This window comes from Gossypium hirsutum, chromosome D04 (assembly GCF_007990345.1).
Source record: "Gossypium hirsutum isolate 1008001.06 chromosome D04, Gossypium_hirsutum_v2.1, whole genome shotgun sequence".
Taxonomy (NCBI): Eukaryota; Viridiplantae; Streptophyta; class Magnoliopsida; order Malvales; family Malvaceae; genus Gossypium; species Gossypium hirsutum.
In genome coordinates this window covers 41,102,124-41,174,212 of record NC_053440.1, presented here as the reverse complement: position 1 = coordinate 41,174,212, position 72,089 = coordinate 41,102,124, and the positions used below count along the sequence as shown (strand labels likewise).

The window sequence follows — 72,089 nt, the reverse complement described above, 5'->3', positions numbered from 1 at the left end:
GAAAAACCACGGGAAAAGGATTCATTCGGTTAACATTAATAGAATAAAAAAATGAAAGAACAACGATAATACTAAAACCCAAACCCCGAATACAAAGGTCACACCTAAAGCTCTAAAAAAGGGGTTTTACAAAATTCTCTCAAACTCTCACCAAAACTCCATATGCAACTACATCTTATCGCCCTTGAAGAAAAGTATTTACTGATTGGTATGTCAAATCAGGGATATAATGAACCCTTTAAATAGGCTTAGATTAGAGCTCTAATCATACTAAAATATCCTTAGAATAATCATAGTTCGACTGGGAGAAAAAGTCCTACTTGGAGTCTAAAACGCAGTTGCATAACTTGGAGAAATCGTAGTAACATCCCATGTATGCTCGTCACGATGTCTTCGGCACATTTGTTTGGGGTTTCATTGCGACGTCACCTCTATTTTACCTCTTCTTTGATAAATTATCGAACGTCTTCTTAAGTGTACGTAAAATGTCTGATAAATGTGAGACAATAACAATCAATGAATAAAGGTGCATGCGCCAACAATGGCAATACTCATTGCACAATAAACGTGATTTAGTCAATGACTAACCAGACACCGAATGTGCAAAGCACAACAATGAAAATACTCTCGAATGCTCAAGGTAGTCCACATAGTAAACAATAAGCAATGATGGAAACCCCTAGTAATTAGCATTTTTTCAATTTCCATAATTCATTCATAAATAGATAAAATTCACATTTTTAGAATTAGCCCAAGTAACACAAGAAGGAAAAACATTTGGGCACATGAGTGTTAAAGCAAACTCCCAATAGTAATGAATGAATAAAGGAACAAGCGCCAACAATGACAATCCTCTGTTGAGTGATAAACATGACTTAATTAATGACCAACCAAACACAAAATACGTACAGCGTAACAATAACGATACTCTCAAATGCTCGAGGCAGTTTGCACAATGAGCAACAAGCAATTATGGAGACCCCTACACTCTACAGCATGTCAACTATATCCGAAGAATCTCCAACTAATTTTACTGGGGATTTAATCAATTATTAAAGTAGTAATTTAGCAATAGTTTTCAAGAAAATAATCGATTAATAAAAAAGATAACTATTTGGTACATTGACGGTGGGAAGTTTTAACTCCACAATCAAGGTTAAGACTTTTTTCATGTGTTCTTAAGTTGGATTAAAAAAAAAGATATGTGGAAAAATCTCAACCCCGCTTGTAGAATAAAAACTTTTCACTTTCTGTGTACCAAATAATTACCCTAATAAAAGTAGCAATTTAACAAAATAACCATCATTAAAAATAATTTAATAAACTAATAAACAAAGTAAATTTCAAATATAAGGAATCACAAAATAATTTTAAACACATCAAGCTCAAATGTATCATATCTTATAGGGTTCATTGACGTTAGATATCTATACTTCAAGCTCGAAATTCTCCTTCGGCTTGAAGTCGAGACTTTCCTTATACTTCTTAACAGAAACTATTCAGTTTGATGCTCTCTTTGAAAGCCAATTTTGTAGACTGGGTTGATGCAAAAATGGTCCAATTTTGGTGTCACAAATTTGACCATCAAAATAAATAACAGCTCTAATTTGTTTCTCATCTTCTCCAAAGAAACATGTTTCACATTTAAAAAATTAAAACAAAAACATTATACAAAAAAAATACTTATTAACCAAATTCAAATAATGACACCAAATTTACTTGAAATAATTTCGTTTGTTAGGTTGATTTTCCAACTTCAGATTTTTAATATCAACAATTTTCTCCTCAATATGCAAACTTCTTACTTGAAATTTAACTGTGAAATGCTCACCATATAATCTTCACTTTATAGGAAAACTCTACCACCTAATATGAAACATTTTTCAAAAAAGTTGGAAAAGGTCGAACATAACTCTCAAGTCAAAAAAATGCTTTAACCAAGAAGCATTTTTTTGAAATGTTTTCCTTTCCCAAGGTTCTTAGTATTGTTGTAACATGAAGATTCTACAATGGAAAAGATGAGACATGCAAATATCATCTCGGGATTCATGATTTTTTAAGAAAGTATTTTTTTTTCTATTTTTGCAAATTTCAATCAAATATCCTTTTTTTTTCTAGAACGGTTATAATTATAAAATGTTTTTTTTTTAAATTGCATTTTTGTTGGCGCGCTTTCACCCCTCTCACTGCCACATCAGGAAAAAATGCGTCTTCTCATGCGCGCTTTCGCCAAAAAAAAAAGACCTATTTTGCTAAATTTTAAAAGAACTTATTTTTTTCCCTAATTTTCATTTAAAATTTTCATTGTTTTCATATTTTTTCCCTTAATTGTACCTTTTTACAATTTTACCAGGAGTTAGATTATTTCTTTTAATATTATAAATTATTTCTTTTAAACACTCAAATTTAATATCATAAAATGTTCCATTTTCTTTACTTTTTTTATAGATAACCTAAACTTTCTAACTTCTCCTTTTTGCCTCCTTGCTGTCGTTGCCCTTATTATCGTCGTCCGACATCTTAGACAACAACCAACACCACCAATGGAATCCTCTTTCTACTTTCTTCCTACTTTTCTAAAATATAAAAAAAATATTTTTCTTTTTGTAATCGCAACCTCATATTGTTGCACCAATGACAGGTTTTTGTAATGACAAAATAACAAAAACTTGTCATTTTTTATATTGCAAAGAAATGAAATTGGCACTGGGCCAACCATTATCAATCGACGTCAAACAAAGAAAAACCACAATAGTAGTATCCAAGTATCAACAAAGGCAACATTGAATGGATGAATGTTGCTAATCGTGCTGCAACTATAATAGAGGAGAAACAAGCACTATCCAGACAATCAATTGCCATAAAAAGGTAAACAAACATTATGTCATCACTTTATAATTGATAGAAAATTCGCTCTATTTATTAAACACCTCTCTTTATATATATATATGTATGATTAACATAAAATTTTCTCTATTTATTTAACACCAAATTTTATGATTAACAGGAACAAAAGCTAGTGCAAGCTAAGGAGTTGACTGAAACTCTGGAATTTTAAACCTAAATATATTAAACTACTTAATATTTTGCTAGATACGCAGTGAAACAATCGTTTAACTAGAATTAAAACTAAATATGTTTGATTGAATATGATTGTAGTTTGCTAGATAAGCAATAGAACTTTTGTTTAAGTAAAACACCTAAATATGTCTAAGTAAATGACAGAAGAAAATCAATTGCATGACTACTTTCACAATTATTTTTTATTTAACTACTTGAGAAAGTTCAATTGGTTGTGTAACATGAATCCTAATAGAATTGGTGGGGGACTCTCTACATAGAAAAGAGACAATTAACAAGATGTGTTAGAAAAGAGTAAGAATCGAATTGGTGTAGTAGTAAAAATGTGTTAGCAAGAATCTAAATGAAGCTCATGTAGGACAACCATACATAGTAGGAAGCACATATAAAACATCTTTCACTTGAAACATATGATTTAGCATTTTGTATGATCAAATTCTTAAACATATAACTTGTGTTTGTTTTATGCCAATTGATAATGAGCTCAATGCATTTCTTTTTTTAGTTGCATTTTCTATTTATTTTATAAACTTGGGGTTGTTGTATGCCAATCAATGATGAGCCTAATGCATTCCCTTATGAGTTTATTTGTTGCTTGTAAGTTGCATTTCTCTTTTGACTTGTGATTGTTGTAATGATGAGCCCAATGTGATCTCTTATAAGTTGCATTTCTCTTTTTAGTTGACTTGGTTTGCAAGTTGCATTTCTCTGTTGAGTTTGACTTGTTTGGCTGAATGTCGACCAAGGCATTTTCAATTGATTTTTTCCTTTTGATTTTCATGTTTTGGAATTTTCTTGGTAATAGATGATGGCCTTAAAGATTCCTAACTTCACAATGATTTCAATATATGTCTGATAAGTATGAAGTTTAGATCAAATACTTATTTATTTAAATTATAATGATCACTTAGAAGCATATTTATAATTTATATTTAAATGTATTTTGGATAAATTTATTTTTATAAGCTTTCTCCAAGATGTCGATGGTAGAGAAAATTTAATATTTGTGGTTATTTATATATTTACAAATTTGGAGATTTTGAAAATTCTAAATATTATTCGTGGTGGATCTGAGAGTGGGCCTTTTGTATAAGACAAATTCAAATATTTGAATTTGCTATCTAAAATTTAGTAGTATACACGAACTAGAATCCTTAAATGGATAAGGATGATTCAAGAGTGGATTAGGATCAGGTCCTTAGATAGATAAGGATAGTCAATTTGTATATAGAATATTATTAAATGGATTAGGATAATCTAAAAATAGATTATGATACTTGGTTGGACCGACACTGAATCACAAGCATAACCTATAGGATTTAGTTTGCAAGGAAGTGTTGGGGATAAAGCTGAATTAAGCAATGAACAATAATGAAAAGAGAAAATTGGAAACAAATATTTAACTGGAAAAACTCCTCTAAAGAGGATAATAAAACCACTGACAGAGAAAAACATCACTAAAATGGAAAATAACCGAAAAGGAGTACAAGATCGAGAAACAAAAACAAACTCGAACCCAAAATACAAAGTTCTCCCAAAATTCCCACAAAACTCTCTCTTAATTGTGTTGTTAAATTTAATCTCTCTATGGTTTCTAAAAGCCCTATTTATAGGCTGAAAGCGTGGGTTAATCTGATTAAAATATCCCTAGAGTTATTAGAGTTCGATTGGGAAAAGATAATAGAGTTTAACTAGGAGAAGAAACTCGGTTTAGTAGGGAACACGTCGCCATGTTGTAACATCATTCATCGGCTCATCAGGACATCACATGTCGTGTCTTCGGGATGTCGATTTCTCTCATCATGTGTCATGTCATCGAGACATCAACTTTTCCTTGTCACAACATCGTGTGACACCCCATGCCCGATCCGATCCTCGGATCTAGGTATAGAGCATCACAGGTTGACCCGTTCTAAAACACGTCTATTTACTTTTCCTTTCTATAAGAGTATATTAACCATTTTGGCAAATACCTTCTCTATCAAGGCGATACTCCTTTCCTCTAAGTTCACCTTTATTTGGAAGCACGATTTCTAGTATAACAATCTACCATATTTAAAGACTTAATTATACTTAGATTACCCTATTTCGACTATTAGATTTACATCAATGAATCATAAATATTGTTATGCCATTAAGGTTTCCATTCATCATTCAACATTTTCAAAATAACATTCAGTACAAGTTAAAAATTCCAAAGTGACGATATCTAACAAAAGACCTAACACCCCAACAATTACATGTTAACCCCAAAAATTTAAAAGGCTCACAAATAGCCGTTGATTTGACTATGTCCCTTCAATCACCATGCTTAACCTAACAACCTGAAAGGAATAATAAACTAGATAAGTTCATAAAAACTTAGTGAGTTCTTGGGAAAACAATCTCAACATAATTAATTTTAGAAAAGAAGGAAAAAGAAACTCGATTAGCTCGCCATTTTGGCAGATACATTACCCTGGTTACAGATCAACTGGTGGATGATATCGCAATTCAACTCAGCCAATTGGTGAACAACACTGTGTTATACACTCATATAAGATAATCACGAGCACATCTACTCCGCAAATACCCCACTTGTGTGGTTTACCCACTATAATGGACAGGCTTACTGCTCATGCAACATGTACTATCACATGTACCCCTTTTCTACGTACTCTTTTCCTTATGCTATCTTCTAATCCCTTATTCTCGAAGAACCAAATATTTATTGTATCTTCAAATCTTCTCATCAAAGCTATGCCACCACATCACCTCGGTATCCTCCTAAATCTCATCCTTGTGTGAACATCTAAGTGTTCTCTCACGAGGTTAGGTTTCTTCAATCACGGTTTGCAACAAATATCATACTGGAGGCAAATTGTATTATCCCGTGTCTTCTTTATCATTATATACAATATCCCTCCGATACCACTTGACACATATCTGGATACGAAGCTTGTGCACCAAGGAAGGAGTACTCATACTGTATATATATACCAATTCTTTTGAGCTTGTTTAACCGTAACTAGCCATGCATGCACTAACTCTTTGAATAAGACCTATCAAACATGTACATCAGAAACAGATGACTAAGCCACTCACTGGTTGTATAGAGTTTAGGGGCAAATGATTTAAAACAAATACCAGACATAAGGCACAAAAAAACCCACTAGAATACTTTACTTAGAGCTTTACCTACTCTACCAATTCTTTTCCTTTACCACTGGGACCTTCTCCCGTTTCCCTAGCCAAACAATAAAAAAAATTCTTTAATTATCAAAAATAATTAAAAACTTAAGATACTATAAGAATTTATACACATGCAAATAATTTCTAATTAGGAGTTCCCTTCCTACCTAATAGTCAAGGAAATCCTACCAATCTTTTATCTCAGTTAGTCCCTATCTATCTAGTAAAACTTAAAGGAAGGTTTAATAATTTACTAGCAAACAACTAGCACCGAAGTTCTCCTAACTTTTACAGTTAATACCCTTGCTAGAAGCGAAAAACTCTTCTAGTTTATTTGATAATAATAAAGTCTGGTAGACAAGATGAATCAAAAATATTCTCTCCACTACCATGCTATCTTATTTATAGCTAACCCACGTCCAAATTTCAATCAGGATTATCTCTAATCATTACTTGTTCTCGCACGCTTCCACTAATTAATTGCATCCTAAGAGACTCTACAAGTGTCCTAATTATTGACATGTTGCCTCCACTAAGATGCCAATTGACTTAAACGTATCCTACAAGCCATCGATACTAAAACACGGGTGGCGATCTTATTAGTGGAAAATTCCACCTAATAAGGTCCTTGTCCTTCTATAGTCTTCTTATCGCTAGGATTGGTACTTCACAAAATTGGAAAAGTTCTTCGTAGCTCTTTGCCATGAAGTTATTACCCTTACCCATTCTAAGTTTTTCAACTTAGGTAGTCTCCACTAGCATAGTCTCTCAAACTTATCCAGTTTGCCTAATCAGGGTGTGACACTTCGACTCTATTTCCTCCAAAATGCGAGACACACTCCACAAGAAGTTTAGACCCCAATAATTGGACAACGCAACTAAGCTACTTTGCATCAAGGTATTTGTGCCAACTTTGAGACCATCTAGTCCTCTTTCTTGGAATCTAGTCTAGTTAAGGCTCAACTTTTATGATATAGAGTTGGTGGTGGCACTAAGTACCCGTGAACAACCTTCATTGCAATAATAAACTTCATTTTGAGTAAACATGAAACAAAATCTCAACTAAGAATTGGAGGAGAAACCTAAAAGATAGAATTTAGAAACTTATATTTTTTTCTTATAAGATTCTTTTTATGACTCAAAAGAAAAAAAGAATTTTTTTATAAAGCTTAAAATATTTTTTCCTATAGAGAGCACTTGAAGAGTTCCTTCAAAAGATAACTTAAAGATTGGAAAAAGCTCCATCTACAACAAAGACACATTGCCTTATTTATAGGCAATTTCCTAAAAAAACAAACAAACACTATTGACTATTTAGATCACTATTAAATTGAATTGTAAATTTACATCAGACATGAAATAAAAGGAAAAATAATAAAAAATTAAGACACAATGTAGAGCTCTACACTTAGGACATTACATAACGAATGGTAGATACTTCTCATATAGAATGATAAGTGTAGAACACAACGAAACACGTTACTTGACGAAATACATAAAAATACAAAAATTCTTAAAAGTGACTTGTCTTCTCAGGAATGGCTTGTTTGTCGTGTTTGTTCATCTCGTGACTTTAGAAATTGTATATGGATCTTCATTCTATAGTATTTCTTGTGTGATACCCTTGAACTTCTTCGAGTGTACGGGAAGGAAGTGGCCTCTGATAGGATCAACATTAGTAGGTTCACGTGCCTTATTTTCAATGGTTCTTGGCATAGGAATGCAATTTCTCTTATCGATCTTCCATGCTCCATGTTGTATTCCAAGTCTTGTAGTAGTCTGTCCACAAACCTTTTGGGATATTGTTTCATTGTGTTTTACACCCATCATTCTATATGAGAAGTACTTACCATTCATTATGTACTTTCATAAGTTTAGAAGTCTACGTTTGTGTGTTAAATATTTAGTATTTGTCTTTATTTTATATATGATGTAAATTTACTATTCAAATGAATAGTGATTTGAATTGTAATGACTCGGTTTTCAATGGTGTAAAAAGATATGGTTTCGAAACCTCATTTCTGTAAACTGAGTCTGTAAATTTAAAATATTAATATTTACAAAATTAATATGAAAATATGATAAAGTTTGGTTAAGCAATTTAGCTTAAAAAGTTGTTAATTAAAGCTTGGGGACTAAATTGTAAAAGTTTAATCACTATAGAGATTTAATTAAGAAAAGATTTGGGGACTTAAATGAAAATTATCCAAATGACTAAAATGGTCAATAAAATAATTTTAGCTAGTGGATAGTGGATGATGATTGTTTCCATTAAGTTTAGTTAATAACTAATTAAATTATGTTAATTCATTAATTAAACTAATTAAACAAACTTAATTAAATCTAAACTAAGTATAAATAATAAGGTAAGTAAGATGACAACTAAATTGACATCTTTTTCAACCCACCATTGTAGTCATTAAAGGAGAAACTCAAAGCTTTCGACTCAAACTTTCTGCCAAAAATTGTCTAAGGTAACTAAACCCTTTTTTAGAAATTTTTATAGATATATGATCATGGGAGCTTGATTTAGCTAGCTTGTCTATCATTTTGTTCAATTTTTAAGTTTTTATCAAGTTGTCATTGTTAACAAATTGATGAATTAAAGCTTGAAATTGATAGAAATTAAACTTAGATTTTGAAAAGGGTTGAATTGTAATACTTAATAACCTTGGTTGTTAACTTTGTTACATTAGGGAACAAATTGAATAAATTAAAAACCTATCATAAAATTATGCTAGGAATAGAAAGTATATGGTCTCTAATAAAAGAATGTGAAATTGAATTTTGATCGAAGCTAAATATTAAAAGATATGCTTATCCTGAGTTCAGGGACTAAATTGAATAAAATGAAAAATATGTGTGGCTTTGTATTTGGATGTGGATTGAATGAAACATGATATTGTTCTATTTATTGAATTATCAATCGTAGCAAAAGATGACATCGTGTTATCGAGAGGGAAAGGAAAAGCAAGAGCCATTGACGAGTGAGGCGAGATTTTGGTTTGTACTTTTATGATTCGAGATCTTTTTTTTTTGCATAGTCATGACATATTGCATGATTAAGTATCGAGGTGAGTTAATAATGATCGCATGAATTGATTTGTTGTGATTGATATAGATTATTGAGATAATAGGCTGAATTGAATAAAATGAAAAGTAGTATGATTTAGTGGGACATGATTTGTACTATAATGATGGATTAAAACATGCTATATGATATGAGATATTATGTGTATATGATGAATTGAAATGTGGGTTTGAAATTGAATGTGAAATTAAAAATGTGATAGTACAGTGTACAAGGTAAAAAAATAAAAATGTGATCGATTACAAGGTATGACAGGTAAATATAAATGATTTCAGAGTATGAATATGCAAATATGAATTATTACAATGTATGAAAATGCATATATGAATATTTAATGCCCATGTAAACTTAGTAAAAGGTTAGGATACTATTGGTATGCCAATAGGGTCTTATACGTGCTTGTATGAGATATTTGATGATATGGAGATTGTAACACCCCTTACCGGAGACCATTGCCGGAGTCGAGCATGAGGCATTATTTGACTTAACTTAAAAGTTCGGGGCATAAAAATTTACTTTTAAAAGTTATTTCACTGTTCATAATAAGGCTGTCCACCTGCGCAGAAGTCGCTAAATCTATTATAACTCAAGCTACAAAACTTAAAATTTAGATCCGTAATTTTTTCCTAAAAGTAGACTTATATATCTTTTTACCATAAATTTTTTAGAATTTTTGGTTCAGCCAATTAGTACAGTTTACTAGTTAAATTCTTCCCTGTTTCACTGATCAACTATCCTGATCTATTGTCACTAAAATTCAATTATCTCATTTTATAGACTTTATATGGTGTTCTCACTTGTTTTTACAAAAAATAGACTCAATAAGGAATCTATACATATAAATTAAAACTCATAAATATTTTTTTTACAATTTTTAATTATTTTCCAAAGTCATAACAGGGGATTCCAAAAACCACTTTGACCTTGTCTAACTAAAATTAAAATATCTCAGAATACATAATTTATTTGTCTACACCGTTATTTTTTTATGAAAATAGACTAAATAAGCTTTAATTATATATCTCATTCACCCTCTAATTCATTTTCTACTATCCTTGGTGATTTTTCAAAATCACGTCACTACTGCTGTCTCAAAATTGATTCACTACCAATTTTTACTTTCTCATGATTTCTATGCATAATTTATCACCTAGACATTTATAACAACAAACACCTTCATACTTAGCCATTTTAATAACTATTCATCATCAAATATTTACATATCATCTTTTGGTCATATCTTAAGAATATACAATCGAAATGACTAAGTCCCTATACATGCCATAGCTCAAAACATTTATCGTCTTAAAATACCGAGTTGTGGTGGTTGATAGTGTGAACGCTCTCCGGCGTCTTTAAGATCCCAACTATGCTTGATAATACTATATGAAAGAAAAAGAAATAAAAGAAATAAGCATAAAGCTTAGTAAGTTTACAAGTAAATAAATAAAAACATTTATCATAAACAATTATATTCATAAATTTTTACTAAGCATTAAGATCTTTACTTACTCTCTTACTCGTTTACTTACTTGCTTGCTTAACTTACTTCTTCGTTGCTGAAATTTCTTTTCTAACTAATAACTGAGATACTCTTAATCTTATTAACTCATCTGAACTTGTCTATTAGGCTTTTACCTGAACTTTCATGTAACATCGTCTATTTATTAGCCTGTTGAATCACTTGGAATACTAAGGATACTCGGTCTCCTGTCTGGATATAACATGCCAAAGCTATGTCCCAGACATAGCCTTACATGGGATGTTTCTTGTACTGCCAATGCCATATCCCAGATATGGTCTTACATGAGAGTTCTCATATAGGTGCCCATGCCATGTCCCAGACATGGTCTTACGGGGGACCTCTCATCTTGGTGCCAACGCCATGTCCCAGACATGGTCTTACATGGGACCTCTCATCTCGGTGCCAACGCCATATCCCAGACATGGTCTTACATGGGACCTCTCATAATCTCAATGATGCCAATATCATGTCCCAAACATGGTCTTACATGGGATCTCTTTACCCAAATGTCATGACATTTGTATCCAATACATTCCTCATGTTTCAACGGGGCCTTTTAACACTGATTCTCTGACATCTCATACTTGAGTTAACATTAGATATTTTCATGAAATAAATACAAAATTGCTGAAAAATAACAGCATTAATAATAATTATCAGAATATTGCATTTATTTACTGTAAACTTATCTCGATACAAAATATGATCAAATCTAGCACTTTAGTCCTCAACCTTTTTCTTTCTCCGATCTAACTCTGAATTTTGTTCTTCTTGATAATCGAGCTTGGAAGCTTGAAAAACCCTAGCCATGGCTTTCCCTTGTGAAATTCTACCATAGGGTTGAAGATGGGTAAAAATTGGCTTTTAATTTTGTTTTTAATTCATTTTAATAACTAAATAACCAAAATGCCCTTAATGAAAAACTTTGGAAACATGCCTAAACATGTCCATTTTTGTCTACCAACTTAACCAATGGTCTAATTATCATATAAGGACCTCCAATTTAAAATTTCATAACAATTGGACACCTCTAACATGTAGAACTCAACTTTTGCACTTTTACAATTTAGTCCTTTTGACTAAATTGAGTGCCCAAACGTCGAAATTTTCGAACGAAATTTTCACAAAATCATTTTGTGAAATCGTAGACCAGAAAAATATAATAAAATAATTTTTTTTCTCATCGAATTTGTGGTCCCGAAACCACTGTTCCGACTAGGCCCAAAATCAGGATGTTATAGAGATTATGATAGATTATATCGAGATCCAGCATCCATTGCAGACCATCAAGAATTATTTGTCTCTATGGAAACCTTAGTGTGGTAGAGGGATGTATTTGCATATGAATAAGCATTTAATGCCTACGGGCTTGGCACTTCGGTGCTATGATGCGGTGTAATTTTGCTCATACAAGCTATCTTGGTGTGGTGTAGTTCACCCGTGTACCATTGAAATTAAAACTTGAAATAGGAAAATGAAATAAACCAAATTTTGGTAAACTATTATAATGTATGATTTGAATTCAAATGGTATGAAATTGTGAAATGATGTGATAATATGAAACTATATGAGTGCATAAAGTATATGAAAGATTATGCGATCTATTTAGAATCAAGCCTTGGGGGTCGAATTCAATATGAATAAGTCAATAAACTCCAGAAAGATATTTGAATGGTAAGTTAAAAGGGTTAAATGGTATTGATTGAATATGAAAATTGAATAGCCTAATGCCAAAGGTATACATGTTTGATACATAAATGGTTTTAGGTTTAAATGGTATAGCGGTTGACACTTGACAAATGGTATGATTGGGTCAATTCTATTGTAATGTTGAATGGCATGATATGGTAAGTTTAAATGCTAATATCAAATAAATTGATGTACAAAATGGTTATATGCATGTTTCATATGATATTAAAAGCTTTTGGCATGTATGTGTATGTGATACAACTAAATATTGAACTTGAATTGGCTATATGCATTTGATTAATACTTGTGCATGTCTGTGTATGTGGTATCGCTTAATGTACAGTTTGTTTACTCCGTGCACAGGTTTAGGTAAATCTCGAAGTCCAGAGGTATGATTTAGCATCCAGCCAAAGATCTTCGACTCAATGATGTTTGTATAGTTTCTTTCATTTTTATATATGGCATGTTCTTAGGTCTCGAGTCGGTTTTGTATATATAACATAATCATGTTGATGTTTAGGTCGGTAATGGTTAACTTGATATAACATATTGGTATTGTACAAGTTATGTTTTGAGACTATTTATATTGAAATGGAATTGGTATGCATATGTGTTCTTAAGTTGGATGTAGTGAATTGGTATCAAATAGTCAATTAGTTGGTATGTGGAAAATTTCATTGGTAACAAAATAGAATGGTGCTTTGATGTAATGTATATGTATTAGTTGTGTTAAATGCTTAGAAATGAGCATAGGATTATGGTATTTTAGCTTATTTGAATGAATAGAAGAATTGGTTTATATTCTTTAGTAATTTGATTAAGTACCATTTGGACCATTTGGAAACAGGGGTCACGTCACGACGATGAGGAACCCCTAAAGTCGAGATGTCAACCTGATATTTTATAAACTTTACAATTTGGTCCTAATTTGACCTCATGTTAGCATAAGAGCTTTTGTAAGCTCGTATAAGACCCGAAATTGATTATGTATCATATTATGAATGTGTAATATACTTATTTTTATGTTTAACTGGTTGCATTCTGTATATTATATTGTACTTGCTCCAGCAATGAATGTGGCATTTCGTAGCTCGGACCCGATGCCCAGGTCGGGTATAAGGTGTTACATAAATATTCAGTAGTGTTTGTTTTGTTCCTTAATTTATGAAATTTCCTATAAATAAGGCAATTGGAAGACACTCTTCAAGTGCTCTCTGTAAGAAAAAAGTCTTTCAAGCTTTGCAATTTTTTTTCTTTTCTTTCTTCTGAGTGATAAAAAAAATATTGGGTAAGCTAGACTCAAGGTCACTCTAAAATAGGTTTTTTTCTATTTTTGCCACTCTAATTTTTTTCTCGATTTAATTACTCTAATTAAGATAATTTTTTGAACTAGTCATTGTCGTTAAAAATTTAGTCAATCCACTAACGAATTGCTGACATTGCTCATTATCCAATTGAATGACAACACATGGCACTTTTTTACTTTTGACTAAAGCTTAAAGATCTATTTGTAATTATTCTGAAAAATTTATTTTTCTTTCTCTTCTCTTTGTCATCATCTTGCCACTCCACGAACCTCTCCTTCATGAAATGCTCAGGATTAGCGAGGATCCTAACCATTTACAGATAGCTTTGATCCACATTGGAGTTTTATGACTTGATATTTGCTACGTCGAATGATTCAAGTCAAGGTTCCATTAAGCCCACTGCTTCTTCATCATGGACACCCCAACTCCTAGTATTGGAACTCAAAAGAATCAATCTCTCCAAGCACTCAGCAGGAAGGGTATCCCTTTGTTTCCCATATGTTCCAAACTATCCGTGCGAAACGGTAGTGAGATCTCGATTGAGTTTGTAGATGCAGTTGGCATGTACTCATCTGTGTCATATAAAGCCTCAATTACACTTATCTATAGAGTTAACAAGAATAGTGGTGTTATTGGATCCATTTAAAAGGTTAGTAGATTGTGTATTCCTCATAATTTCAATGGATAGAGAAAAGGTAAACAATTCATGAAGCATCAACTTTTAAAACCAATTTTAAAATATTACCTGGAGAAAGTTGATGTGAAGTAGAAGTTAGTGAAGTGGAAAGATGAGGAGAGAAAGAAGAGAAAGAAAAAAAATTAGAATAATTACAAGAAGTTCTAAGCTTTAGTCAAAAGTAAAAACAAAGTGTCATGTGTTGCCATTCAATTGGCTAATGTGCCATGTCAGCAATCCCTAAGTGGATTAACAAAATTTTTAACGGTAATGACTAGTTTGAACAATTATCTTAATTAAAGTGACTAAATTGAGAGAAAAATTAGAGTGACCAAAATAGGACAAACTCTATTTTAGAGTGACTTTGGGTGTAGTTTACCCAAAAAACTTGTAAGAAAAAAATTATTACTTTCTAAATTCTATTCCTTTGGTTGCTCTCTCTTCCAAATCTTAGTTATGATTTTGTTTCAAGTTTAATCAAACCAACAATGACATGATTCATATGCTCTGCAATTGCCACTATGGTGAATCTTCTACATCAGAAATCTCATGGCACTGGTTGACAACCACGGATCTGAAAAACTGTAGTCAAGCATCATAGCAAGGTAAATCATAGTTTGTTACTGCAAAGAAGTTTGATCACGGCTACTCCTTAGTGTCACCATTGACTCTGTATCATAGAAAGTTGAGCCTTAACTAGACTGAAGCACCAAAGAGAAAGCTGAAGGTCTCGAAGTTGACACAAATACCTTGACACAACGTCGCATGGTCGCGTTGTCCAATACTCAGGGTCTAAACTTCCTTATGGACTAAATCTTATAGGTCCCGCTTGTGATATGGTGTCAATCTTGGCAAATATCCTAGTCCATCTAAGGATTATCCTAGTCTATTCCTGGATTATCCTAGTCAGTCTAAGGATATTCTATATACGAATAAGCTAACCTTATCCATCTAAGGATTTGTACCTAGTCTACTTTCGAATTGTCCTTATCCATCTAAGGAATTTGGTGTTTTAATTATTGTGAATAATATATTTGATTTAGAATATTTAAATTCAATAATTGCATTATCTTTTAAATTTTACAGTGTCAAGGTAGCCTTTTATTCACCTGTTCCCATTCATTTAAGTAATTGCTTATGAACTTTACAGTGTCTTCTGCTGATAGGGTTTTTTTCTCATGCAGGATCTTATTCCTCCGCATCCATATTCCCCAGATGCTACAAAATATAACTTTCCTTTGAGCACTAGTCGTTTTGGTAAGTATTTCGCTTAACCACTATTGAAGTCATTCTCTTCCATCTCTTTAGTAATCGAGGAACCCTAACTCCTATCATATTTTTTTTTACTGCTTGGCAATCTCTGAAGGTGTGTTCCATGGATTCTGCCATTTCTCTATAGCATGGGCACATAGCATTGTTGCATATTCGTTTGTAATGTAGATTTCCCATTGTAAGAATATAGCCATTGTACACCCTCCAGTTTGTAATTTTTATTTTTCCTGGTAGATCTGTTTGCCAAAGCTCTTTGTGGAAGAATGTATTTATATCTATAATATTTGTCGTCGTAGTGTTTAGTTTTGATATTTCCTTTTTAAGCCATCTGTAGCCACTCCTCACTGTATATTCCCCTGTTTGTTCCCTGTTCCAAATTCTGAAGTCTTCTTGTGGATACTTTGCCAACGAAGTACTTAATATTGCGTTCGTCTCTTCTCTTGAGACATCTTCTTTCCATATTCTAAGATTTGGGTCAATTAAATCTGCTACTTTCTCATAGCTGTTATTTCTGACTCTCTCTCTTATCTTGTGTTCTTCTAAGCCAGGGATCCAGGCATCGGTCCATATTGAAATTTGGTCTCCTTTTCCCACTCTTCAGGCCATACCTTCTTTCAATAACTTCTTAGTTGACCATACGCTTCCCCAGGTAAATGACGGGTAATATCCTAATTCAGCTTGCAAAAAATCACTCTCGGGATAATATTTAGATTTTAATGTTCTTGCAAGTAACGAATTAGGGTTTTCCATAAGCCTCCAGCCCTGTTTTGCTAAGAGGGCAATATTAAATTTGCCTAGATTTTGGAACTCATCAATAGGATATTGAAAAGGAATATCTTTGTCAATAGTTAAGGGTTTAATTAAGATTTTTAACATTTTATCAATTTTTATGAGCAAATTTAACATGAGTCCTGGCGGTGGAAATGATTTGTAATTTAGTCAATTTTTATTCTAAAAGAATAAATATCAAATTTATATATAATATCGATTTGGTATAATTATTGACCGCCTTTAAACATGTAAATGTTTAGAGTAAAATCGTGCAAATAAAAATATAAATATTTAAGTGCAGTACGTGTAAGCGTACATGTCAAATTGTAATATGATTTATTTACAACAAACAGTTGGTAAGTATTCTGAGGACCGTACCAGAGATTGCAGATTGGAGAAATTATTATTAAATTAATTACAGAAAATAATTATTGATCTAATCAAGTCACAAATTAGTACTATAAATCCAAATTAAAATATTAATCAAATTAATTAAATTACTTAACCTAAATTAACCTAATGGAATTTCTTATTCCTAGTGTCAACAATGCGAGCTCTCGACCTATGATCGATTAAATCCCTAATTATCTAATTAAATAATTAATTATCTTCGATTGAGTTATTTATCACCCTTAGCTAATAATACCCTTCCGGTCTCATCTTCACTAAGGATTACCACTTAAGTCGGCCTTTTAGTCTCTTCCTAGGCATAGGATACCTTCCGGGCTCACCGCTTAGCATAAGTTATACACTACAGGATACCCTTCTGTCTCACCTATCTAGATATTCTATTAGGGCATCACTCCTTAATATACTAAGTACTCTTGAATAAACAATCAATTTCAGATAAATAATCACTTAACAGATAAATTAGTTAAATAATCAAATCATGCAATATATGAATAAAGAACTAGAAATTATTCTAATATTTATGCAATTGTTAATTAATCAAAGAAACGAAATATAAATAAAATAATAAAATAGAATAGTTGAGAGAATGCTCATGAATATATATTGAAGCGTGGATTATGAGCAATCTCCACTCACAAATGTCTTCACATCGGAATAGAAATGTTTCGACTAAGCGAACATAAAGTAAAATAAAAAGAAAATCAAAGAGTAAAAATTGTCTGTCTAAGTTTGCACCTCTATTCCAATGACCCTAAGGTGACTTATATAGGCTATGGTTACTTGGTGCCCACACAACTCTAGATACATTTAGATACCAATTAATACAAGATGCTCTTAAATGCCTAGTGTCTAATTAGGAAATAATCCCAAGATTACCATCCAAGGATTCAGCTCATTTTGGCCTGCCTTCATCGCGCCGTTGTGACATAGGGAAACTCCTTGTCACGATGTGGAATTCTTTTCAGCCTTAGCAACTTCGTTGTTCTATTGTATTACTACCTAATCATCGTCCCTTGTATTCTTAGACCTGAATTAACACCCTACACACTCAATTAGCCTATTAGTCACTCCCGAGACCCATGTTGGCCTTACGGGTTATCGAAACAGCAAAAAATGCATGAAACTTTATTTTATTAATATTTAGATCCTAAACTACTAATACAAAAAAATACCATAATTAATTACAAAATGTCAAGAAAACAAGCTCGTTAAATGTCGAAATGTACTTAAACTACCACTACAATTGGTGGCAGGTCAATTATATACATTAAATTTGAATTGTGTTTCATGTACATACATGAAACTTTAATTTTGATTCAATTATATATATTTAGAGAAATAAATACATATATTTATTTTCAAATTGGATTAATATAATTGTTTGTGTCTACAATATATCAATATAAAATGGTGCTAATTCAATAATATTGTCAAATGGTGTTAATTCAATAATGTTGTCAATGATTTGTGAAAATTGACTCAAATCAAAATTTCATGTATATAATTGCATAAACTTAAAGTTCATATATGACATCGCGCATTGGATCAAAGTTCATGTATACTTTAAATATTATCCTATTCTAAAATAACTAAATTTTATATTATATTGACTATTAACACTCATAAAGGTGGCAAACAGGCAGGTACAAATTCGATTATTTTTAGATTGGGATTAATTAAGGTTTGGATTTTTTTTAGATCAAATCAGGTCAAACTTGAATTCTCATATTTGTGAAACACATATTTCCTTAATCCTTTCGAGCCAAAGGCAACTAAGAAATCTACCTTTACCCTACATTAACCAAACCCACAGTCATAACATTGTCACACTCAATAATCATCTTGTAGCCTATTCCTTGTCAATTTAGTGTCATCCCATATACCCCATAATTCTGCTTGGTTCACTTCGTAGTTGTAACCTGCCAACCAATTAGCATTATTATGATCTGTAATGACATCTTTAAGGCCTCCTTTAGATGGGTGGTGGTTGTGGTGCAGTGAAATTTTTTACCTCACAACTACAATAACTAACCTTACTGTTATCGCTGTTTTTAACCTTACCGGAAGTAAACCCATTTAAACTAAGCCTAAATTTCCCCTTCCTCGTTTGCAAGGATTGCCTATAATGCATTGTGTTATTTTGCCAAGCGATCTTAAATTGGATTGCCCATACCCAGCTCTGTTCTACAACATCATCAGTGCAAATACTTTGTTGGCCCAATAATGCATTACATCTAACTTTAGGTAATATTAAATGAAGTTCCCCATTCAACATCAACAAAATGAAGGCTAAATTTGTTCAGAATATTCACTAGCAACCAATTCTCAAAAGGAAGAGAAAATAACCTATTAAGGTATTTCCATTGAAATGAAAATGCATAGGATATGTTTACATTTTGGTGTAAATTCTTGTAGGTATCAATTTCACTGATACATTTGGTCTATTGGTTTGTACCGATACGTTTCAGCTTGTAATGCTCGTATTAGATCATACAATATTTTAAAATTTTAAACTATTTTTTATTTTTTATCTTAATTATTTTTATAATTACATTAAAAAATAAAATATAATAATTTAATTAAGTTGTTGAACATAATTAATAATTTTAAAATTAATATTTTCATATAAATATATTTATATGTTTATAATTGAAATATGTTTACATGTACAAAAGAAATATTAAAAATACTAATAAACATGAAATGATACATCGAAATATAAAAATACAAATATGTAATTGTATCAAAACAAAAAAACCATATGTCCATCTATATGTTAGGAGAGTTGCTCTCCTAAGATAATTTTTTTTTTAAAAAAAACTCCTAAGATAATTTTTAAAAATAAAAAATCAATCTTATTCTTATACAATTTTTTTTAACTTTATCAATAACCATTAATTTATTTTTTTTAAAAACCACTTATATAATGAATGTTTAATAGGTAGTCTTATTAGAAAATTTTAAAGAGAGTAAATAATGATAAAATTATTTGAATGAGATGACGTTATCTTAATTAACTAACATCAATTTATAGAATTATGCTTTGTTAATTTTTAAATATAATTATGCATTATTAATATATTTAAATATATCAAGTTTAAAAAAATCATTTTAATCATTCATTTAATTTTTCGCTTATTTTAATCTTTAAACTTGCTTTGTTTGTCAAATTATCCTAAAATGAAGAGAAAGTTAACGTTAACTTTTGTGACATGACATTCAAATAGATTGTCGCTTGAATGTCACATTAGTAATTAATTGATTATTTAATATATTTAAAAATTCATGAAAAAATATTTTAAAATATTTAAAATTATTTAAAAATTATAAAAATTATTTAAAAATATAATTAATTGCTAATGTGGACTACATGTGGATGCCACATCAGTAAAATTAATAAACGTTAACTTTTCCATCTATTTTGAGATAATTTGATAAGCAACGTAAGTTAAAGAGTTGAAAGAAGCAAAAAATTAAATAAAGGGTTAAAATAATTTACCTTATAAAGTTAGAGGATCAAACAAGAATTATCCCTAAATTTAATGCAACTTCTTTTACTTGTAAAGGATTGATATAATTGGACCCAACATCAACGTGAAAGAGAACTTGAATGTACAAAATATTGATACAAGATCCAATCTCTGCCCTCCAATTTCGTCGTCCAGAAATAGTCAAATTTTAAAGGGTCAAGATTGTTTGAAAAAATTTGTGACGAGAAGCAGGAGATAATACAATATGGGGGTGGAGAAAAGCAGGGGAAGAGCCAAACACCGAAAAGGGCGGGGAATCGCGAGTGATTAAGAGCGAATCAAACGATTCGTCTTTCAGTCCTATAAATAATATCCCATTTCTCCCTTCACTTCAATTCCCTCTCCTCTCTTCCTCTTTCCATTTTCAATCTCTTCTTTCAGATCTCATTGAAAGGTACCGCTCCCTTTCCTTTCTCTCTTTCTTTTTCCTTCACAATAAAATGCTTTGAACAGATCGATTTGAATATTATCATGATTTCCTTTTTTTATTATAAATGGAAGTGGGATTCATTTCGTTTGAGAATGAGCTTTTTTTTCTTTAATAATTAAACTCTTGATTCTGTTTTTGTTCATCAGATTTGTGAAATTAAGGATAATATTTGGTTCATCTATAAAAGTTGTAGCTTTCGAATGCTACTGATCTCTCTATGTTTTGTTATGTCCATAAATTGCTCGATTTCATAAATCCCTAGGTAACTAATGTTGAATTGTTCTTTTTGGTTGCTTTGCTCCCCCCCCCCCAACCTAAAAACAAGAATGTAATTTGGATGCAAAAGTTGATTATATGTTGAAATAAATTGTATTTTTTTTTTGTTTCGTGAATAATAATCATTTTTATTGTCTTTGTAGTTTAATTGTATATTTAATCTTTTACTCTAACATGAAAATAAAATTTATTCTCAGAAACTTTTGATAATGTAGAAAGCAAGTATATTTACAATGAAATAATGCTTTAATTTGTCATAGAGTGAAATTTTGAAGTTGAATTCAAGTCTGATGAGGATATTTGCTTCTTTTTTTAGATTTTATTACCATAAGACTTTGAGGTGTGGTCTGTTAAATTTGTTGTTTTTCAACTAAAATTTTCACTTTAAGGAGCATTAATTTAGTGCCTTATGATGTGGTCAAAGTCGATATGGACACCTTCCTATTCACTTCCGAATCTGTCAATGAAGGCCACCCCGACAAGATTTGCGACCAGGTTTCAGATGCTATTCTTGATGCATGCCTAGAACAAGACCCAGAAAGCAAAGTAGCTTGTGAAACTTGTACCAAGACAAACATGGTTATGGTCTTTGGCGAGATCACAACCAAGGCTAAAGTTGACTATGAGAAAATCGTTCGTGATACTTGCAGAGGTATAGGGTTCATATCAGCTGATGTTGGCCTTGATGCTGACAACTGCAAAGTTCTAGTTAACATTGAGCAACAGAGCCCTGATATTGCTCAAGGAGTTCATGGTCACCTCACCAAGAAGCCTGAGGAAATTGGGGCTGGTGACCAGGGTCACATGTTCGGTTATGCCACTGATGAAACCCCTGAGTTTATGCCTCTAACCCATGTGCTTGCAACCAAGCTCGGCGCCAGGCTCACTGAAGTGAGGAAGAACAAGACATGCCCATGGTTGAGGCCTGACGGTAAAACCCAAGTGACTGTTGAGTATCTTAATGAGGGTGGAGCCATGGTCCCCATTCGTGTTCACACAATTCTCATTTCAACCCAACATGATGAGACTGTCACCAATGAGAAGATCCATGCAGATTTGAAAGAACATGTTATTAAGCCTGTTATTCCTGCGAAGTATCTCGATGACAAAACCATTTTCCATCTCAACCCATCTGGTAGGTTTGTAATCGGTGGACCACATGGAGATGCAGGACTCACTGGCCGAAAGATAATTATTGATACCTATGGTGGGTGGGGTGCTCATGGTGGAGGTGCCTTCTCTGGAAAGGATCCTACAAAGGTGGACCGTAGTGGTGCATACATTGTTAGGCAAGCAGCAAAGAGTGTTGTGGCCTCAGGACTTGCACGCCGCTGTATCGTGCAAGTATCCTATGCAATCGGTGTGCCTGAACCATTGTCGGTATTCGTTGACACATACAAGACAGGCAAGATCCCAGACAAGGATATATTGCAATTGATTAAGGAGAGCTTTGACTTCAGGCCAGGGATGATCTCTATCAATCTTGATTTGAAGAGGGGAGGCAAATTTAGGTACCAAAAGACTGCTGCTTACGGTCATTTTGGACGTGATGACAAAGATTTCACTTGGGAGATTGTCAAGCCTCTTAAACCAAAGGCCTAGCTTGGTTTGGTTACATTAAAATTTCAGCAAATGGTTACTATTGTAGCCATGATTCTGGTATACAGCAGAAGAATAAAAAAAACATGTGATTTTTATTTTTTTAAATCTTTACTACTATTATATTCAAATTTTTTTCTATTAATGAAAGAACATCATTTGTGCTATAATATGCTTTTGCGCCATTACAGCCATCTCTATTTGTTCCCATTTTCTCAAAGGAATAAATGTAATGCAAGGGTAACGAGTGTTTAATGACATTCACCAATATCAGAGCATACACGAAAGATAGTTTTGGAACTGAACTGGTTGCTCTACTGCGAGCAAAGTTAATTGAGTTAAATACCCATAATCATTATGTCAATTGCTTGCCTATTTTGGAACTACTCATTTCCAAAATTCGCATGCTCTGCTCTGTCAAGCAAACATTTCCTAAAATAGCTTGTCTGCGTAATGATGAGGAAACCCGGAAAATGCTGTATTTAGAGGACTTCATGACATATAGTTTTAAAAGTTCAAAAAAAAAAGTTTTAAGTGGAGTTAGTTATATATATATATATGAAATATAACTTTTTTATACAAAGTTTGAGCGTAGAATTGTTCAAATAGCGTCTATTTTTACCTGAATGTTTCATCAGAGTTTTTTATTTGTCAAAATAAAGAGCTCTATATATTTTATTGTTGATTGTAATGTACAAAATATATTATCTAACTTCTAACAATAAAAGTTTAATCCCAGCTATGTGTTCCTTACAAAGAATTTGGATTGATATCGAATAATTGGTTATTTTACTTATCTAACCCAAAAAATTTAATATTTACAAAAATAACATTTGGTTCAAAAATATTCACCAAAATTACTTGATATGAACAGTAAATTTAGGTTTTGGGAACCCAATGGCCGGCATCACCTTGTGTTTTGGCCTCATCATTACCTAATGATTGTGTCAGGTTTTCAAAAAAATAATTTTTTTGAGTTTGGGACATGAATGGCCGGCACCAGGGCATTTTTTTAAATCGTATCATATTGGTATGCAAAAATACCAGTATTTAAAAAAAAACTGGTTTTGGCCATGTAATAGCCGGCACCAGAATCATTTAAAAAAAATTGGGTGCTGGCCAGTAGATGACCGGCACCAAGTACATTTTTCGGGTCCCAATGCACTTTTTTTTTTACTTTGGGACACTGATCGCCGGTACAGTGTCATTTAAAAAAAGATTTGGATGCTGGCCAGTAGATGGCCGACACAAAGTACATTTTTCGGGTCCCAATGCACTTTTTTTTACTTTGGGACACTGATGGCCGGCACCAACTTTATCAGATTAAATTTTTATTATTATTTTGGAACACTGATTGCTAGCACTAAGTATTAAAAAATTAGTTTTCTTAATTTTGGGAATTAGATGACCGTAACCTCCCCTCACTCTGTATATAGGGGGTGGTTTGGGTTCTGATAGTGTAAATGGATGAGAAATTTTTTTTTGAGAGAGCCATCAAAATGAGAGTGTTTTGTAGTGTATCATCAAATGACTTTTTTTGTAGTGGATTGCAGATGGGAGTTTTTTGTAGTGTACAACCAAATTTCGGGGTTAAATTATATACTGTCATGTTTTAACGGAATTGAATAATATATTGTCCCGTCAACCGTAAAGGTTATGCCATTAAGGGTAGGATGATTTTTTGCGCCATAGATGGCTAACCGAGATGTCCAACGCAGATGGACATTATCTATGGTGCAAGAGCGTTTATTCCGCAACTTATAAGTGGGGTACTGATGAAACGTAGACCTGATTTAAGTAAAAGACGACTAATTGTGAAGAAACTACTATTCAAAATAATTGTATTATTTCTTTAGAATGTTTGTATTTTTTTATATATGTAAATTTAATGTAGTTGTTTAGGGTTTAAGGTTTAATTTTTATATTTTCGTGTATTAATTTCTTAGAATGTTTGTATTTTTTTTGTATCTGTAAATTTAATTTAGTCTGTATTATATGTAGTTTGAATTTAAAATTTTCATGTATTAATTTTACCCATTTGTTTGTAGTTTGTTGGGTGTTTAAATTTAATTTAGTCTGTGTTATATATAGTTTGAATTTAAAATTTTCGTGCTCTAATTTTACCCATCTGTTTGTAGTTTGTTGGGTGTTTAAATTTAATTTAGTCTGTGTTATATATAGTTTAAATTTAAAATTTTCGTGCTCTAATTTTACCCATCCGTTTGTAGTTTGTTGGGGGTTTAAATTTAATTTAGTCCGTATTATATGTAGTTTGAATTTAAAATTTTCGTGTATTAATTTTACCCATCTGTTTGTAGTTTGTTGGGTGTTTAAATTTAATTTAGTGCGTATTATTTTTGTTTTAATTTTATATTTTTGTGTATTAATATTCCAGAATGTTTGTATTTTATTGTATCTGTAAATTTAATTTGTTGTGTACTATTACTTATTCGAATTATATATTTTATTATTAAATATTTCAAAGTCATTTATTCAAAAAAATAATTATTTTAGAGAAATTAAATTAATATTAAAAAACATAATAATTACAAAATAAAGTAAATATTTACAGATAAAAATCAAAATTGGCATGATCTTGGCGACGTCCTTGGCGCTAGCGTGTAACTGTCCGGCTGCCTCCATCGGCAATGCCATGCACCTTGCTAAGGCGTTTCATAGTTGCTCGGTCCGGCCTCTAGTGTCTCGTCCGGTATACTTAGAAAAGTAAAATAATCATATACACCATAATCGGGAGTTAAGGGGTATTGCGTGACCGAAGGTGCCGATGGAAAAATATCCTCAATAGTAGGTGTACGTGCTTCCTGATCGATCTCCAAGTGGTATGAGGACGATCCAGACCGTATCGAATGTTGAGGCTCGAGGTCGTCACTAAAAATATCCTCGAACAATGGAGGAAATTGAGGCTCGGGCTCGAGCTCCAGGTGGTATGATGACGAGCCAGATGCTTCATATTAGGGCTTAGGGTCAGGGTTCGAAGCAGAATCGATTTCGGAGTTCCCGAATGGAGGAACTCAGTTACAGCGCGGTCGTGCGTTCTTTTGTTGCCATCGGGAAGATTCCAGTTGCGCGTCTTCCTGGATTAGCATATAACGACCTTGGAATATAAATGGCTTCCCGTGTGCCATATACCATTATGCGTACTCACGCATAAGAGAGAACCCTCCCTCTAAGACATACAAGAGAGGGTGTTTCGAATGTCGATCATTCCACAGAAAGATATACGGTTTATTTTTTCTGCCCAATTTAAAGCGTCCCGACTTGAACCCTTTTTGTCCATTCCGTGGACTTTTTTGATATCGACAGGAGGGTTCGGGATAGGTTGTGCACAACCGAACTGCCTTAATACCCGACTCTATCGTGCCACTCTACCATAATGAAATGAATCAATAGAACATTTGACGCGAACAGCTGTTGTTGCTCTGTAACCCATGATGGTATGAGCACCGCGATCCTTTCCTCGACATATGGCATCCATAGAAAGTGCATAATATAGACAACACGTTATTAGTTAAATTTTTTGTGCAAATATTGTATTTAAAAAAGAAATATTCGGAAGCGTATTTTACGCCATCCCATGAATGAGCCTCAATCATCATACAGTACACAGGTACGATGAACGATCGCCCGATTCCCGGTACAGTTGCCCATCTAAAAAAAAGAATAAATTATCAGATTATTTTTTCCATGCAAAAATGAGTATACTATACTATACAATTAAAAAAACAAATGGCAAGATTAAACTATATATTTACCTGTTCACGAGTGGCCACACATACGGTTGGTGGTTCACTAATGCCAGAAATGGCATTAGGTATAATGCCCAAGACTATAGTAAAAGGCAGCAACTGCCCATTGTTTTCGTAGACAGCTTTTTCGCTCGACAAAGCTTGCAGTATAAGCATACCAATACTGCAGAGCCCCAACTAAATCTTCCGACAAGCTCAAGATCCTCTAATAAGGGGAGATACATAATGTAGACTTTATTTTGATTGACATCCGCAACAGTATCCCACATATAAGTTGCAGAATGAATGCTCTTGTAGCGTAGATAATGTCCATCTGCGTTGGACTGCTCGAAAGATGATGGAAGTTTTCTTTTAACCAGGTAAATTTAATACTGGTTAATCGTCATTCCTCATCGTTGGGGGGCACTCTTCCAAGTAACCACTCGCAAGTGCCCCATGGATCGAGCACTTTTCCAAGCCCGGTCACTGCTTCACCGTTTATAGACAACCCCAGTTGGACTGCTACGTCTTGTAGTGTAATAGTTACCTCCCCACACGAGAGGTGGAACGTATGTGTCTCCGGGCGTCATCTTTCAACTAAGATCGATATTAAATCGGCCCGCAGCTCAGATATCTGAATGTACGCGGCTACCCCAAAACTCGCGGCGTTTAAATACGGCAAAACTCTTCGATTGGGAAAATAATAGGGATCATGCAACCGGGGTCTCACAATTCGGTACTGATCTTGCATTTATATTAAATATAGAATGTTATATTTCTCGTTTAAAAAAGAATTTAAATGAATATTTAAAATTAAACGGGACATTTTTCTTCTCGTTTACCTTATTCACATTTTTAGCAATGTGGTTGTTGTCATTTAAAAGAGTATTAGGATTAGGATCCATCGAGTGATCGGCGGTGGTCCCCCACTATGGTCCATCGAGTTTTGGGTTGAAGTACCCCATTTATAGTGGGGGACCATAGTGGCTAAGCAAAGGTAAAATTGGGAAAAAAAACTTGTTTGAGCCATTGACCTGTTAGGTCACGTCGCACCAAGCCTAGCCTGCTAGTGCCGGCCAATGGAAGGCTGAAATGGCTTGGTGCCGGCTAATTCCTGGCCATTGTTGACTGGCCTGACGCTAACGCGGGCCTGACACAGGCCCTGACCCGTCATTTCAACTTTTTTTTCATTTCCATTTCCATTTCCATTTCCATTTCATTTAAATGATCTTTTTTTCCATTTAAATTTAATTTTTTCTCATTTCAATCTTTCTTTTCATATTAATAACAAGTAGCTCAGATTTTTTTTTTCATTTTAGTTTTTTTTTTCATTTCAATTTATAACTTATTTTCATTTAAGCTTTCATTCCATTTCATAATCATTACAAATTCATTTCATTTCATATTCATTTAACATTTCATTTCATATTCATTACAAATTACATTTCATTAATTGTTTTCCATTTAAAATTTTTTTCCTGATATAAAAAAAATATCATATTAATCACAAGTAGTCTCATTTCAATTTATTTTTTTTCAATTCAATTTTTTTTTCAATTCATTTCATATTTTTTCATATTAATTAGAAGTATTCTCAATTACATTTTATTTACAGTTTTTCATATTTTATTTAAATTTTTTCTCAATTTAAATATCATTCCATTTCAAAATTTTAAATTTCATTTAAATTCAAAAATTTTCTCATTTCATTTTTTTTGGGTTTTTTTTAAGCTTGACCTATAGAGTCACATCGTAGCAGGCCTGGTGCCTACTAGGCCGTCTGTTGGTCCCGGCCACTAAAAGCCCATTTGCCAGGCCTACCGCAAGCCTGACACAGGCTTGACCCGTCCTTTCAACTTTTTTTTCATTTCATTTCCATTTCATTTAAATTATCTTTTTTTTCCATTTAAATTTAATTTTTTTCTCATTTCATTTAAATTATCTTTTTTCCATTTTAATTTACGTCTTTTTCATAGTAACTTTTCTCTCATTGTAATTAATTTCATTTCAATTTATACTTTATTTTCATTTCATATTCATTCACTTTATTCACTTTTTAATTAAAAACTTAAATTTAATTTATATATTTCATCTTTTTTCCTCATGTCAGGCCCAGGTAAGCGGGCTTCAGCTTGGTGCTGACTAATGTAAGGCCATCTGTGGCAGGCTTAGTGCCAGCAATGTAAGACCATCTCTGGCAGGCCTTGGTGCCGGCATTAAAAGACCTTTTTGGCAGGTCACCTTAAATTAATCTTTTTTTCCTTCTTTAATTTTTATTAAATTTGAATTTCATTTCATTTCATTCCCTATTTTAATTTCATTTTCATTTCACTTTTTACTTTATTTGATTTTCAGTTGAATTAATATATATAATGTGTTTTAAAATAAATATGTATGTATATTGTATTATAATTTAATGTGTTTTAAAATAAACATGTATGTATATTGTATTATAATTTAATGTGCTTTAATTCAAATATGTATGTATATTGTATTATAATTTAATGTGTTTTAAATTAAATATACATGTATATTGTATTATAATTTAATGTGTTTTAAATTAAATATGCATGTATATTGTATTATAATTTAACGTGTTTTAAATTAGGAATAAGAAAAAATATGTATTAATTATTAATCATTTGTATAATTTTTCATATTTTTATAATGTTTTTACAAGAACATGCGCTCAATAATACATCAGTTGTCATTTTCGAGTCTGGCATTACGAGACGATTGACAGGAAATATAGACACAATGTGGGCAAGTTGATCAGTTGTGTCCGGATGTTCGACACACAGTGCACAGTTTGGGTTCACCCGTCTCCCTGACTACCATGTCATTTCGAATTCTCGTCGATTGTGGTCGACCTTTAAGATGTCTACGGAGACTACAGTCAAGCATCATCTCGAAAGCAGGCGGTGGAACTTCCCAGTTTGAAATATCGAGGATTACAGGAAATTCGTTCCCCCATATACACAATGTAGATTTCGTCTATGAATTGTTCAACATTTAAGTTTGCTCTCGCACACGCTGCATGAACATGCGCACACGGATATCAGAGAGTCTGAAATATCCCGCACTCGTAGCGCCTGTTTCGCAGATCAACTACGTACGACCTAGGTGGAAGACCCGAGCGACGGCCAATGTACTCTTGAACTCAGAAAGTCTCCAAGTCAAGCGAATACAATTTTGCGTTCATTGTTTGCGCCCTTCAACTATTTACCGCCATGGCCTTTCGGACGGTCTCAACGTACACGTGCCCGACCTTGATCTGCTTAGCTTGTCTCAACCCCATCCTAGGCATCAATGTGGCCAACCTATAGAATGTTGCTGAGAAAATAGCAGAAATCGGTAGATGACGTGTGCGCCTCAATACATAGTTGACAGTCTCTACTAGGTTGGTCGTCATCTGCCCATATCGAAACCCCTCGTCATAACTTTGAGTCTATTGCCAGTTCTCCATGCTACCCAACCATGTCCGGAGATCTATTGGTAAAGATGGCATCTGAGATTCAAGCCTCGTGAACTTCTGCCTGAATCTTCGCGGTTCTCACTCATGAGTTGCATATGCAATTTGGAATCAGTATTTTAAAAACTTACAGGCTGAAAAAATTTGAAAAGGAATTTTTGAAATAAATACGCCCAATATTTTTTACCAATGATCTTTATTCTTATAATCTCTGTGGAAGTTTACCGCGATATGTCGGATGCAATAAATAGATCTCCACAGAACCTCCGATCGCCTTATCGTAGCAAGTAATCCTTTCAATCTATCTGATATAAAGCAAATGTTGTCTTCTCTGACAATGTCCCTCCGCAGATTTCTGAGGAAAATTTCTCAAGACTCGAAGCACTCACACTCCACGATGGCGAAAGCGGTTGAAAGTACATTTCGGTTGCCATCTTGTGCAACAACAATCAGGAGTATTGCATGTATTTTTCGTACAACCAGGTCCCATCCACCTGCACCATTAGCTTACAATGAGGGAAGGCCCTAACACACGGCTCGAACATACAAAAAAATTGGTGAAAAACTTATTTCCCCAGTTGTATCTCCCCATTCGGGCCTTTATATGGTAGTGTTTACAAATTAGTCATTGTCTCGGGCACATACTCACACATCCCAGCTATCCACCATTGAAGCTCGTTGTATGACGCATCCCAGTCACCATACAACTCTTGCATCGCTATTTGCGTTGCCCACCATGCCTTTCGGTATGTCACTTTATATTTGAATCGAGCTTGCTGGTCCGTAATAATGACCGACACCTGAATGGTGGGCGACTCTTTCACCAAAGGGATGATGCAGTTGCATATAGTTTTTGCATCTAGCTTTCAATGGTCTAGTAACATATGAGCAGACGTGCATGTGTGTAGACCTTCTAGTTTCCTTATCATCCACATTTGTTTCTGCTGCATTAACGCGGCTCGAGCACTCTAGTTACACCCACTTGAGGCTTTCCAACATTCTCCTACGTACAAAGACTGCGTTGACTTCATTACTTTATAATTCACACCTAACTTCAAGCTAAGTTGTTTTATAGCATGTAAACAGTCTTTCTTGTTATCAAATTATTGTCCCACGAACAACTCTTCATCGTCGAATTCATTATCAAGAGGTGAGCTGGCACAATGTTTGTATATTTTGGGAACTGGCGTGCAAGAGCCGCATCAAGATTCACGTCGGTCATGAAGGACCCTAGGTTATTTCTTATAACTATACTAGGGCCCGTGTTCCTGATCGAATAGGGGTTTGCATTTTCACCCTCCATCGGGCCTTCTTCGTCTATGTCTTCAAGGATGTCATCCAAATCAGGGTCACTAAAATCATTGTTAGGATCATGGTGGGACTGATCACCATTATCAGACCCTTCATCACCATCTTCTATGGTGACCAACACCTCTAGATGGATTTCTAGACGAGTACACGAGTTTGGGATGTTATACGAACATCGACCGATGTTTAGATTTTTGGGAGTTGGCATTAACCGTCCACAACCCGACTGATCTTCCCAGGAGACATTAAGATCAAAATCAATTCCAATACGCTGGCTTGTTGGAATTATAACTTGAATAGATCTGGTTCAGCTATCTCCGCGAACAACTCAATCGGGCTGGGATTTTCAATATCGGGGGGCAATAAATTGCTATTATTGTCCCTAGATCATCATCATCTTCAAGCTTCATTTTTGATAACTTGAGCGGACCTGTTGAAACCAAAAATTTGTAAAACAGTCTCAACATTTGCTTTCCGCAACGGGTTGCTATCTTTGTACTGATTTTTCGTTTTAAATCCGCCAACGAAACACGCTTGTTAAATCTCATTCCTATTTTTTTCGACTTTGAAATATACAGCCTTCTTCAGTTGTATTTATCATTTCTCCATTGAAATGAACATAAACAAACAAAATCTGGGAACTCATCTTAAAAAATTTTTGCTTCATTCTCAACAAAGAAAAAACTGATATTTTCAATCTTGATTTTCAACTAATAAAGCAAACAAAAACTCAAATGGAAGACAAAACACCTATATATATCTGATAAATTTGGTGCAGGCCATCTGATTCCCAAAATTAAGAAAACTAATATTTTAATACTTGGTGTCGGCCATCAATGTTCCAAAATAAAAAATAATTTATTTAACCTGATAAAGTTGGTGCTGGTCATTGGTGTCCCAAAAACAAAAACAAAAATTCGATACCTAAAAAAGGTGGTGCCGGCCATTAGTGTCCCAAAGTAAAAAAATGCCTGGGGACCTGAAAAATGTACTTAGTGTCGACCATCTACTGGCCAGTACCCAAATTTTTTTTTAAATGACGCTGGTGCAGGCCATCAGTGTCCCAAAGTAAAAAAAATTGCATTGGGACCCGAAAAATGTACTTGGTTCCGGTCATTTATTGTCCTGCACCCAAAAAAAAAATTTAAATGACTCTAGTGCCGGCCATTACATGGCCAAAACCAAATTTTTTTTCAAATACTGGTATTTTTGTATACCAATGTGATACGATTTAAAAAAATACCCTGGTGCTGGCCATTCATGTCCCAAACTCAAAAAATTTATATTTTTTAAAGCCTGACATAATTATCAGGTAATGATGGGGCCAAAACACAAGGTGGTGCTGGTCATTGGGTTCCCAAAACCCAAATTTACTATTCATTTCAGGTTATTTTAGTGAATATTTTTGAACCAGGATCATTTTTATAAATATTAAATTTTTTTGGGTTAGATGAGTAAAATAGCCCGAGTGATTTCTTGAAATTGAAACTTGGGAGTCAGGCATGATCATTGTTATTATTTTTCTTTCTTTTATTCCTTGAACAAAAAGATGATTAGATGATGGAAAGTTGTAATTTGAAATAGTGATCATTTTTGTTAATTATAAAAATAATAAGATATTTTTTAAATTTAATGAATGAAAATTATTTTTATTTATTTTTTTAGGAAAAAGTATTATTATTTACTATTACTTTGTTTCCATTTGTATGTATTTTTGACAATATTAATTATGATAGTGGGCCAAAAATATAATTTTTATATATAAACTTTTTAATGATGATAATAATTAATTTCATGAAAAGTAATTTTAGTAATATAATGAAATTTGTGACACTTATGTTCCTTACTATTCTTCATGATTTCAGTGACTATATTTAAAAAAAAAAAAGTTATTGTGACAAAAAGATGATCATAGAAATTTTTGTGACGTTCCTATAACAAAAAAAAAAGATCACAAAAAAGATTGAGTGTTTGTGACAAAGTCACTCGTCACAAAAGAATGAAGTTTTTTTTTGAATGAAAGTTCGGTCACATTGATTAAAAGTAAAACAACCAGAACAAAAGTAAAAAAGCAGAAGCTAAACAAACTACCACAAAGAAGAAACTAAACAACCCACCCAACAGCAAACAGAGACAAATCCCCACAACAAAATCTAGCATTGAACAGACTTGTTTGAGCATAAAAAACAACGGGGGAACAACAATGAAACAAAAATCCCCACAACAAAAGCACCCAGAGACAAATCTAAGGTGGATCCACTAGCCTTCGATCTTCATCGACAGCAGCGACGACCAGTGCTGGGGCTTCTTCCAACCAAAAATGATCCTCCCCACGTAGTAACCATCCTGAGCCATTGCATACACAGCCCTGTTCCCCTATCGGGCGATGTACCTGAAGCGAGAGTCCCTAAAGAACTTTGAAACTTCCTTGGCTTCCCAGATGAGTGCACTTATCTTCGAAAGATCCTCCAGACTATCATTAATTTTATCAATGACTGACTTAGAGTCTCCATCTAACATCACCAACAGAAAGCCCATGTCATAAGCAAAACGGAGACCACAAACCACTGCAAGCGCTTCAGCAGCAAACACCGTTGACACTTGATTGGTAAGCCAACTACACGCTCCCAGTATTTGCCCATATTCATCTTTAGTGATAACCTCCAAACATACTTTCCTCTGTGCAAGGATACAACCATCATCAACATTGACCTTAACAACATTCACCGGTGAGAGGGACCAGTGAACAATAGTGGATGGAATCGATCGAAGAGCACTAGTAGCCAAAATAGCGAGCTCTGCGCAATAGCCACGGATGAAGACTACTAACTCCCCCACCCCCTGCTTTGTATCCTCATGCACTAACTTGTTCTGGGCATACCAGATAGCCCACAATGTAATTGCAATTTCTGTTCATTTAGACAGAGTAGTTTTCAAACATCCATGAAAGCCACTCATGGAAACCCATTTGGTTGTTGCTTATCGGGTTGACATATTGCAAAGTTACCCACATGTCTTTCACAAAAGCGTAAGGCATGATTCACATCCTCAACAGCTTGATTGCATCTAGGGCACTGGGGATCATTTGCGGTTCTCTGGCTATACAAACACAATTTTGTATGCAGAAAGGAGCTTAAAAAAATTCACATCGCAATCTCTATTTTCGGAGGGCATGAGAGCAGCCAAATCTGTTTAAATAACTTTTGGTCCAACGATTGTGAAATAGGAGGCCTGAGTAATAGACGATAGCCACTACGAACACTGTAAATACCCGAGCGTTTACCTCCCCAAACTACACAATCATCTTGGGGGAAAGTTGAGAGGAATACTTTTAATAAGCATGGCTTCATCAGCTAAGAAAACAGAGTCAATCAACCCCACATTCCATGCCATTTCATCAGGCAACATAAGATCCCAGACCTATCTAAGATGACTCACCTGAGTGGCTGAATCCTCTGAGGAACTGGACCTGGAAGCCAGTACTCATCCCAAAGAGAAATCCTCCTACCCGAACCCACTTTCCACCTTAGCCCTTTCTCTAAAAGTCTGCGAGCACTCCATATAATTCTCCATGCAAAAGACGAATTTAAGCCCAACTGTGCACTAAGAAACCCCAAATTTAGGTAATACTTTGCTTTAAAAATTTGCCCAACCAACGATATAGGTTGCATTAACAAGTGCCAACCCTGCTTCACCAACAAGGTAATATTAAATTCTGAAAGATCTCGAAAGCCTATCCCACGATCCCCTTACAACTCACATAGCGAAGACCACGTACACCAATGAATACCCCTCTTCTCAGTTGACTTTTGCCACCAAAACCTAGCCAGTATAGCTTCAAGTTCGTTGCAAAACGACCTAGGTAATAAGAAATATATCATTGCATACGTGGGCAAAGCTTGGAATAAAAACTTCCCTACCCCCTACCGAGAGAACATGTGTATTCCACGAGAGGATTCAACTTCAGACTCTATCTTTGAGGTTTGCAAAAGCTCATTTTTTATTTCTCCCCACTATACACGGTAATCCCAAATACTTCTCTAAATTAGCCACACAAGCTACTCCCAGAATGCGACCAATGTTTGACCGATTACCATCAACCACATTTTTTAACGATCCAAGTGTCAAAAAGTGTGGTTTCATTAATTAAATTTCGGATAGGTAATTTTGACAAAATAATGTTTAATTGGAGTTCAAGGACTAAATCACGTAAGTGAATAAAGTAAGATTTAGAAAGGAATTACAAATAGAATTGAATATCTAGGACTTATAAAATAAATAGACCATTATTCATAAGTTTTAATGACGGTCGGTTATGGTTTTGTAGTATATGTATTATATATTATATTATAATAATTAGTTATAATAATTTTTAAAGTAAAATAAAATTTAAGAAAACTAATAACCTTACTGCATAGAAAGAGAAAGAAATTTCTCTCCATTTCCTTGGCATTTCAAAGCATAGAAAGAAAAAGGGAGAACGCACGGTTGGGTTTCAAAATTTCAAGCTCAAAATTGGTATACTCAATTTAGTCATTTTCTCGTAATTTTTATATTTTTGGAATTCCGATACTATGAGCTAGCCAACCCATGTCTTATTTTTCGATACTGCTTAAGTTTTAAATGTTACCATTATTGAGTAGTTAAACCTTTTAAGGATTAATTTGATAGATTTTTAGGTTAAAAGTAGAAAAAAAAGACTAAATTGTGAAATTGATTATTGATTTTCAGTAATAAGAACCAAATTGTGAAAATTTCAAAATTTTGGGGTAGAATTGAGAAATAGAGAGTTAAAGCTAGCTTAGAATGAAATTCGTATAAAAATTTGGGGTTAGATGTGTAAGTTAGGCTAGTCTCGATTTTAGGGACTAAATTGAATAAAGTGTAAAAGTTAACGTAAATTAGCAATTGAATGTGAAATTGTTTGTGTATTGATGAAATGTGTTGTTTGTTTAATTCCGTAGCTAATGACGACCCGGATTCCTTGAAAAAGAAGGGAAATGATAAGGTCGTCGATGAATAGCTTGGAGTTTACGGTTTATGTTTTTATAATCTGAACTAATTTATAAATTACTGCATATTGATTTGTTTGTGCATGGTAAGTAATTGAGGTGAGAATTCTTGTTCTATTGGGCTAATTTGAATCATTTGATGATTAGAATGACTCAATTATGCATATTTGAGAAATATATGTATTTTTATGAATGTATGAATTGAATATATATATTTTTAGAAATTGTGGTTGATTTCAAGTTGAATAAATGCACACATGTTGATAATATATATGAAATTAAGACATTAGTTGTATTGAAATATGAAATGAAAATCCTATTAACTGTTCGGGCTGAGTCAAATATAGATGACATACTATAGGATAGGAAGTGTTCAGGGTTACTTTGACTACGAGTCGATGAGGCACTGGGTACCAATTTGCTTCGGTTTAACCGATAAGAACATAGTTGAACATAGTTGAAACGGTCTCTGATCTAATTGACATAGCACCAGAACTAACCATAAAGGTAGAAGTGGAAGATGAACTAACCACTAACATAGAGCTTAAACCAATATTGAATGAAAGTGTAGAAGAGCCAATAGACTTTCTGGCCGTAGCAAAGAAGGTGCCAGCCGAAGAAGTTGATGAGTTTGATCCATTTTCATTCAAAAAAAACAAATAAAGCTCGAGGGATTGAAACTTTATGCGACATAGAGGGGAGAAAGCTCGAGGCAATAATACCCTAAAAAATGATTTAGGATTGAATTAGATTTTTTACCAAATGACTTGTAATGTGGATGTTACGTCAATCGAAGATAAGGCAACATTGTTGGAATTGACCGAAAAGGTCGGTTCATATACATCAACAGAGAAACAAATGTCGGATCAAAGTGTCGAGAACCAGCTAAAAGTTATTCTCTGGTGGCGACATGGATCGTCCCGATTTTTAAAGAACTTCTATTCCCTATTTTAAATTTTGTTTCATTTTTATTTTTATTTTTATGTTTATTTGTTTATTTAATTTTTATTAATCTTCTTTGTGTTTAGTTTTCCCACAACAAGTGGAGACACCATGGAGCGAAAAAACTGAAAAAAAATCAAAAAAGGTAGAAACTGAGCTCGACGTCGCGACATCACACCCTAATGTCACGAAATCCTAGACAGAATGCACTTTGCAACATGGAAAGCCCAAGTTCATCCGAATATTTATAGACATTCTGTCATCCATTATCGACACTTCGTCTTTTTTTCTTATTTTTTTCCTTATTTTCTTTATGTTATATTTCATATTTCTTTTAGTAGAATTTTTTTAGGTACTCACCATCCACTTGAAGCACACAAACCCCGAGATTATCATAACAACAAAGATTTGACCTACTCAAGGAAGTTTCCTTGTTTGCACTTTAATTATTTTACACTAAGGGCAATGTATGTTCTAAAGTGTGGGGGGAAGTACATAAGATTAATTTTTTTGTGTTTTCGTTTGTGTTTACTTTGATTTAATTGATTATTTATTAAAAAAATATTATTTTTGTTACATGATACTTGGATTACATTAATACTGTGAATAGCGATTGAAGATAGTAAAACATGTAATGGTTCTTGTCAAGCATGAATATATTTATTGATATAAGATAAATTGATTACTTTTAAGGGAAATTGATTAGGTTACCTAGTTAAATTGCATAATAGATTAGAAGTACCTAAGTAAGAATGCTTGATGATGCCATATAAGGTATAAGTCTTATAGATAGTCATAAAGACATGAATGCTTGAATTGATTATTATTCATTCATTTTAAATTAAAGCATGAAAGAAATTGTGAATGGTGGGATGTTTAGGGATGACCTAAGGCATTGTTTGAATAGTCAATTCTCAAATGAAAATACATTAATGCTATGAATCCCTAGTATCCTTATTTGAGCCTGATAACTCCTTTTTGATAAACCTACAAAAATTGAAACCCAAAGACCATACATTAATTGAAAACTTGAACTCTTCCCTATCCTTGGTCCTTTAATATATTACAAAATAGATGTCAGGTCATAGATATTGAGGGTTTAGGTAGATACATTACGGCGATTTCAAAAAAAAGGAAGAAACAATGTGATACAGTGATTATAGGTCGACCAAACATATACGAAAATGAAAAAATCTAGAGAAAGACAAGTAAAAATGAGTGGAAAAAGTATCGAACAAAAGCACTATGACTAAGAAAAGAGTAAAAAGTCAAGTGACAAAACAAAAAGTTATAAAATTAAGAAAACTCAGTCATCAGTGCACAAAAACTCGTTAAGCCAACCATAGTTGCTAGTATTATATTGTATCTTCCTATATGGAGAGATAAAGTAGGAGAGAGAGGGAGACAAAAGGCGGTGAGCTTGGATGGGACATTAAGGGGGAAGAGAGGGAACAATGTCATGTGCCTAACTATTTCTAGTTTTTGAACTGTTTTGAGCCATATTTTTCTTTGAACTCATACCATCCTAAACCTCAAAATGTTACAAGCCTAGAAGACCAATGTGACTTAAACATTCTCTATGCATAATCTTCTAAAATTGCTAACAATTTTATTTAATTAATGTTTTTGATTCACATGATTGTGTCTACTACATATCTGTTTGATTTATGTTAATGGTGATATTGTTAAATATTTGGTCATGGGAATTACTTCTAATTTGTTAGTAATGTAACTTTGTAAACTAATCCTAATTTGCTTTAAAAATTTTCAAGGCAACGAACTATTAAGATTAAGTTACTTGTGTAATAAGAATTGTTATAACTTTAATATTTGACAATTTTATTCTTAGTAGTAATAAAATCCAAGAGATGTCTTCTTATTGCATGATATGTGTGTAGACCAGGTTTGCTTGAGGACAAGCAAAAAGTTAAGTGTGGGGGAGTCTAGGTGTGAGGTTCTTATTTATATCCATCTTTATTAATTCTAGCTTGTTTAAAGAAAGAAACCAAGTCAATTTTTTTTATTTTTTTTTCATTTAGTTTACTTTTATTTACAACTAATTCTTTTTCTTTTTGTTTTCGTACCTTCATTTTCATTTATTTTAATTATATGTCTACATTGCTTGAGGATAAGCAATGATTTAAGTATGGGGGAATTTGATCTGCCATAATTTAGTGTAGCATATTAAACTAGTTTTCGCATTTGAAGAGAATGACTAAAAACACTTTTGTTATGTTTTAATCAAGTTTTCATAATTTCATTTACATTCAATAAAAAGTGTAATTTGAGTATTTTATTGACCTTAGGGGCCGAATGAGGCCTAAGGGTGAGTTAATATACTTTGTGAATGTGCAGGAGACCGTTAGAAGGCATGCTAACTTGATACTGGTCGCTGTGTTGCAATACGGAGAGTTTGATGTCGCAATATAGGGAGCAGAATAGAAGAATTCCAAGACTGCCTTCGGTGTCACAACATAGTCTGAAGATGTTGCAACACATCCTTGAAGATACCCTAAATATGAGCATACTGCCTTCGATGTCGTGACGCAGGCACTAGGGTGTCGTGACATCGGTCCTATACGAGAAACACTTATGAGAAAAAGGATGTTTGTCCCGCACAATCAAAAGTTAAATACGAATAGCGTCAAATTGACCTAGGGTTGAAGGCGACGGCAACTTTAACTCTATAAATAGGCTCTTAAACACTTGTTAGAGGACATCTTTTGATATTATTAGTTTCCTTCGTAGAATTTAGTTTTTAGTTTAGTTTCTTTCTTTCTTAGGTTTTTAGAATTTATTTTCAATTGTTATTTGTTTTCAAGAGATCTAATTTGGGGAGATCGTCAAATTTTGTGGATTTGCAATCAATTTTTAACACAATTAAGTACTTCCGTAAACCATATGCTGGCAATTTATTTAGTATGTTTGCTCTTTATAATGATCTTATATTGTTTATGGAAGCCATAAGGAACTAATCCCTTTATAAGGGATTAACGAGTGGAGGTATGATCTATTAACTATTTTGTAAGGTTACTCAGTTGATCAACTATTTGAGAAAGGAAGAACGTGAAACAAAACCTAGGCCTGACAACCCCGAGAAGTTATTAAGGTGGGAATTAGCCTAAAATTGGTATGCCCCATCCATAAACACTTTTAACCCAAACTAGCCTAGACTGTAAGGTCGAAAGATAAGTAGTCCTTACTGACTCATTTTGTTAGTGGAAGATCAAAAGATCCTATTGGGGTAACGACTAGTTGATTGATGAGAAACTCGATGATACAGTTGATGGGATTATCGAAGCGAGCTAATCATCCATAATCAATATTTGTTTTACTCTACTCTTTGGTCTCTTGAATTTTATCTTTTAAGTTATTTTATTTTTATTATTATAAAACCCCTAAAAATCCTTTTTATGTTTATTCATAATATAGTTTATTTAAAGTACTAATTAGATCTATTGGCATTTAGGTTAGAATTAATTTAGTATAAGCCTCCCTGGGTACAATCCTCAGAATACTTACGAAGTATTTTGTTGTAAACAAACTATATTACAACCTGACTCGTATACTTGCGGACAATGCCTCAAATTTAATATATTTTGTAGCAGTATTCACACTCTAGATGTTCGTACGTCTGGAGGCGGTCACATTTTGATAATAGACTTTATAATCTTACATGTCATTTTATTCCATAATCATATTTCTTAATGTTTTATTTTATACTTAATGTTTGGATTATAGAAATACAAGATATGCTTAGCATGTGTTTTGTGTTCCGTGCACAGTTTAGGTATATTATAGTTTGTTGTCGACTCAATATCCAACAACGATCTTGGTCTCAAGTGTGGTGATGCTTCTATTTTGTTATGGCATGTACCTAGGAGGTCTTTAGGTTAATAGATGTTTTGGTAATGTGATGACATATTGAATACTATGTGTATAAGTGTATATATTCATATGGTTGACGTTTAAACGATGTCTTGGTATGTTTAGTTAAGCTTGATTATTTACATGTGTTTAGCTTTATATTTTGGTGACTTAGGTAGCTAGGTCATTAGCTCAATATGGAAATTTCGTATGAATAAGTGGTTGAATGGTTTGGTGCCTTATATTAATTTGTTTGAATTGTAAATTGAGGTACCGTAGAAGGCTATTGGTTAGGCACTTAGGTTGAGTGTTTTCAGCATGTTTCGGGCTCGATTTAGTATGTTTTAAGTAGGTTTAATTGCTGGTTAATATGTTACTTGTTGCCCAAGTAAGTGTGTTTTGGTAAGCTTGCATTTGAAGGTTCAAATAGGGCACACGGCCTGAGACACGAGCTCTCACACGGCCGTGTGTCTTATTGATTTTAAGTGCAGGTTTTTCCACACGACCTAGTGACACAGTCGTGTGACCTTACTTCGAACATACACACGGTCTGAGACATGGCCGTGTGACCTTAATTCAAATACTCACATGAGCGAGCACACGGGCTAGGACACGGCCGTGTGACCAATATTTCAATTTGTACACGGTTTGGTCACACGACCATGTTTCTGAGCCACAATGTCTGGGCTCTATCACACAGCAATGTGATCCCTGTTTCAAAATTTTCTCAACTTTTTGTTTTAAATTCAAATTAATCTCGGTTCAGTTCTGAATTGTTTTTAAGTTTCTGTATAGTCAACTTTTAGAGGAAATTGATTAAATAATGTGATTATGCATGTAGTATGTGATTAGTTAATAATTATTTGTGATTTTGGATTATAAATTGTTTGTAATTGTATGGTATTAGTTCGTAGCATTCTATTGCTCGGGTCCGGCGACCGGACCGGGTGAGTGGTGTTACACATTTGCACTAAAAAATACACTCAACTTCTCAAAATTGATAAGTTGACCTGAGCAACCTGCATAATGCTGCAATACTTGCATGAGATTGAAGCCTCCATAGTCGTAGCTTCCCCAAAGATAAGGCTATCGTCAGCAACTAAAAGGTGAGTAATCCGTGGAGCACCCCTCATAACCCTTGCCTCTAATATCTTGCCACTGAGGGTTGCCAAGTGTAACAGCGTAGAAGCCCTTCCCCACAGATAAGAAACAAGTAGGGACTCAAGGGATCCCCTTGTTGAAGCCCACAAATCGGCAAAAACTTCTTACTAACCACGTCATTTATCACCACCGAATAACTAACCAAGGTAAAAAAAACTCATGACACACTTGACCCATGCATAGGGGTGAGCAAAATTCGATTCAATTCAAAAAACTCGACAAAAAATTCAAATTTTGAATTAAATAGTTCAAGTTATTTGAGTTAATCAAGTCATTCGGATCAACTCAAATAAAAAATTAAGTTTTTCGGTTTAACTTGAATATGAATTACACAATTCGAGTTATCCGAAAATCCAAATAAGAAAAGGAAAAACTAAGTCGTTTTGATAAATGTTTAAAAGTCAAAACCATTAAGTTAAAAGGCAAAACTACGTCGTTTTGATAAATGTTTACCCATTAAGTTAAAAGGCAAAACCATTATATTGTTTATGTAGTTAAATAATCTTGTACTTCGTCTACTAGTTAAATAATCGGTCCATGTAAACGCAACATTGAGAATAAATAATAGGATTCATTAACTCGACTAGACTTGACTCGAAATTTTTTGACTTGATTCTATTCGATTCGAAAAAATTCAAATTGAGTTCTGTTGCTAAAATAGGATTCGTCAACTCAACTAACTCAAATTTTTTTTACTCGATTCGACTCGACTTGATCGAATACTCACTCCTACCCATACAACAGAAAAACCCATTTTCAATAACATTACCTCGAGAAATTGCCACTCAACACAGTCATAAGTTTTGCTCATATCAAATTTGAGCGCAAACGACCCTTGCCGACCAAGCCTCCTATTCTTCAAGGTATGCAATATTTTATAAGCAGCTATAATATTATCTGAGATAAGACATCCCTGTACAAAGGCACTCTGAGCTTCATCAATACAAAAGTGGAGCACCTCCTAAAACCTGTTAACTAGCACTTTCAAGGCAACTTTGTAGATAACGTTACAAAGACTAATGGGTCTAAAATGGGATATGCTTCAAGGACTTTTAACCTTAGGTATCAAGACGATCTGAGTATGATTAACAATAGTCAAAAGAATGTTACATTGCAAAAGACCAATACAAAAGCACGACATGTCAAAAGAGTTACCTTTAGATGTGAGAATAAGTAAGTTGGAGGAAGAAAATCATTCGTTTAAGGCTACAATCAAACAATGTCGAGAACCAATTAGCTCAACTTCTCCATGTAACACCCCCATACCTGACCCGATCGTCGGGTCAAGGTATTGGGATGTCACATTCATTGACGAAACAACTATAAAAATTTTATATTTATCATGTTATTTTATTATTGAAGACCACTTTACTCATTTTAGTAATAATTGCATTTATGACAAAACTATTTTTAAGTTAAAGGAGCTCATTAAAACATAATATTCAATCAAAGATAACAAAGTTTATAAAATTAACACAATTATTAAAGTTTTACAAATAAGTCTATTGGAGGACTTGCACTTTCTAAAGTAGTTTACCCACTTTATGTATATTTCATATTTATTTCTAAATTGTCTCAATTAATTTAATTCTTCGTAAACTTTTAGTCAAGATTCCAAAATTAGATCAATTAACAATTATTCACTTATTATTTTATCAATTCATTTAAACATTCTCACATGTATTAATCATTCCATCACTTATAACCATTTTGTAACATTTCAAATTCATCTACTTTTTTTTCCTCCTCTCCATTCCACATCCTTTATGTATATATATCTTTAGCTTTTAGTATGACATGCTTATATGTAACATTAACTATAATCCCACCATTTACTTATGTGTTCATATCAAAACTGTCCACTAGTGTCACTAAATTATTTATATCTTGAGTTATAGAATTCGAAATTAGGATCTGCTCATTGTATTTGAAATTAGGCTCAATGAACTTTTTTACCATAAAAATTTCGAAATTTCTAAATAAGCCAATTAATACAATTTATTTTTCAAATTTTCCCATGTTCTATTGCTTAACAGCTTCGACCCTTCTTCACTAAAAATTAATTATCTTTTATTTCAGAATTTGTATCATGTTATTGTTTATTTCACTTGAAAATAGACTTATTAAGCTTTTTTAAATATAAATTTCATATCCTAAATATTTTTGTACAATTTTTGATGATTTTCCAAAGTCAGAACAGGGGAACCCAAATCCATTCTAACATTGTCCTACAAAAACTAATATATCTCAAAATCTAAAATTCAGTTGCTTACACCGTTTCTTCCATACAAAACTAGACTCAATAAGATGTAATTTAATATTTAATTCAACCTCTAAATAAATTTTTCAGTGAATTTTCAAAGTTAAGCTTTTGCTACTGTTCAAACTGCTTTATTGAAAATATTTTCTTTCCATGGTTTTTTGCACTATCATTCATTCAATCATACATATTCACCATACTTTTGATTACTATTCAATCTAATCACTATGTTTATATGTAGATTACATATATATTTCTTAATCTTAGTATTTTTCATAACAAAAATCACATTCTCTCCTATTGATCAATTTAGTGTTTTAAGTCTATATACTTTATCAAATACTTTTTATTTCTAGTATTTAGATTAAAATACATGTTTCATACATCTCATTCACAACATATTCAATCTGTTGAAATACAAGTAGGGTTAGTACGAAACTTACCAACATATTCAATCTGTTGAAATACAAGTAGGGTTAGTATGGAACTTACCTCTTTTGTCAAGAATTTCTTCCTTTCTTCTTCATCTCCATTCCTTTCTCATCTTCGTCACTTTCCTTCCCTTTTCTTCCCATTTAATTCACTTTCATCTACTATTTTCTTGCTTCTAAATTGATGAAAATATTCTTTAGAATCTCTACTTTATCTTTTCTCTGTGTCTAAGGAAATTTGATGAAAAAGTGGGTTTTCATAGAAAAGGACCAAATTGCAAGAAAAATAAAACTTTCTCTTTTCTAGCTCTCTCTCACGTCGGAGCATGAAAGGATGATAATTTAAGTTCATCTTTCCTCCCTTTTTATACTAACATTTTCATAATAAAATATTAATAAAAATCTAATTAAAATAATAATATTATAATATTTATGTAATTATTTAATTTAAAATATCATTAAAATATTCCTCATGCTAATTGACAATTTTTTCCTCAAAAATTCTATCTTTGAATCGTCACTTAATTTAGTAAAATTGCAATTTATTCCCTCATAATTATCCATTTATTCAATTTAGTCATTATTCATCTATTTTCCTTATTTTCTAGACTCTTCCATCCTTAAGATATTTGCACTTTTGGTCTAACTTTTTCATATTTATACTTTAACCCCACACATTTTAAATATTTACACTTGGACCACAAAACTTTTTTATATCTTTACAATTTAGTCCTTGAGTCAAATTAATATTTCACAGCAGACTTCTTATTTCATTTTTCTCTAACATCTCTTATCCATTACTTTCTTTATATCTTATTTCGTTAAGAATCTATCTCATATTATTTTCTATCAAAGGGGTTTTGAGGATGTTACACTCCAACCCATAGTTGATATCCCTAGTAATACCGAAACAATTCGGAATGAGAGGGTAAAGAGCATGCTAAGGAAATTCAACTTAGGTCGGATAAGGTAGTAGAGAATTCATTGCCACAGAAGAAGTCTAGTACTTGAGATAATTGATTGGGAGATGATTGGAGATCATGGGAAAGAGTTGGGTGTCGATAACTGAGTAGGCTTTAGAAAGTCCTTTAAAAGTGCCAAATGAGGATGTAGAGAGTCCATTAGAAGAATCTAAACCTACCGATGTTTAGAAAGGCCCATTGACATAGAACCTTCTTGGGAAAGGATCTTACAAAGGTGGACTGTAGTGGTGCATACATTGTTAAGCAAGCAGCAAAGAGTGTGGTCACCTCAAGGCTTGCTCGCCACTGTATCATTCAAGTACCCTATGCAATCGGTGAGCCTGAACCGTTGTCGGTATCCGTAGACACATACAAGACGGTCAAGATCCTAGACAAGGATATATTGCAATTAAGGAGAACTTTGACTTCAGGCCAAGGATGATCTCTATAAATCTTGATTTGAAGAGAGGGGGCAAGTTTAGGTACCAAAATACCGCTGCTTATGGTCATTTTGGACGTGATGACCCAGATTTAAACTTGGTTTGCTTAGAGTAAAATTTCAGCAAATGGTTACTATTGTAGCCATGATTCTGGTATAAAGCGGAAGAACAAAGAAACATGGGATTTTTTTTAATCTTGTCTACTATTCTATTCAAATTTGAGGTATAAAAATGTTGTGCAATGACAGCCATCCATAAAGGATATAATTTAACAAGTGTGAATAGCCTGAAAGACAGAAGATTGGCATAAATAGATTAGATACATGAAAGCATCCCAAGCCAACATAAACATAAATGGGGTTGTTCAGGAATGTAACCACAAGCGATCATGAAGCCGCTCTTCCCCAGCACCGAACATCTCGTCCACTCTTTCACCATCTCGATAAAAATGAAACGTAGGAGTGTAACGAATATGCTGCGTTGTTTCAGGACATTCATCAATATCAGCATACACGAATGATAAGTTTGGGAACTGGTTGCTCAACTTGCAAAATGCAGGAAGAATCTGGCTACAAACACCGCACCTGAAAACAACGAGCCAAATTAGAACAACATTTAACACAACCCATAAGTAATCAGCAAAAGTTAATTGAGTTAAAACATCCAAAACCAATAAATAATATCCTTCATTTTCTCAATTTGAAACTACCCATTTCCAGATTTTGCATGCATCGTCCTGCTGTGTCATAGAAACATTTCATAAAATAGCTTGTCTGCGTAATTACGAGGGAACCCGTACATCCAAATCGACTTACCATGAGGCTCCGTAATTGATAACCGTCTGCAAATACATAAAAAAAAAGAGAGTAATAAAGTGCATATCAAGTTAAGAAAGTTTCAATTAGATGAAAATTTACGAAGCTCATTAAGATATAGAAAGGTAGAAGGAAAGGGTGTATACAGGAGTTTTAGAGGTTTTGACACGAAGAAGAATGTGCTTAAGGTTTTCATCGCTGGAAGCACTCTTCAAGTTGCCATGCTTATTGGGTGGCAGATCCAAGCCTGTGCCTTCCAACCCTTTCTTCTTGCTGCTCTCTCCAGAGTCCTCCATTGTTTGACTTCTAACTCAGATATTCTCAGTTTATCCTTTAAATCTTTTTTCTTTTTCCTTTTTTTTATAGTATTTCTTTGAAATTAATAAAAGGCAATATTAATATACTTTTAAATTAATTAGAATAAAATAATTAATAAATAACAAAGTACAATTTTTCTAGTATTTCTTTGAAAATAATAAATATACTTTAAATTAGGATCATACAAATCGAATCTCCTCAACTGGTTAAATCCAAAACCATTTGTGAATTGAAATTTTAAATAACCAACTGAAACCTGTAGAACGAAAGAATAAAAATTTTGATTTTTTTACTCTCTTTTTTTTAAAACACAATATTTTCATTTTCACCTTTTATTTTTTTTAAATATAATTTTTCCTAATTTTCTAATTTTAGTTATATTTTCCATCTTTTTTAATTTCCATAATTTTTCTTATTATTATATAATGTAAACATTAAAATATGTTAAACTAACTACATGTAAAATTATTAAATATTAAATTAAAAATAATATAAATATTTTTTTAAAAAATAATATGGGTAAGTTTAGAAAATTTTAGGTCATATTTTGAGCCGGACTTAGGTATAAAAATATCATGCTTAAACCCAATCCAACCCATTAATCTTCTATTTATTAACTTGCAATTATGTATTAAAATGTCTAATTTATCAAAAACAAAGAACCTTTCATTTTCTTAACCAAAAGACTCAACATTATTACATATAAATGGGGATGATATATAGCAACTGCTAGTAGGCTTTGTTTGCAATCTGTCAGCTAAGGCAATGGTGGTAACTGAGAAGTCTGGATTGGTGCCAAAGCGGAAGGATATTTCAGGCAAACCAAGCATGTGGAGGAATACATGTGATTAACACAGACCATGAAGGTTCAAACTTATCAAGACAATCACATCATTTAACAAGATTGTTCCCTTTGGTCCTCCTGGATATATCTCAAATACAAATATAAGTTCAACATAAATAATATTTGATTTTTTATTCTAATTTTTTTTCATTATGCTTCATAATACTTTAAGAAAAATGGTTGAGAATAGAAGTGTGAGATTCCTTGATCTTGGGTAATAAGAACAAGTACAAATTGTTAATAGTCCTAAACTGTCACTCTGGTTTTCACCAGTAAGTTCACTTTCATTGTGACAGCTGGTAGTATTAATGTTCATAAGATCATATACCCCAATACATAATAAATCCTTACGTCATCTTCACCTTTCCTTCTCCCTTCTCAGCTATCCGAAGGCGCTAATCTACCATTTATACTCTGAAACTCGGGAGTGATAGTCGCAGCAGTCAAAGAAGCTTCTCAGCTTTTGAAGCTTATCAAGCAAAAGAAAGAACAGCAGGTATTTGTCTAGTTGACTTCAGAGAATGCCCCTGCATTGAACTTCTTGCACAATGCTTCAACACCTGCCTGAACTCTAGATGGATCCTGTAAAACAAATTTGCAAAGCATTATCATGTGAAATCGAGAGCAACCTTATGGTACGAAGTTTAACAAGAAATGCTTTATATCTTCATAATATTTCTCCTGTACCTTGCCCTCAAAGCTAATTACGAGAGGTCCTTGTCTAGATCTGCGGAAACAGCCTTAACAACGCACAAAGAGAGCAATATTCAGCAAAAGATGGAAGTAAATATCATATTTTAGGAAAGAACCTTAATGATTTTGACATCCCTTACCAATGTAAAGGTCTGGAAATTCAAGACAAAGTTTGGATAGGGGTTGAGCAGTTTCTACCTGCATTTCCAAACATAATGATGTTAAAAGCAAAAGAATATTGAAAACAAACCATTTTAAATCAACTCCGAAAGGAAAGCACACTATAACCTAGAAAGCAGATTATTATTGACAACAGCAAGAGATTGTAATATGTACATCTGTTAGATTTGTCGTCAAGCGCTTTGAGGAGTATGATTCGATTGTCACTAAGAAGCCATCAGATCCAGTCAATTCGATCAGACAATCCCACTGCTTTTCCAGCTCGGTAGCATTTGTTGCAGAAAGTACAATTACATTACAGCATTTGATCTGGTACAAGAGGATCATTAGATAATTAATGATTCAAGTTCATTTTCCGTAGTAAGGTTTTAAAGTAAACACCCACCAGAGGCACCGGCAGCTTTTCGTGATGCAATAGTTCAGTGATGCCTTCGGGTAACTGAGCCATCTGGAGAAGAAAACCTGATGATGAGATCACATACAAAAAAGAAAAAAACTACCCAGTACTTGAATTTTGTGTGGAATCCAAATGAAGAAATATATGTGCTAAGTAACGACTAGCGGCAGTGTTAGGCTGAATTTTGGTAAAACCTGCTTTTCTTCTCACATTGTTGTTTCCTTATATGAATACACTAGCTTTAAAAAAGAACGGGATGTCATGGGTGTATAAGTTTCCATCTAAACAGCATCAACTCTCCCTGGTTTACCAAAAACTATTCTCCCAATCGCAAAATAAAACTCTTAAGGATGGCAACTGCGGGATATTGAGTTGTTATCTCTAGATATAATGCATGTGCAATGAAATCCAGCAATATTTAGGGTATAAATCAACCTTCAAAGTACTTTACCTCATTTCGATCACCAGTGCAGTGGTCACCAATAAGATGCCTTAGAAATTCCTCAAACTCTTCATCAGGAGCCTATAAAACAGGGTGACTTAACCAAATTTATACGACATTTCTCACAACTAAACCATAAGGTCAGTTGTCAAAAAAAAAAAAAAAAAGAGGCAGATTTAAGACAAAAGTCAAATAAAACCAGGTACCAGGCGAACCCCAAAAGCCTTTGCCACGCTAGCTGAAGTAACATCAGAATGCAAAGGGCCCACTCCTCCATACAAAAATACCTACAATGATATTAAAAATCAACATTCCTTATCTGCCTGATGCAATCACCACAAATAAGCACTAAATAGCTTTTCAAACAACTGTCAAAAGTTTACCAAGTCACTGACAGATTTACATCGATCAACCTCTTCAGCCACAGAATCTATCTGGTTAAAGAAAAGTCAAAAAGAAAGATGGAATTGTAAGATACACTCGGTAAATTGAGATTGTATGGTTTTCCAAAAAGCTCCATATAAGTTTCCTTGTACAGGACTAGCTTATCATCAGACGTCAATGCAGATTATAAATTCAGAAGCCTAGCCTATATGTGCTATTTCATTAACTAAGCAAAACCATGCAAACTCATTTAATCAAGGTGAAAATTAGAGATAGAAAACTCACATCATTCCTAACAACAGTAGATCGTGATGTCATCCAACCTATAGAATGGAGCTTTTTGCACAATAAAGGTCCCAACTGATCCTCAACAGTGCCAAACCTGAGCTATGTAACAGATAAAAGTACCATAGGATTTCATCAATAACAGTACACAGAGAAGAAGAAAGAAAAAAGGTTGAGAAAGTGGCAATAATAGAGAGTATCTATCTACAATGTGTAGTCACCCGTTCGGGATTATTTTATCTTGTAGTTGTAGTTCCTCTTCCCTTTTCACTAACACTGAATCAACCCCCCCCCAACCCACAACCACCCCCCTAAAATAAAAGGGTACGAAGGACTTACAGAATCTCATCCCCCACACCAATTACTGAGGCAGTAAACATCCTGTTTTTGTGTGAATTCACACTGTCTAGGCCATTGTTGACAGCAGGAGAACGAGTGCCATCTAGAGGAGAATTCTTTTTAACTCTCCCAGCCCTTTCTAGTCTTCCATCAGGAAGCAAATATGCAGGTTTAAATTTCTCTTTGCTGGAGGTGCTGCTGATGGAAAGCAATGCATTTGGCACTGTATCATAAATGCTTCCAATTGAAGTGTAACTGTGCAAATATAGATGACAATCAAATAGAGAATAGTTTGTTAGTGTTAAAGAAAGAGCAATAGAGCTTATATTTCATGCAAGGTAGAAGAATCATTACCCTTGGTCATAAAGGCTGCAGTATTGGACCGTGCAGGTTAAGAGGAAAGCCCACACATCTCTGACAAAAGCCACACACAACTCAAATTAATCCCATAACAAATGTATGCAAAATGCAATAACATCACTCGCCCACCGAAACAGAATAAGAGCAATATAGTCTAAGCAACATTGCTCCATTTTTTCCACCCTTTTAGGTCTCATGAGATTTTGTATGTTGCAAAGAACTTTTCATTTAACAGAAACGAGGAGAATTTATTGACAGACCTGTATGACCAGTCCAAGATAGGATTTACTCTCATGAAAGGTGGCCATCCTGGTGAGCTAGGGGAGAACTGCTCTTGGCCTACCTGCAAGATTTTTTAAGCCTTCTTTTAACATAGAGAATTAAATAACAGGATTTTACAAGATGAAGAGATATATATATAAATATATATATAGCTCAGATGTAATTGTATGATTGGAAATTACCGCAGTAGGATCACCGATTCGGACGCCAAGAAATATCGCTCTGATTGGTTTAGACTTTAGCAAAGCCTCTAAACCGGACTTGAAATCCGTGCGGATAATATCCATTTGCAAGCCATAACTGGTCATAGAAGAAATAGAAAAACACCCAGCAATGCATCAGAACCTGTCAAATATACTGAAGTATAGAATGATAAAAAAAATTCTTACGTCTTGGATGTATCATAGGTAAATGTATTTATTTCGGGGAACACAGAAGTGCTCTCAAAATATATTGTTCGAATTGGAAAATCTATCTGAACCCCATTAGAACAACTTTGTTCCACTCTATGCAAAAAATAGCCAGCCCTAAGAAGGTGCAGCAAAACCTATAACATCAAAGGACGATATCAGTATCAACACAAAAATAGAAGGATTGCTTTAAAAATATATATATGTAAGCTACACTTACAGTAGAATCCTTTCCTCCATTGAAGCTGAAAGCAACCTCTTCAATACTGCAGAAGTAAAAACTTTTAGAACTTGCAAGCATAAGCAAATTTTTCTTTTTTAGCAAAAAAGAAAAGAAAAAATGAATTAACGTTACAGTGCAAGTCCATAAAGAATATAAGAAACTACTTTCTACTACAGGCTGCAAAATGGCTCCAACCTATAATATACTTTTTTTAATATGAAGGATAAAAGTGAATGCCTAGAAAAATTATTACCAATGAACTATGTACTTATTTGTAAGATTGTATCAACTGTTCCAACTTTACAAAAATGCTTCGGGAAAATGTTTAGAACGGGAAAAAGATTTATGCTAATCTAATCCTTGTAACAGAGGTGGCCAGAAACTCCACATAAGTAAGCCAGTTATACCAGTTCTACCAAGTCCACTCTATCACCTTCACTTTTTTCGGCTTACATGTATATGTACAAACACACATAAAAAAGAGGAATCTAGAAAGCAACATCCTCTCCACTCGACACGTGAATGCTCAAAATGGAAGTTAAAAAGCAACCTTATTTGTATCTCATTTGCATTCTCATAACACTAATACTTTCAACCACTACAAGGACAGCAACGAAAGAAAAAAGACAAATAAGTAGAATGCATTAGGAAGCAAAATGCCAACCATCATTAATTCAGATCCGATCGAAACAAACCAGAATAATTTCAAAAGCATCTGTATATGAATCTTTACAAGTGTCGTTTATGCAAACGTTATCAAATTAAAAATAAAACGAGTACTCCTCTGCTATGTTGCCTCAGCAACGACTCACAATTAAAACATGTCCTGATATGAAGCTAAAAATGAATAAATCTCCAAGTTTAACATCAAAAGCGTTCCTAATTACTAACAAGACAGATATATTGGACTGAAAAGTCAACCCATGAAGCTATTGAAACATCCAAAAGGAGACAACTTCTACTGGCACAGGACAAAATGATACATTGATGATAATATCAATCATTTGCTTGCTAGAAAAATGTAGGAGACCATAATACATAAAATTACTATCAAAGACCAGAGAAACAAAAAGGGCACCTCCCAATTCTTGGCTCAGTTTAAACATGGTCAACAAGTTTTTTCCTCAAAAAGAAAAATCAAGATTAAACAATTTACTGTCCTCATTTCCTCAATTTCTGTAGACAACCAAATGGAGGAATCATTCAAATTCTTTTTGTTAAAACAATCAGAACCCAGTTGATAGAAAATTCGATTAATTACAAAGCTAGAAACTTCACAAAGAATCAAGAAAACCCAGAAGGAAAAAGGAAACGAACTCACGAGTAAAGAGCAAGAGCTCTTTTAATAACATAGATGGCGTTGTTGTACTTGGTCTTAAGCCTCTTATCATCACTTTCTCTGATTGCTTTATCGATCTCCATATCCACACTGCCACATCAAAAATGAAACTTCTATAAGCAAATGGGGTTTATAAAAACTTAAACAGAAACACCCAGAATTAAACCAGAAAGAAAATAAAAAAAAAGTTCGAACATTGGATCATTGGCAAATTACGCAGAAAGGGTATCCATTGCCCTTTTTTTTCCTTTTTTTTTTTTGTAAGAATCCACGAAAAATTGAAATTTCACCTTTTAAAGGAAAGGACTTTCTTTGGACTTCCAAGCTAAAGAAAGCTCTAAAAGAGATGCAGAATCCTCCTTTCCTCTTCCTTTTTGCCTCCTTATTTAATGGGGGGGTTTTGGTAGAATAAAGAACAAAAACAAATTTGAAGAGATATTGTAATTTTTGTTGAAGGAGCGAAAGGATGGGATCTTTTCTAAACGCCACAAGTTGTTTATCTAAGAGGGTTTTCTAGTTATCATGCTTTTGTTTGCATTGACATTTTGTTAGAAATTAGCCCCCAAAAAAACTAAAAAAACAGCAGATCAAAATAAATAAAACATTTTTTTAACTAAAAAATTTGAACTTGAGATTGAATTAGGAGATTTTGGGTTTTGGCATGGAATATTTTGCAAGAATTAAGGTTTGACGCTTAAAAAGGATGCCCCTAAATTTAGTGGAAGTATGATAGTGACAGCAAAAATTATCATTCATTAATAATATTGGAAACTGATAATCTCCCAAATACGTTTCTAATCAACTAATTTACCAATATTAATTAAAATTAGCATTGCTTTTAAAAATTTTAATTGTAATTTCTTTTTTCTATGATTTATTAGTAATAATATTTTCGAATTGAGCACAATTTATCCCAAAATTATATATTTTTTAACACCTAATTCTCTTATTTACTATATTTTGAAATAATTTTTTAATATTAAAAATAGGGATTTTAAAATTTTAATATTGAAAATCCAGAATTCTGTTTTTATAAAATTCTGTGAAATATGAATAAAATACAACCAATATAGAGCCAAAAGAGTTGTTTTCTTCCCCTAATTTGCTTCTTGTGTTCTCCAAAATTCAGACACTTAATCCAGGTTTCTAAAACCTATGTTTCTTGGCCAAAGGGCACCATATGGAGAAAGTTCAAGGAAAATGGAGGCTGGGAATATTCAGGGTTCAACCTTTTAAACTTGGCATTGGCTTTACCTTCAAGCCTTTCTAAATTCAACCCTACTTTCCTTTTGTTTCCATGATAATTTTATGAAAACTTCCCAACACAGTCTTACAAATATCAATTACAAGAAAGAAATGGATTTACTTCTAAGATTAGACTATGATCAATATTACTCGAATTCAAAATTCAGTGATGTATGTATGTTTAATATGGATATGTTGAAGGAAGAGTTCTTAATGTTAACTAGTTTGGCCTTTTAGGAATTGGATTTAGCTTAGGGGAAATAAAATGGTGAATGATTCCATAAATTTGTGCTTTGAACATGTCATTGTTCATGCATTTTAAATGGATTTGCTGAAGCACATGAAAACGTGCTGACTCATGGCAACAGTTTTCTTAGATTATTAGGACCAAGTACAATGTTTTTTTTTTATTAAGGACAGCTCTTCCAACAAAATTGTCAACATACATGTGCAAACAATCCGAGAAAGATTTATTAATTTTCTTAGAATAAAATGCTGACTCATGGCAACAGTTTTCCCTTCATTCTCTAGAACTACAGTTTGGAAGATCTTAATTCCTCAATACAATGAGCAACCATGTTGCATATGAGGTTAGAACAAGGCAGCAAATGAAACCTGAAAATGGCAGTCCAATCTCACCACAAAGATTAGTTGGAAAGACTTGGTTCAGCTCTTGATCGAAACTGCTGAATCACTCTCGAACAAGGTATGTTGAATAAGTTTCAATGGTAGCTGCAAGATGCAAAGTTTGACGGATAGCCATCGCAGTCTAATATCTCAATCCTCGGATCAAGGCTTGCTGTGTCAAACTACCATTTTCATCTTGAAAGCAAAGCAGACGGAGCTGTATAATGATTCAGCCGTCACATAACAAGTGGAATATGCCACCTCAAACAATCAGATTACCTCATGTGAGAGACACCATCAGCTTCTGCAGTTCTGCGGCCTATAGTTAACACTTCCATTCATACAGTTATCGATAATAGATAGGTCACCAAAAGTCCTTACAAGAGCAACATCCATTCTTAAAATGGTGGAACCTGCTGGCATCCCTAACTATGATTTCTCGACAGTAAATTTTAGATAGAAGCTTAAAGGCTGAGTGACAATCTCCGCAAATACGAAGGTTCTTCATTATTCTTATGGTTTCTCCGGTACTGGAGTTGACTAGCCCAAATGCCAATGCCAATTTCTCACTGTGATATGAGACAACAGTTTCCTTCTCTTCTTCATCAATATCAAACACTACTTGTGCGGTATTGGGAACATACCCGGCAGATTTAAGCTGCATTGCCATATCCTGGAGCATGGATTCAATCCTTTTGTCTTGCAAGTGAGACTTGTCACTAGCCAAAAACCAATGAATGGTCCCCTGAAACTCAGTATAGCTCCACCCAGGTGGCTTCTGGATGCCCTTATCTTCCATCAACTTCCGAACTCTCACAGCTTGTTCCCATTTGTTCGTATTGGCAAGCATGTTGGACAACAAAATGTAATGAGCTCCATGATCAGGCTCCAGTTCGATAAGTTTTTGGGCAGCAACTTCACCAATCTTAACATTTCCATGGAGTTTACAAGAACCCAATAAAGCTCTCCATATTACTGAATTGGCCTCAAATGGCATACTTCGAATTAAATCATAAGCTTCATCCAAGCAACCATCTCTGCCAAGGAGGTCAACCATGCAACCATAATGTTCCTTATGTGGTCTAATACCATAGACATCCAACATTGATCTAAATAATTCTTTGCCCTCTTCAATTAGCCCACTGTGGCTGCAAGCGGATAAAACTGCCACAAAGCTAACACTATCTGGTCTCAGCCCTAATGATTCCATTTCCCTAAAAACAGCTAAAGCAGACTCACCAAGACCATGCTGAGCTAGACCAGAGATCATGGAATTGAAAAGTGAAACAGTCCTTAAACCCTTCGGGATCCCGTGAAACATATTTAGAGAAGAATCTATCTTTCCACTTTTTGAATACATATCGATTAATGCAGTCGAAAGAATAATATTTTGGCTGCATAACTCACCCCCTATGTACCTACTATGAAGCCTCTCACCTAAACTAAGAGCTCCGAGTCCGGCACAGGCTGAAAGAACAGCAGCCATAGTACATTCATCTGGTCTTATTCCCAAATCTTCCATCTGTGCAAAAAGTTCCAATGCTTCACTATATTGTCCTGACTGGGAATAACCACTAATCATAGCCGTCCAACAAATCAAATCCCGTCGGTCCATCTGATCAAACATCCTTCTAGCAGCCGCAGTTTCTCCACGTCGAGCATACCCCGATATCATGGAACTCCAAGCTGCAGTGCTTTTATTACTTGCCATTGAGCTAAACACCCTCTCAGCCAAATCCATCAACCCAGACTTTGCATACATATCAAGAATAGCAGTCTTAAGCAATCCGTTAGATTCAACACAAGAGAGGTTCCTGTAAACAAAACCATGAATCTGTTTCCCAATCCTACAATCATCCAATGATGAAAATGCAGACAACAAAGCAACAAAAGTGAACTCATCAGGCACAACGCCAGACACTTGCAATTTTCTAAATAGACGCAGAGCAGGCCCTGGTCGGCCCACTAAACCACACCCATTTATCATGGTATTATAAGAAACAAGGTCTCTAACAAGACTTCCTTCAAATACAATCTGGGCATCATTTAAATGTTTGAAAACCGAATAGAAATGCATCAAAGCATTCCCAACATAAAGATCCAAGTCAAACCCAAATTTTATGATATGACTGTGAACTTGAACTCCTGGTTTAAGGGTAGATAGTCTTGCACAGGAATTGAGTAAGAATGGGAAAGTGAAGTTGTTCGGAGATTGGTTTACATGGTGGAGCATGGATGAGTAGAAGACAAGTGCTTTTTCAGGGAATTTACTATGGGAAAACCCCCTTATCATGGTGTTGTATATGAACCGATTTGGGTGTTCAATTTGGCAGAAGAGAACCTGAGAGTAGTTAAGACCCTCTTCGGAACCCAGCAAGGCAAAGAAAGAGATGAGTCTGCTAATGGGGAAGACATGGTGTTGGAATCCATTGAGGATTATTTGAGCATGAACTTGAAATGCTTGTTTGATGGTTTTACAAGATTCTAACAAAGGCAATAGTGGTGAGATTTCAAAAGGTAGCATTTTCAAGGGTAGCTGAGAAGAAAGAACACCCACCGAGCTCTGCCTATGTTAGAGGATACAGAGAGAATATGAACATTGAAGAATCAACAAAAGGCAAATCATATCATATCATATCTTTCTCCTCTGCTCTTACCGGGCAATTACTCCCTGACTGACTTAACAGCTCTTTGTCATTTCCCTTGCAGCACGAAATACAGTACTTTGAATCAAAATTCAAAATTGTTATGACAAGCAACAAGTCTAAGATCATCCATCAAAATTGAAACTTTCCATTTTTTTCTTTTTTTCTTTCCATGTGGTTATGATCTATGTACCATAAAGCTGGTGTGTAGGCAAGAGCCCCGCAGCCTCGGTCCCCGGAGGATTAGGCTATAATCCCTACAGGTTTTTAAATAGTTTATCAGGTGAAGTGGGCACTCCAATTGTTCATGGATAATGAGGGTGAGATTGGATACACGTTGTGTTTACTGCGGTTACGGTAAAAATAGCGGTGCCGGTGAGATTAGATACGGTAGCGATATTGTAGGGTGAGACAAAAAGTAAACTAAACACACCGCACATAATCGCGCATCCAAACCCACCCTGAATTCGAAAGGCCTGTCCATTCACCTTGTTTAGCGCTTTTGAAGCCTTTTAACTGCCTATAGCGAAAACAAAAATAAATTCTTTTACCCCATTACTCTTTTTTGGTAAAAAAAAACTATTCCAGTACCTCTCAATTTTGATATTCAAAAAATTAGTTTCTCTAAAAAAATTGAAACAATTTAATTCCTATTAATCTAGAAAATGAGCGACTAAAAATGATTAATCATAATGTTAATTTTTTTATCGATTTTACATAAATTTGATAAGTATAATAATAAATTTAACTTTCATCTTTTACACATTCTATCAATTTGGTCATGATTTAACAAATTTAGCCCACAATATTCTTGTATATGTTTAAATATTGAGGCTAAATTTTTAGATTTTTTTAGAATCAAGATGAAATTAACAAAATATGTAAATATTAAAGGTTAAATTTATTATTATATCAATTAAAATTATGTATAATTGAGTCGTTATTTTTATAAAGTGAAAAAGAAAAAAAATAAGAAAGAGGGAAAGGTAAATAAAGTGAGAGAAAGAGGATTCCTTTCTTTTGTTTGGATAAGTGATTTTTATAAAGAGAGAGAAAGAAAAAGAGGTGCTTTTACAATAATATTATAAAAAAATAAAAAATAAACAAAATGTTATAACTTTTTTTTTATTTACCAAAATATATATAAATTTTTTTATTTATCAAAATATATCAAAAAACAAAAAAAACTTGCAAAAAAAATTTGACCAATGTGACGGGACACTGGTCACGCCAATGGGATTGGCGGCACCAAAGGTCCCAAAGCCATTAGCGGCAACAATGGTGCCAATACCATTGGCGGCACCAATGTATATTAGGGGGGGTCGGTGGTGGGGGAACCAGAAGGAGAGGGAAAGAAAGAAAGAAAGGAATGAATGAGAGGAAAGAAAGAAAAAGAAGGAAAGAAAAGGGAAGGAGAAGAGAAAAAAAAGAAAGAAAGAAGAAGAAAAGGGAAGGAGAAGAAAAAAAGAAAGAAAGAAGGAAGGAAAGAAAAGGAAAGGAGAAGAGAAAAAAAAAAGAAGAAAAGGGAAGGAAGGAAAAGAAAAGAAAAGAAGAGGTAATTTTTTTATAAATTTAAATTTTTTTGTAATATTTGTGTGTTTAAAATTTATGTTATGTACATTATAGTTATTTTATTATTTTGTTTAGCATATATATTTTATGAAATATATTTAGAATGAAAAAATAATGGTATGTACATTGTATGTTGAATAGGGATTTTTTTTATGAAATTTACTTAGGAATTTGAAATTTAAATTTTAGGAAAATAGCATTAAAAGTAAAATGACAAAGAAGTATGTTTAAGAAAACATAAAATACGAAAAGAAAAAACGGGAATTGTATATTTATCGAAAATAATAAAATGCGAATAAAAATGCAAAAAAATGTACATGTAATAAATTTCAAACATAATAAATTGAAATAATGTAAAATTATAAAATAAGAAATTACGATATTTTTAAAAATAATAAAATGCGGATAAAAAAATACGAACAAATGGTCGAAGTAAGAGTGTATTAGTAAATTTTTAAAAAAAATTCAGAAATAAGTTATACAACTAATTGAAACAAAAATGTACTGAAATAATGTAAAATGATAAAATACGAGAATAATATATTTTTATTTAAAGTAATAAAAATCGAGAAAATAATACGAGCAAAGGGTAGGGGCAAGGGCTATTTTTTACAAAAATTAATTTAAATAACACACTAGATTAATAAAATTCAAACATTATGCACTGAAATAATGTAAAATTATAAATTTAGAAATTATGATAATTTTTAAAGGAATAAAATGCAGAGAAAAATACGAAGCGATATTAGACACATATCTGATGCGGCTAATAAATTTAGAAATTATAAATTTAGAAATTATGATATTTTTTTGCTAACTTTTTTTTCAACTTGCAGGCATCGCAATGGCTCGATTGATTCGAAGCGATGTTAGACACATATTTGATGCTGCTAATAACGCGGTATGATTTATTATTTGTTAATCAGGAGTTCTATTTATTTAAAAAGGATATAGGCAGTATATACAAATAAATTATGTTATCGTAATATTGTTTCTGTAATTTAACACTATCAGGACTCGTTCCGAGTATTAAGGGGTTGTGTGAGTGTTTTAAAGATAGCTCCGGATGATCGATTGCTGCTGTACTTGGAGCTAGCCGGATTTGGGTCAGTAGCATTGATCCGGTCCTCGGACTTGCGCTTTGATTTATTATCTGGGCTAGTGGAGCGATGGCGTCCAGAGACCCATACTTTCCATTTTCCGTGCGAGGAGTGCACGGTGACCTTGGAGGATGTTGCAGTGCAGCTTGGGCTCCCAATTGACAGGAGTCCCGTAACGGGAGTATCGTCATTCACCGATCCGGCTACAATTTGCTATCAACTCCTAATAGAGTCGCCAGAGGACGGCGACAAATATTTTTCCGGCATCAAATTTACATGGCTAAAAGCCAAAATTAGACAATTATCAACGACCGCCACTGAAGGTAAGTTGATGTGCGTTGCTCAAGCGTACATCATGCATATGATAGGGGTAGTACTCATGCCTGATGCAAACGGCGACAGTGTGCATTTATCGTACCTGCCCTTGCTAGCTGATTTGTCCACTGCCAGGTCATATAGCTGGGGTTCCGCCGTTCTAGCAACGCTCTACCGGGAGCTTTGTCGGGCGACAGAGCCGCAGGTTAAAGACATCAGCGGATGCCTCATATTGCTGCAGTCGTGGGCGCTTTATCGGATGCCATTTTTGGCACGCATTAGTCACCAACCCTATCTGTATCCACTGCCACTCAGGTGATAAAATTTAAATTGTCATTATTTGTAGTCATAATATATTGAGTAATGTTACCAACCCTAAACCCTATACTATTTTTTGTAGGTGGACGACCCGTCCTGGCATCGGGAAGTCGTGTGATGTCCCGATATACCGCATGAGGATTGAACAGCATGCCCGGGAAGGGGTAAGCTGCTATTCTAATATTCATGACATCTATTCTATTTCTATATCTTACTCACATGTTATCGGTCTAACTCGTTACAATGTTATTACTCATGCAGTTTATATGGATGTCATACCGGAGGCCAAAAATTACAAATGTTGTACCCTCGTCCGCACTCGTTGATTCCCACATATGGTGCACTAACACACCAATTATTAATTTCAACGTTGTCGAGTAGTATCACGGCGATCGGGTGCTTCGGCAGTTTGGGTGCATCCAACCTATCCCGGATCCGCCGTGCTAGTTGGAGGGTGATCACGGCTTGACAAAGAAAGGAAGAGTTCAATTGGACTGGGGAATTAAGCACCGGAAATACGTCGCACTGTGGAACCATCGATTGCGTCGAATTCCTCAAATGGTTATGGCTACGGACCTGCAACCATCATTGGAATATACACAATGATACCATAGTTGCAGGAAGCCATATTTACTTGGAGGGAAATCGAACTATAATCCCCCCGTACGTGCAGCAAGTTGGGGGATCGGACGTAGCGAGCCCGATGGATCCAAATCTGATGGCATATTATTCTCCGCAACTGGCAGAGAGCAGGACCCCCAGCCAGATCCCGGACAATCACAGTCAAATGTGGATTCACATGGCTATCGTCTGGATTTGGTGGGCGGTGAATATTATCCGAGCTTTGCAGAGGGCGAATACATGTACGAGTTTGAACTATTTGGATCCCCCGACCGCAGTACGGCATGCCCGACCCGTCCGACAGGTATCCGCAACATTATGGTTCAAGTTTGTCGGCGGCGAACGAGGCACAGAACCTTTCCTCTATGGTTTCCACGCCCCCACCTACGGACGATGAGGATGTTGGTCGTCGCCCAGACCGTGAGCGTCGACCTCCGCAGAGGTATACCCCCCGGACAACACCATCGAACCATCGATTTTAGGGGTTTGATGCACTTTCTGTATAAAAAGCCATATTTGTATTTTAATTGATCTTACTTCTGAATTTTTTGTATAAATATCTGTTATTATATTTTTTTCATTATATTAAAGCTCAATCAAATTATGAATGCCTCTATTTTTGATATAATCTTAATAATTTCAAATGCGCACATGGTATTTTATAACTTAATCTAGAAACAATTTGGATACAATTTAAGCGTAAGCATAAGCCGAATAAAAAAATTATTATTAATTAAATTACTGTTTATAACAAAATACAAAGCAAATCAATTTCGCCCCGATCCGGACGACTGACCAACATGAAAGTTTCGGTTAGGGCATTTATTCCGGCTATGACCACTTAACCTACATATTCCACAACGCTTTCCGTCAGATTTTTCTCTAATGTTCATCTCATTACGGATTTTGCTTGACTACGGACGACCCTTTGGATCCCTCCTTAGCCCTCTGTCTGGAAGAAGCTCGAAAGTGATCGGCGGCACCTTCCACGTAGAGAGGTCCAGCAGGACGGGGAACTCATTCTCCCAGATACGCAATGTGCGCTCCAGCATGTACACATCATCGACATATTGTTCAACATCAAGGTTGACTCTAGCACACGCTGCCACGACATGCGCACAGGGATAATGAAGTGTTTCGAACTTCCTAAACTCGCACCGTCTGTTCCGGAGATCAACTCCGTAGGACCTAGGTCGACGACCGATGTTCTCTGTAACTCGAAACATTTTCAGTCGTCGTGAATATATTTCCACGTTTATTGACCTCACCAACTGACGGTTTACGACCATTGCATCCTTTACATGTTCGACAAACACATGTTCCGCCTAAATCTGGTCGACTTGCTGCTGACCCATTTTTGGCATCAAAGTAGCCAGACTGTAGAAAGTAGCAAAAAATACCGATGCAATCGGAAGATGACGTGTTTTTAACAAGACAGCGTTGATCCCCTCGACTAAGTTTGTGGTCATGTGGCCATAACGAAAGCCCTCGTCAAAACTTTGAGCCGACTGCCACGACTCCATTGTGCGCAGCCATTGTCGGAAAGATGTGTTTGTCTGCCCCTCCATGTCACTCTCAAGTCGGATCATTCTTTGCCGGAAAATATGTGGCTCTAACTCGTACGCTGCATACATATTAACGAAAAATAAGTTCTAGTAAGTCGATAACATCAAACATTACAACTTATATTGAAAAGATAAGGTTATCATTTACCCATTGCCACCACTTGTCTCTTCCAGTCTGCATTCTTATAATCTTTATGGAAGTTAGACACAATGTGATAAATGCAGTAAACGGATCTCCACGGCACACCGGAGATGATGCAAATGTTATCGTTCCTAATAACAAACCTCCGCAGATTTGTGAGGAAGAATTCCCAAGACTCCATGTTCTCTTTATCTACGATAGCAAATGCTACCGGGAGCACATTTCTGTTACCGTCTTGAGCAACTGCAACAAGTAGGATCTGTGTATATTTTCCATACAGCCAGGTCCCATCCACCTGCACAAGTGGCTTGCAGTGGGGAAATGCCCGCACACATGGATCGAAAGTCCAGAACATCCGTTGGAAAATCCTTTTTGCCGGCTGTAACTTGTCATCTGGGCCGTAATATGGACTTGTCTGCAACTCAATCACAGTCCCCGGAACGTACTCCTACATAGCAGCTATCCAACCTTGAAGCTCGTTATATGACAAATCGTAATCCTCATACAGTTGCTCCATCGCCATCCATCTGTTTAGCTATCCATGCCTTTCGATATGAGACTCGATATTGCAATCGTGCTTACATTTCCGCAATGAGTACCGAAACTTTAATGGTCGGCATGTCCTTCACCATCGGCATGATACACGTACAAATAGTTTTCGAATCAAGTTTTCCATGATCTTCTGTCATACGTGTTGATGTGCATGTAAGAGGACCAACAAATTTTCGTATCTCTCATATCTGAGAACTTCTAATGAATGCAGCTCGTACCCTCCAATTGCAGCCTTCCGCTGCCTTCCAACACTCCCCAACATATATTGTCGGAGTAGACACGTAGACTTTATAATCCACCGATATCTTCATGCTGTACCGTTTAATGGCATATACGCACTCTTCTTTACAGCTGAATCTCTGGCCTATGAATAACTCATCATCATCAGATGTTACGGCCAGCCCGTGACAATAAACTATTTTAGGGTACTTCGAAAACTCAGCTACATACGCTGCGTCGGGGTCTATGAGCGACATGTGTGGCCCAAGATTATTGTGTATCAAAATACGCCGCATCTGCTCCCCGACCGAAGAAGCATTAATGCATTCATCGTTGTTGACATCTTCATCGTAAATATCATCAGGTACATCGTCCACATCGGGATCACCGTCACTATCAACCTCTTCATCCCAATGATCGCTGCCACCTTCTTCTTCGCCACCACCTTCTTCTTCACCACCAACCATGTCAACATCGGGTGTAATATTCAGGTCGATACTGATCCCACCCATAATTGATTCACTATCAACGTATGATATTGGAGCCACCATCCACGGTTCTTCAACCTCGTCTTCTTCATCAGATGCATTAACATCTTCATTTTGCTCCATACCGACTAACTCAGCAAATAAGTGAATCGGTGCATTCTTCTCACTCTCATTTCCACAGTACAGATCAACCATTGTCTCCACGTCTTTGTCGTCTACAAGTTCCATTTCCACGAATTTGACCGGATTTGTCGAAACTAGAAACTTGTAGAAAATTTTTGATATCCTTTTCCCACAACGTCTATGAATTTTTGCATTAATCCTTGCCTTCATTTCATCAAACGATACATTTCTATTAAATCTCATTGCTATTTGTTGCCGACATTCAAATACACATCCAACACTTGTTGTCAAGATCACTCCATCGAAATAAACGCATGCAAGAAACTTAGCATCCATCTTCAATATATAATCTGTCAAAAAAAATAAAATCTCATAAAAATTCTCGAACGGCAACTAAATTACTTAAATAAAATTTAATGTTTAAATATGCAATTTTGTACATGAAAACCGTTTAACCACTAATCCTTATAACTAATACACTAATAATATTAATAATTTTATACTCAAAATAATACACAATAAAATTATTAATTTTACTAAAAATAATAACTAACTAACTAACTATAATAATACTAGTTTTTTACTAACTAGTTTATTTTGGTAAATAAAAATAATAAGTAACCATAATAATAATACTAGTTTTTTGCTAACAATAATATTACTAAGTTACATCTTAATATATTAATAACATCTTAATACTAACAACAACAACAACAACAATAATAATAATACTAACTATTACTATTATTTTGATTTTTATTAATCTTAATAACTAAACTAAAACAAAAAATATTACAAAATTTACAAAATAATAACAACAATATAATCAATTATTTTTAAAAAAAATACCTTCTTTTTCTCTCTTTTTCTCTTCTTTTCCGCAGCACCTCTTCTTCTTCTTTTTTCTTTTGATTTTTCTCCCTTCAGCTGGACAGAGCTGGATTATATAATACGAGTAGTGCCGCCAATCAGTATGGCACCATTGGTGCCGCCAATGGCTTTGGCGTGACCAAGGTGCCCCGTCACATCTGTCAGATTTTTTTTGCAGGTTTTTTTTGTTTTTTGTTTATATATTTTGGTAAATAAAAAAAATTATATATATTTTGGTAAATAAAAAAAAGTTATAACATTTTGGTTATTTTTTATTTTTTATTATAATATTATTGTAAAAAACCCAAAAAAGGGAGTTGAGACTCTTGCTTTCCTTAATTTTATCTTTAATGCTTTAAGTTGTTAAATATTTAAATTATCAATTTTTTTTTACCGTGTAGCAATCTTATTTTGATTTTCTATTTTTAAAATTAATAGGATTATTTAATTTTAAATTTGTTTGATATATTTTTTGAATTATTAGATCTCAATGTTTTAAATTATATTTTTAGATTATTATGTCTTTATTTCTTAAAAATTTTAACAACCTTATTTTATTTTTATTTTGTTAGATTACTAGGAGTCCTTAATCTGTAATTTGGTTAAGATTTTTTTTATATATAATTTGATCAATTAAGCTTGTTTTATACAAAAATATGTGGATATATTATTGGTCAACACTTTAATAATAAAATGAATGCAAAACATTGATATTTTTCTATAAATCCTAATTTAATTATATATTATTTATATAAAATTTAAAATTGGAAAAATATATGTAAAATAATTCATTTTCTTTATAAATTTTAACTAAGAAATAAATATTCCATTTCCTTTCTTTAATCCTAAATACTTTACAACATACCGAATTATATCTTCACCCTAGTAAAAGTTTTTTATTTTTAAATTTCATTATTATCAAACTTTAGCATTTTTTTATATTGTAATTTTAATACCCCTCACCTGACTTGATTGTTGGATCCGAGCTTCAGGATGTCACATTCGTTATCGGAACAAGTATAATCAATTTTGGGAAACCCGACAAATTTTTGGCTATTAGAGAGAGCAAAGACTTCCATGCACTTGCAATAGTTTGCTGAATGGTAGAGTTAAGATCGAAGGATGAGTTTAAAATTTTTGCAAAGTCACAAATGTCGAAGGAAATAAATGAATAGAAGATTCAATGGGACAATCGTAGAATAATTTTGAGTTCATGTTCACCTTGATCCAATCAGTGTGAGGAAAATGAAAAAAAGGAAGAAATTGTTCCAAAACTTGTAAATCATTCTAAAGTGCCACAACACTATTGCAATCTTTAATCTTAAAGTAGTGTGATCCAAATTTCTTTTAAATAAAATAAGAGATTGTTTGCAAGTTAAGTTAAACAAAATATATTTTCTTTTTAAAAGATTTTGTATTTATTAGTATAATATATTTAGTATTTATTAGCATAATTTATTTGAGCTAGAAATTTAACCTATAAATACTCTTTTACAGCAATGATTAAAACTCATAACACTTTTAGAGAATTTTGTATGTATGTTTTGAAGGTTCTTTGTTTTCAAGTTTTGGAGTTAATTTTTATCTCCATCTTTTGTATTATTCGTTCTTTTGTCATTATAATAAAATTATTTTTGCGTGTGGTTTTCTTATCCTCTTTTTCAAATTAAATTTGTGTATTCAATTTTTTAATTTCTTTCACTATTTTTTATTTATTCATTACTTAATCAAAAGATATGTAGTAATGAATCGGAAGCCATAGAACATAAAGGGTAGATATCCCGAACGTTAAGTCCATGTGAGTGAAGGAAGGAGAAGAGCGTTGAAGTTATTTTGGCGAGAGAATTCATCCCCAAAGGAGGCCCGGATTGTGCAGTAGTCACCAACAAAGCTTAATTAATTTGGTTTTATGTTGGGCCTTGATCTGGCAGTCTAATTTAGGCTGTGAATTTTAGACTTGTTTTCAGTCCCCCGATTGATTCGATCTATGGATGAGTAAATAGTAGCAGGTAACTTGTGGCATTGCATGTAGTAGTGGTGGATTTAATCCGAACTAATTGACCCGCTGGTGATAAAAGGTTAGCCTTCCAACCAGTCAGTTTGCCACAAATTCTTTCCATAATAAAAGAATAGATATCTTCTTCATTCATGTTTTTGAAGAAAAGAAAACTTGATACTAAAACTAATTACACGAGAAAATTAATAAAATAAATAACTCTTGATTTAAAAAAAATAAACGTAATTTTTTAAAAAACTTTTTAAAATAAATGCACACATAGGTTTGATTTATTAATTATCTTTTTGAAACTTTATAGTAAACAAATGCATGCATCCATTTTGAATTTTTTTTAGATAATTACGTTTATTTTCTTTAAATTAAGAGTTATTTTTTAATTTCATGTATGATTTATTTATTTTATTATTTTTCATATGTAATTATCTTATTGGATTACCTAAATAATAAATTATATCTCATTAAAAATATTCTACATCATCCCATTAATTTTTTTTAAATGGTGCTTTCATCAAATTTGTTAAGAAAAACAAATTAACAAAAGAAAAAAAGAATAAAGATTGATGGCCAAAAAAAAAACTCAAAAATATAATTAAAGTTATTTTGACAAAATATATAAACGTTAGTAGTTAATTTTGTTACTAAACCTACTATTTAATATAAAAAGAGAAAGCTACATTTTTAGAAAAGGGAAATAAATTAATGATATTTTCATCATACTAAAACTACAAAATGAAAAAAAAGCTTCTGAAATCTAAATCACCACCACCCATCAACCAGGAAATATTAAAAAATATCTACGTAACTTAAAATATGCTTTAAGTTGATAAATTTGGGATTTAGTTTTTAGAATTTTATTTTAAAAAATATAGTCCATTTACTTTTTAGATTTCAAAATTTAAATTCAATTGTGAACACCACTAAAATTATTTTGTTGAACTCAAGTTCATTATACATAAATATTTTTGTTACATGGCTATTAAGTATGTTTTTTTTTATATATTTCAAAATGCACACTCGTGAATTTAAGAAAAGACTTTTAATGTTGTTGACATTGTACTTTACTTTTATTTTTAAATATTTAGTTCATATGTACAAAAAGTACGAGGACTTGTAGCATATGATAAATTTTGAAGCTATGACATCATGGTTTTTAATAGGTTTAATACATAACTTGGTACATGGGTTTGACCTTTTTTTTTCTTTTCTAATCTAGTACTTGTACTATTTATTGGTCCAATTTGATACATATATTTAACAAAAGTTATATATTTTGGTACTCCAAGGCAACGGCATTAGCTTTTTCATATTTAATTCAAGCTCTAGAGTTAATTTGATGAAAAAACATAATTAGTTAATAATATTAGCAATTGATTTTCATCAAATCAACCTTAAAACCCGAATTAAAACACATTCATCAAATTGTTTTTGACAAATTAAACAAATTCATAATTAGCACTAAACTTATTCTATTATCAAAATCATGAAAAATTTAAACCTAATAATATTAGCAATTTACTTTCATCAAATTAACTGTAAAACCTGAATAAAACACTAAATAGATAACATTATTACTTTTGGATACTAAAATATATAACTTTTGTCAATTACAAGTACTGGACTGAAAAAAATATAGATACCACATTAGAAAAAATATAAATAAATTCACGTACTAAATCATATATTGAACTTTTTATAAAATTACGTTATAGATGAGTCAACATATATTGAAACATTAGGTGAAGCGGGGGTCCTTCACGAGGGCAATTACTGTCTCTTAAAGGAAACTCCAAGATTTCACACCGTTTAGCAATCCTACCCAAATAAAGTGCTCATTATTATCAACCTACATCATGTCATACTCCTCTTTCCTTTTCTTCACATGCATTCCAATGCGTCTCCTCCAAGCAACGTTTTCCTTACATTTTAACTAATCACCCCACACATAATTTTTACAAATTTTAAAATCTTAATTTTATCAATATAAACCTTGTTGATATGGAAACTGACTTTAAAGTTGTCAGAAGAAATCGAGAAATAAGTGGAAGTGGACTTCTTTCTCAGACATTCGGTTTCACCTAAATACAGAGGCGAAGTTAAAATTATTTTTGGAGGAATCCAATTTGAATTATAATTTTTTGAATAAATTAAAAATGTAATTTTGTGATTTTAAATTTTACAATTTTTAGAGATTAAACTGTAAATGTATTTTAAAGAGAGCATAATTTAACTTAACTTTAAATTTTAAGAGGGTCACCCTCCTAATGCAAATTTTCTTCTTCAATAAATCAGACAGGCCTCAAAGAATGAGATATGAAACTTCCAATCATTTAGAATTTTATCACTTGATGTTATCAGCATCCAATATGTATATATTCTAAGCTGCATATCTAATCAATGTTAAAGACAAGACAAAAATGTTCCACTTTTTTCTTTGATAATAAACAACTAATAATTAACTTGCTAATCTTTTTTTTAAATACTAACAAGCATTTCAATGGTGGGAATATTTAACTTTTGATGCAAAAATAAGCTTTAATTTATAAAATAATAGCTTAACATATGTTCAATTACATTGAATTGATCGTAATCTTACTCTCTTCTTATTATTATTAAATTTGTTATAAAATACATTTTAATTTGATTCGGAATCCAACTTGCGATCTGACCTGGAAGAAGTCACCTTATATACATTTCTAAAGACCTTCTTGAGGGGGTCAGCTCTTGAGAGACAATTCCTTTTATCTTCATCTTCACCAGAACATTTTCTTCCTCCCTACTCCACCCAACCGGAAACTGTTATTAGTACAAATCTCCTGTAAAAAAAATCTTGAACACACGAACAAAACTCGAATAAAAAAAGAAGAAATAGAATAAGGCTCCAAGGTGTGTATCAAGTCACTATCTTTAAGGTTATATTCGCCCCCACCTATCTTCGGTGTGCAAATGAGTTCCAAGTAAATTAACCTCAAAGATACAATGAAGCCAATGACTATTTGCATTTTGCACTGACGAGAATAGTCCACTACGCACTTAGCAATGTATAACAAAAACTCAATTTCTATAAAGGATTTATGCAGTAATACTTTATAGAAAATCTAATAATATTAGAAAATGAAGGAAGGAAAGAAAGAATATTAGAATTTGTTGGTATGTTTTCCAAATGAAATCTCATTCCTATTTATAGGAATTTTCTGTCTCTTCATAGAGACATCTTTCATCAATAGGTGTCTTTCTGAATAATAATGTATTTAAAATAAACACATAATTATTCAAATAATATTATTTAAATAGTTATAATTATTTTTCAAAAAATCAAATGATATAACTTTTGATTAATTACACCCATTCATTTATAATTATTGGAACACTATAAATATTTGAAAATGTTCCAACAACTGTATCAACAATGGTGCGGTGAGCGTGGGTAGAGCATCTGACCTTCAGATAGTTTCAATACCTACCACCATTTGGTATCTAGCATCATCACCCTTCGACGCCACTAACGACTACAAATCTGGGAAGAGCAGCAAAATCAAATAAGTTGAATGGTACAATTAGCTTTTAAGTCTCACACTCTTTCGTTATAAAACTTGTGCTTCTACAGTGGTTATGAGCGATTTGGTTTCCAACCAGAATTTTGGTCATTTTACCGGTTCAGGTATTGTTTTACTACTTTAATTGGAGATGATTACAATTTTTGTTTGAGCTTAGTGTTCATCTGCATTTCATGAGGATTGAATACTTGTATGTTCTTTTTTCCTAGTTTCTCACCTCTTGGTTTATTTTTTTTCTTAGAAGTTATCAATTTTGTATTGATACTGGGGTCTTTGGATTTAAATAATTTCATTTTGAGGCGAATAACAGTATATTGGAGCCTTAGCTACTGTGGAACTTGATTAAATTTGATTCCATGAAGTATATATCTTGAT

At 33.5% G+C, this 72,089-nt stretch overlaps 4 protein-coding genes and 1 long non-coding RNA gene across 8 annotated transcripts; 2 read left to right on the top strand and 3 right to left on the bottom strand.

Moving 5' to 3' along the window:
• The first annotated feature begins 15,673 nt into the window (after positions 1-15,673).
• On the top strand, positions 15,674-16,119 carry LOC107898445 (uncharacterized). Its single transcript, XR_001684403.2, has 2 exons — positions 15,674-15,797; positions 15,907-16,119. It is a non-coding gene; the product is annotated as an uncharacterized lncRNA (long non-coding RNA).
• Positions 16,120-20,731: 4,612 nt separating this feature from the next.
• On the top strand, positions 20,732-22,996 carry LOC107899476 (S-adenosylmethionine synthase 3). Of its 4 annotated transcripts, none has more exons than XM_016825199.2 (2): positions 20,732-20,918; positions 21,620-22,996. In XM_016825199.2, exon 2 carries the CDS (start codon positions 21,660-21,662, stop codon positions 22,830-22,832), a length of 1,173 nt encoding a protein of 390 aa, XP_016680688.1. In that variant the 5' UTR covers positions 20,732-20,918; positions 21,620-21,659; the 3' UTR covers positions 22,833-22,996. The 4 variants fall into 4 exon arrangements, with proteins under 4 accessions (XP_016680688.1, XP_016680686.1, XP_016680689.1 ...); XM_016825197.2 differs by having other exon boundaries at positions 20,762-20,918; positions 21,655-22,996; XM_016825200.2 differs by having other exon boundaries at positions 20,774-20,918; positions 21,634-22,996.
• A 23,689-nt stretch (positions 22,997-46,685) lies between these two features.
• LOC107898446 (thioredoxin-like 3-3) lies at positions 46,686-47,666 on the bottom strand. The gene is made up of 3 exons (XM_041091179.1): positions 47,392-47,666; positions 47,246-47,271; positions 46,686-47,014 (listed from the first exon to the last, which is right to left on the bottom strand). Exons 1-3 carry the CDS (start codon positions 47,539-47,541, stop codon positions 46,795-46,797), a joined length of 396 nt encoding a protein of 131 aa, XP_040947113.1. The 5' UTR covers positions 47,542-47,666; the 3' UTR covers positions 46,686-46,794.
• A 921-nt stretch (positions 47,667-48,587) lies between these two features.
• On the bottom strand, positions 48,588-54,418 carry LOC107899478 (FAD synthase). Its single transcript, XM_016825202.2, has 17 exons — positions 54,032-54,418; positions 53,724-53,831; positions 52,400-52,445; positions 52,159-52,316; positions 51,952-52,069; positions 51,748-51,830; positions 51,482-51,541; positions 51,128-51,382; positions 50,789-50,885; positions 50,503-50,553; positions 50,326-50,406; positions 50,129-50,200; positions 49,666-49,728; positions 49,437-49,589; positions 49,241-49,298; positions 49,095-49,147; positions 48,588-48,989 (listed from the first exon to the last, which is right to left on the bottom strand). Exons 2-17 carry the CDS (start codon positions 53,822-53,824, stop codon positions 48,912-48,914), a joined length of 1,527 nt encoding a protein of 508 aa, XP_016680691.1. The 5' UTR covers positions 53,825-53,831; positions 54,032-54,418; the 3' UTR covers positions 48,588-48,911.
• Positions 54,419-55,435: 1,017 nt separating this feature from the next.
• On the bottom strand, positions 55,436-58,514 carry LOC107899479 (pentatricopeptide repeat-containing protein At3g62890). Its single transcript, XM_016825203.2, has one exon. The coding sequence runs from the start codon at positions 58,135-58,137 to the stop codon at positions 55,978-55,980; it is 2,160 nt and encodes a 719-aa protein (XP_016680692.2). The 5' UTR covers positions 58,138-58,514; the 3' UTR covers positions 55,436-55,977.
• Between the last annotated feature and the right edge of the window lie 13,575 nt (positions 58,515-72,089).

Excerpts from the sequence above, each read along its gene's own strand:
- LOC107899476 (XM_016825199.2), top strand. The coding sequence starts at position 21,660 with ATGGACACCTTCCTATTCACTTCCGAATCTGTCAATGAAGGCCACCCC.
- LOC107898446 (XM_041091179.1), bottom strand. The coding sequence starts at position 47,541 with ATGGAGGACTCTGGAGAGAGCAGCAAGAAGAAAGGGTTGGAAGGCACA. Across the intron at positions 47,272-47,391 it reads TCAAAACCTCTAAAACTCCT|ACGGTTATCAATTACGGAGC; the intron begins GTATACACCCTT and ends ATGTATTTGCAG. Across the intron at positions 47,015-47,245 it reads ATCAATTACGGAGCCTCATG|GTGCGGTGTTTGTAGCCAGA; the intron begins GTAAGTCGATTT and ends CGTTGTTTTCAG.
- LOC107899478 (XM_016825202.2), bottom strand. The coding sequence starts at position 53,824 with ATGGAGATCGATAAAGCAATCAGAGAAAGTGATGATAAGAGGCTTAAG. Across the intron at positions 52,317-52,399 it reads ATGGAGGAAAGGATTCTACT|GTTTTGCTGCACCTTCTTAG; the intron begins GTAAGTGTAGCT and ends TTGATGTTATAG. Across the intron at positions 49,729-50,128 it reads GCACTGGTGATCGAAATGAG|ATGGCTCAGTTACCCGAAGG; the intron begins GTAAAGTACTTT and ends TTTCTTCTCCAG.
- LOC107899479 (XM_016825203.2), bottom strand. The coding sequence starts at position 58,137 with ATGCTACCTTTTGAAATCTCACCACTATTGCCTTTGTTAGAATCTTGT.